Source organism: Eubalaena glacialis, chromosome 3 (assembly GCF_028564815.1).
Source record: "Eubalaena glacialis isolate mEubGla1 chromosome 3, mEubGla1.1.hap2.+ XY, whole genome shotgun sequence".
Classification (NCBI taxonomy): domain Eukaryota; kingdom Metazoa; phylum Chordata; class Mammalia; order Artiodactyla; family Balaenidae; genus Eubalaena; species Eubalaena glacialis.
This window is the reverse complement of record NC_083718.1, coordinates 74,296,537-74,368,625: the sequence shown is the minus strand read 5'-3', so window position 1 is coordinate 74,368,625 and position 72,089 is coordinate 74,296,537. Positions and strand designations below refer to the sequence as shown.

The window sequence follows — 72,089 nt, the reverse complement described above, 5'->3', positions numbered from 1 at the left end:
TATAGGAGGTCTTTGTTCTAATGAGGCAACTCTTGGTGGGCTTCTGGATAGTTTCAGGATGAGGGCTGGTCTCCAGAAAGACCAAGCCATGATTTGAAGCTTGGAACTCTTAGTTCCAACCCCCATTCTCTGGTAAGGGAAGAGGGGCTAGAGATTGAGTGAATAATTAGTCACGCCTACATAATGAAGCCTCCATAAAAATCCCAGTAGTATGGAGTTCAGAGAGCTTCAGGGTTGGTGAACACATCTACATACTGGCAGGGTAGGGTACCTCAACTCCACAGGGACAGAATCTCCTATGCTCAGGACCCTTCTGGACCTCATCTTATGTATCTCTTCATCTGGCTGTTCATCTGTACCCTTTATTATGTCCTTTATAACAAACTGGTAAACAAAAGTATTTCCTTGAGTTCTGTGAGCCATTCTAGCAAATTATCAAACCCAAGGAGGGGTCATGAGAACCCTGATTTACAGATGATTGGTCAGCAGTACAGGTAACAACCTAGAATTTGTGATTGACATCTGAAATGGGGGCAGTCTTGTAGGACTGATTTCTGAATTTGTGGGATCCGATACTAACTCCAGGTAGACAGTGTCAGAACTGAGTTGAATTGTAGGACACCCAGCTGGTGTTGAATAATTGCTTGATGTATGGAAACCACCACCCCCATCCCCCCACATCTGGTGTCAGAAGTATTGTGAGTGTGAGTTAAGGAGAAACACAGTTTTTCCCAGACAGAAACCAATATCCAGATATTTTCTAGTCCATTTGGTCCCTTGCTGGTAAGAAAAGGAGTAGCAGGAACCTGGGGATTAAGAAAGCACTACATTCCTGCAACTTAATGACAAGTAGGATGAACTTGGCTTCAACAGTAATAAGAAAAAAAAAAAAAAAGAGCTTTAATAACACACAACTGGTTCAATAATGAGATTTGCAGTCAAGAGCAATGTCAAATAAATGATCAGAAACTCTCTATTCTACTCACTGAAGCGTAAGGGGATTTCAAAGGAAGGAAAGGAAGTAAACTAGTATTTATTGACCATCCTTATTGTGTTACTACTTTATATTCACTATCTCATTTAACCCTCATCACAGCAGCCTTATTAACCATATTTTCTAGAACACTCAGCTGAGACGTAAAGATGTTTAGAAACTTTCCCCAGAAAACAATGACTAGTAACAGGCAGAACTGGGTTCTGAACCTAGATCTATATCAAACTGCTAGGTTAGCAGCTGTTCTCGACTCTAATGGACTACCTGCATCAGAATCACTTGGGAACTACTTTAAAGCGCTAGTTTAAAGTTCTTAAACCCAGAGATCCTGAGTCAGTTTGTCTGGGGGTGGGGTCCAATAATCTCAGTTTTAAACAGTTCAGCACCACACATGATTTTGATAGAAGTCAGCAGTGAGCCACATTAAAATTTTTTTTCTGTGAGAGTGATTTTTTTTTTAAATTTAATTAATTAATTTATTTATTTTTGGCTGTGTTGGGTCTTCGTTTCTGTGCGAGGGCTTTCTCTAGTTGCGGCAAGCGGGGGTCACTCTTCATTGCGGTGTGCGGGCGTTTCACTGTCGCGGCCTCTCTTGTTGCGGGGCACAGGCTCCAGACGCGCAGGCTCAGTAGTTGTGGCTCACGGGCCTAGTTGCTCCGCGGCATGTGGGATCTTCCCAGACCAGGGCTCGAACCCGTGTCCCCTGCATTGGCAGGCAGATTCTCAACCACTGCGCCACCAGGGAAGCCCGAGAGTGATTCTTAATCTTTAGTTCAGATCAGTCACTTTACCAGAGAGCATGGGCTATTCTACAATTGAATAAAAAGAAACCCTCCCCATTTCAATGTTTACCAGCATGTTTTCAACATATTTAATATTTAAAGCATCTTAAATTGAGTTGGTACTCAACTGAAACTTATTGAATTAATGAGCCATGCAACATGAATTAAAGTAACTAAGTCGTTAAGTTCTTATGTGACACCCGTGATGCTCTGACTTTTGGATTATTCGAAACAGTACAAGCAAAAGCTAGGTACCGACACAAGATTGACAATTCTGTACTTTGACAAATAGGAACATTTAGAAAGCGGCCATCTATTATTATAATCATCTTGGAAAAAATGGTAATTCAACTTAAAAAATGTAGAAAAGACATAATACTAAACTGGTTTTTAAACAAAGTAAATTTAGCTTTATGAAAAATTCACTACACTGTCCTTATTTTTCTCATTTAAATTGATAAAACTTCATCAGGGAGCAAAATAGGTCCATGGGTCAGACCATATTTATAGACCAACTGTAGGGTTCATTGTTATAGGGTGTATAAAGAAGAAGCTTCAGTCCCTGACTTTAAGAGTATTTGCAATTTAGATAATCAAATTTACCTGTATGGAATGATTCAAAAGCTATATAACATAGTTTTTTTTTTTTTTTTTTTTTAGTATGTAATTATGTGGTACATACTGGGAGAACAAATAAAAGAAAGATCTGTGTGGATTGGAGCAAGAAGTGAAGGACTGGTGAAAGAAATGATAGCTGAATTGAATTTGTCTAGGTTGGAAAGAGGGGTAGGAGAATCCTAAATGGAAAAGGAACAAAATGCACCAGGTGGAAGTAAGCTACTGAGAGTTGATAGTGATGTGAGCCGGGATTGTTGCAAGGAGACAAACCTGATAACAAAGGGGTTTTGTTTTGTTTTGTTTTGTTTTTTATGTCTTATAGAGCTGGTTATTTATTTAATTCAGGGCCCAATCAAGGTTTACACATTACACTGGGTTTTTTTAAAAACATCCTTATTGGAGTATAATTGCTTTACAATGTTGTGTTAGTTTCTGCTGTATAACAAAGTGAATCAGCTATATGTATACATATATCCCCATATCCCCTCCCTCTTGCGTCTCCCTCCCACCCACCCTATCCCACCCCTCTAGGTGGTCACAAAGCACTGAGCTGATCTCCCTGTGCTATATGCGGCTGCTTCCCACTAGTTATTTATTTTACATTTGGTAGTGTATAAATGTAAATGCCACTCTCTCACTTCGTCCCAGCTTACCCTTCCCCCTCCCTGTGTCCTCAAGTCCATTCTCTACGTCTCCATCTTTATTCCTGTCCTGCCCGTAGGTTTTTCAGAAGTTTATTTTTTTTTTTAGATTCCACATATATGTGTTAGCATACAGTATTTGTTTTTCTCTTTCTGACTTACTTCACTCTGTATGGCAGACTCTAGGTCCATCAACCTCACTACAAATAACTCAATTTCGTTTCTTGTTATGGCTGAGTAGTATTCCTTTGTATATATGTGCCACATCTTCTTTATCCATTCATCTGTTGATGGACACTTAGGTTGCTTCCATGTCCTGGCTATTGTAAATAGAGCTGCAGTGAACATTGTGGTACATGACTCTTTTTGAATTTTGGTTTTCTCAGGGTATATGCCCAGTAGTAGGATTGCTGGATCGTATGGTAGTTCTATTTTTAGGTTTTTAAGGAACCTCCATACTTCTCCATAGTGGCTGTATCAATTTACATTCCCACCAACAGTGCAAGAGGGTTCCTTTTTCTCCACACCCTCTCCAGCATTTTTTGTTTGTAGATTTTTTGATGATGGCCATTCTGACAGGTGTCAGGTGATACCACATTGTGGTTTTGATTTGCATTTCTCTAATGATTAGTGAGGTTGAGCATCCTTTCAAGTGTTTTCTGGCAATCTGTATATCTTCTTTGGAGAAATGTCTGTTTAGGTCTTCTGCCCATTTTTGGATTGGGTTGTTTGTTTTTTTGTTATTGAGCTGCATGAGCTGCTTGTATATTTTGGAGATTAATCCTTTGTCAGTTGCTTCGTTTGCAAATATTTTCTCCGAGGGTTGTCTTTTCGTCTTGTTTGAGGTTTCCTTTGATGTGTAAAAGCTTTTAAGTCCCATTTGTTTATTTTTGTTTTTATTTCCATTACTCTAGGAGGTGGATCAAAAAAGATCTTGCTGTGATTTATGTCAAAGAGTGTTCTTTCTATGTTTTCCTCTAAGAGTTTTATAGTGTCCAGTCTTACATTTAGGTCTCTAATCCATTTTGAGTTTATTTTTGTGTATGGTGTTAGGGAATGTTCTAATTTCATTCTTGTACATGTAGCTGTCCAGTTTTCTCAGCACCACTTATTGAAGAGACTGTCTTTTCTCCATTGTATATCCTTGCCTCCTCTGTCATAGATTAGATGACCATAGGTGTGTGGGTTTACCTCTGGGCTTTCTATCTTGTTCCATTGATCTATGTTCTGTTTTTGTGCCAGTACCATATTGTCTTGATTACAGTAGCTTTGTAGTATAGTCTGAAGTCAGGGAGTCTGATTCCTCCAGCTCCGTTTTTTTCCCTCAATACTGCTTTGGCTATTCGGGGTCTTTTGTGTCTCCATACAAATTTTAAGACTTTTTTGTTATAGTTCCGTAAAAAATGCCATTGGTAATTTGATAGGGATTGAATTGAATCTGTAGATTGCCTTGGGTAGTACAGTCATTTTCACAATATTGATTCTTCCAATCCAAGAACATGGTATATCTCCCCATCTGTTGGTATCATCTTTAATTTCTTTCATCAGTGTCTTATAGTTTTCTGTATACAGGTCTTTTGTCTCCTTAGGTAGGTTTATTCCTAGGTATTTTATTCTTTTTGTTGCAGTAGTAAATGGGAGTGTTTCCTTAAGTTTTCTTTCAGATTTTTCATCATTAGTGTACAGGAATGCAAGAGATTTCTGTGCATTAACTTTGTATCCTGCAACTTTACCAAATTCATTGATTAGCTCTAGTAGTTTTCTGGTGGCATCTTTAGGATTCTCTACGTATAGTATCATGCCATCTGCAAACAGTGACAGTTTTACTTCTTTTCCAATTTGGATTACTTTTCTTTTTCTTCTCTGATTGCTGTGGCTAAAACTTCCAAAACTATGTTGAATAATAGTGGTGAGAGTGGGCAACATTGTCTTGTTCCTGATGTTAGTAGAAATGGTTTGTTTTTCATCACTGAGAACAATGTTGACTGTGGGTTTGTCATATACGGCCTTTATTAGGTTGAGGTAAGTTCCCTTTATGCCTACTTTCTGGAGGATTTTTATCATAAATGGGTGTTGGCTTTTGTTTGTTGGAAGATTTTTAATCACAGTCTCAATTTCAGTGCTTGTGATTGGTCTGTTTATATTTTCTATTTCTTCCTGCTTTAGTCTCGGAAGGTTGTGCTTTTCTAAGAATTTGTCCATTTCTTCCAGGTTGTCCATTTTATCAGCATATACTTGCTTGTAGTAATCTCTCACGATCCTTTGTATTTCTGCAGTGTCAGTTGTTACTTCTTTTTCGTTTCTAATTCTGTTGATTTGAGTCTTCTCCCTTTCTTTCTTGATGAGTCTGGCTAATGGTTTGTCAATTTTGTTTATCTTCTCAAAGAACCAGCTTTTAGTTTTATTGATCTTTGCTATTGTTTTCTTCATTTCTTTTTCATTTATTTCTGGTCTGATTTTTATGATTTCTTTCCTCTGCTGACTTTGGGGGGTTTTTTTGTTCTCTTTCTCTAACTGCTTTAGCTGTAAGTTTAGGTTGTTTATTTGAGATGTTTATTTCTTGAGATAGGATTGTATTGCTATAAACTTCCCTCTTAGAACTGCTTTTGCTGCATCCCATAGGTTTTGGGTCATCATGTTTTCATTGTCATTTGTTTCTAGGTATTTTCTGATTTCCTCTTTGATTTCTTCAGTGATCTCTTGGTTATTAAGTACTGTATTGTTTAGCGTCCATGTGTTTGTATTTTTTTACAGATTTTTTCCTGTAATTGATATCTAGTCTCATAGCATTGTAGTTGGAAAAGATACCTGATACAATTTCAATTTTCTTAAATTTACCAAGGCTTGATTTGTGACCCAAGATATGATCTATCCTGGAGAATGTTCCATGAGCACTTGAGAAGAAAGTGTATTCTGTTGTTTTTGGATGGAATGTCCTATAAATATCAATTAAGTCCATCTTGTTTAATGTATCATTTAAAGCTTGTGTTTCCTTATTTATTTTCATTTTGGATGATCTGTCCTTTGGTGAAAGTGGGTTGTTAAAGTCCCCTACTATGATTGTGTTACTGTCGATTTCCCCTTTTATGGCTATTAGCATTTGCCTTATAATTGAGTTGCTCCTATGTTGGATGCATAAATATTTACAATTGTTATATCTTCTTCTTGGATTGATCCCTTGATCATTATGTAGTGTCCTTCTCTGTCTGCTGTAATAGTCTTTATTTTAAAGTCTATTTTGTCTGATATGAGAATTGCTACTCCAGCTTTCTTTTGATTTCCATTTGCATGGAATATCTTTTTCCATCCCCTCACTTTCAGTCTGTATGTGTCCCTAGGTCTGAAGTGGGTCTCTTGTAGACAGCATATATACAGGTCTTGTTTTTGCATCCATTCAGCCAGTCTATGTCTTTTGGTTGGAGCATTTAATCCATTTACATTTAAGGTAATTATTGATATGTATGTTCCTATTACCATTTTCTTAAATGTTTTGGTTTGTTATTGTAGGTCTTTTCCTTCTCTTGTGTTTCCTGCCTAGAGAAGTTCCTTTAGCATTTGTTATAAATCTGGTTTTGTGGTGCTGACTTCTCTTAGCTTTTGCTTGTCTGTAAAGGTTTTAATTTCTCCGTCGAATCTGAATGAGATCCTTGCTGGGTAGAATAATCTTGGTTGTAAGTCTTTCCCTTTCATCACTTTAGATATGTCCTGCCACTCCCTTCTGGCTTGCAGAGTTTCTGCTGAAAGAACAGCTGTTAACCTTATGGGGATTCTCTTGTATGTTATTTGTTGCTTTTCCCTTGCTGCTCTTAATATTTTTTCATTGTATTTAATTTTTGATAGTTTGATTAGTATGTGTCTTGGCGTGTTTTTCCTTGGATTTATCCTGTATGGGATTCTCTGCACTTCCTGGACTTATTTCCTTTCCCATATTAGGAAAGTTTTCAACTATAATCTCTTCAAATATTTTCTCAGTCCCTTTCTTTTTCTCTTCTTCTTCTGGGACCCCTATAATTCGAATGTTGGTGCGTTTAATTTTGTCCCAGAGGTCTCTGAGACTGTCCTCAATTCTTTTTATTCTTTTTTCTTTATTCTGCTCTGCGGTAGTTATTTCCACTATTTTATCTTCCAGGTCATTTATCTGTTCTTCTGCCTCAGTTATTCTGCTATTGATTCCTTCTAGAGAATTTTTAATTTCATTTACTGTGTTGCTCATCGTTTGTTTGCTCATTAATTCTTCTAGGTCCTTGTTAAACGTTTATTGTATTTTCTCCATTCTATTTCCAAGATTTTGGATCATCTTTACTATCATTACTCTGAATTCTTTTTCAGGTGGACTGCCTATTTTCTCTTCATTTGTTTGGTCTGGGGGGCTTTTACTTTGCTCCTTCATCTGCTGTGTATTTGTCTGTCTTCTCATTTTGCTTAACTTACTTTGTTTGTGGTCTCCTTTTTGCAGGTTGCAGGTTCATAGTTCCCATTGTTTTTGGTGTCTGCCCCCAGTGGTTCAGGTTGGTTTATTGGATTGTGTAGGCTTCCTGGGGGAGGGGACTGGTGCCTGTGTTCTGGTGGCTAAGGCTGGATCTTGTCTTTCTGGTGGGTAGGACTGCGTCCAGTGGTGTGTTTGGGGGTGTCTGTGAACTTATTATGATTTTAGGTCTCTGCTAATGGGTGGGGTTGTGTTCCTGTCTTGCTAGTTGTTTGGCATGGGGTGTCCAGCACTGGAGCTTGCTGGTCATTGAGTGGAGCTGTGTCTTAGCATTGAGATGGAGATCTCTGGGAGAGCTCTTGCTGATTGATATTACATAGGACTGGGAGGTCTCTGGTTGTCCAATGTCCTGAACTCGGCTCTCCTACCTCAGAGGCTCAGGCCTGACACCCGGCCGGAGCACCAAGACCCTCTCAGCCACACAGCTTACGTGTAAATGGGTTAAATTCTCCAATCCAAAGGCACAGGGTGGCCGGCCGTCTGCGCTCTGCTCAGTCCTCCAGCTGGGCATTGTCCTCTGGGCCTGGTTGATATGGATAGCCTGCTTTGGATCCAGGTCCAGCTGCATACCCTAGCATCTAGAAGAAGGAGCCGATGCCCCCATCCTCCCTTATCCCTGCTGCAAGTCAATACAATCCTGGAGTGCCCAGAGGGCATGTTTTAAAAAGTAGTAGAAGAAGAAACAGACTCACAGACAAATAGAACAGACTTGTGGTTGCCAAGGGGGAGGCGGGATGGAGGAGGGATGGACTGGGAGTTTGGGGTTAGTAGATGCAAACTATTACATATAGAATGGATGGACAACAAGGTCCTACTGTACAGCATAGGTAACTATATTTGAAGTCTTGGGATAAACCATAATGGATAATAATATAAAAAAGAAAGTGTATATATATATATATATACATATACATATATATAACTGAGTCACTTTCCTGTACAGCAGAAATTAACACAACATTGTAAATCAACTATACTTCAACAAAAAAAAATGTAGTGGAAGATTAAGTTGGATAAGAAAAGTGGATTGGAGGATGTGAGAAATAGACTAGTACCAGAATAAGGAGTCTAAATTTGAGCAGATAAAAGGGCATTGCAGTTTCTCACTGTGATATTGTGATATAATAGGAAATATATATTTGGTCTTAGTCCCTGGCTCCTGGCTAGAGCTACTAAAAAACCTACTAAAAAACTGATAAAGGTGCTAGGAGCATCCTCTGTTCTAATAATTGGTCTTTGACCCTAGTTCCTAACACAGAGCTCCTAAATACCTTGGGTAATAGGAGCATCTTTTGTTCTGAGGTAACTTTTGGTGAGCTCCTGGATAACTTCAGGATGAGGGCTGATCGCCAGAAAGACCAAGCCATGATTAGAAGCTTGGAACTTTCACCCCTGATCCCCATTCTCTGGAGAGAGGAGATGGGAGCCGGGAGAGGGGCTGGAGACTAAGTTAATAATCAATCATGTCTATGGGATGTAACCTCCATAAAAATCCCTAAAGTATGGGGTTGTGAACACATCAATGTGCCAGGAGTATGGGGCACCCCACCTCCATGGATACACAAGCTCCTGTGCTCAGGACCCTTCCACACCTCACCCTATGTATCTCACATCTGGCTGTTCCTCTTTATCCTTTATTATATAACTAACCGGTAGACATAAGTGTTTTCCTGAGTTCTGTGAGCCATTCTAGCAAATTATTGAACCTGAGGAGGGGGCGGTGGGAACTCTAATTTTTAGTCCATCAGTCAGAAGTACAGGTGACAACCTGGGACTTGCAATTGGCCTCTGAAGTGGTGGCAGTCTTGTGGGACTGACCCCTTAACTTGTGGGCTCCGACACTAACTCCAGCTATCAACAGATAGTGTCAGAACTGATGCTGGTATCAGAGAATGGGCCATATGGGAAAAACCCCACACATTTGGCGACCACAAGTGAAACAGTGTTGAGAGTACAGAGTTTTTCCCTTTTCCCTCACCTAGAGAATACAAAGTTAAAACGTTACTTTGCACTTGTAAGAAATCTGTCCTAATTTTTGGTTCTGAAAGTATAGTGTCTGACACATACAAATATTCAATGAATTCCTGTTGACAGTATCATGGTCGTTATCTTTACAATTTACACAAAATCTTTGCAATCTTGTCAATTCTGATTAACCTAGGGGTTAGAATCTTAGTTTAAATTTCTATTCCCTACTAAGCTACCACCCCACGTGGTTTGTCACTCTGCTTTCTGTCTCCAAGCCTAAAATGAAAACATAACACAGTGAAATAAAATGTCCTCACCCCCCCAAACAACCACACTCCCACTGTGGTTAGGGGAGAAATAAAGTGATTTTGAGATAATTCATTGTCACTCAAGTTGGGAATGATCTCCTAGCATAATATAGTCTGGTTCATTCTTAAGAAATAAGTCAAAATTATGTTAATACTGTGATTGTGAATTTCTCATGTAGAGCAAATAGTGGTTTTCCTAAGGAAATTAATCCTTGGGGTGGAGTAAATGCATTAAATGTGTTGTTTTAGTTAATATTAACTCCACGAAAAAATTTTTGGTGGAGCCCGCATCAATGAGCAGAACCAGAAGCAAATGACAACCAACAAATGGCTATAGCTGTGAAATTTCCTGTTAAGACAAAGGCAGAAACAGAGAGCCTGGAACTTTATTCTTTTACTTTGGAATGATCATAGGTCCCAGGGAAATAAGGGCTGGGAGAGACCCTGGAAGCTGCCAAATTGTGGGAAAAGAGGGTTAGGAATGTGAGAATACCTACACAGGACATCTCTGAAGGCCTGGAATGCCCTTGTGAGGCAGGCTGCCAGTCTACCCAAAAGCCTACAAGGGGGCATAATCCCTAGAACACAAGGGAAAAGTAGATCAAAGAATCCAATCAAGTAAATCCCTCCCCAAAGAACTGCTCAAGGCTTCATAGGTATTTTGTGAGTATTGTAGGGGGGTGGTAAAGGGTGGAAGGTATCTAGGGATACAATCTTTCCTAGAAGGACCCAAGGATACAACCTGAGGAACATAAAAAGAAGGGGTCTACTGCTCAGGTTACAAAAATTAACACTGTCCCTACCAGTTATAGGGTTCAAGATTAGGTAGCACAGTACAGCAGATAAAGACAGAGCTTCCCCCATTAGATTACATGGGTTCAAATTTTGGCTCCGTTTTTCTAGATATATGACTATAAGCAAATTGTTTAAGTTTTCTTAAGTGAGTTAAGTTTTGGTTTTTCATCTGAAAAATGGGAATGGAAACTACTTCATGCAGTTGTGAGAATTAATGAAATAATACATGGAGAGGACCTAGCACCTAGAATATCTTCTATGAATGTGAATTATTATTTAAGTACTGTACGCAAAAGGTATATAAATGGAAATTGTCATAATGGGTTATCTTAGGAGCAATATTCAGGTATCAATTTTGAATTTATATGGTCAACCTGTTTATCAGGTTGCCTGCTTAATAAATAGTCAGTGAAAACTGAAGGGTAATTTTTTCAAATACTAACAATGAAATTAGATACTCTTACTTGGTACTTAATGTAGAAATGTTTTGATAAAACACTCAGATACAGTCTCCTTTCTGAGAGAAAACAGGATTAGAGGCTATGAAAAGATGTTGAGAACTCAGAAGTTATTTCCTTCTAAGGGTTCATTAAATAAAGTCCATACTAGAAGATTTACTCTAGATAATAGAAATCACTAGTAAAAAAGAATCTATAGGAATGACAATGTGACACTAACACTCTGACAAAAAAAAAACTAGTTATCTCCAGAGTTTTCTGATTTGTGATACTCTGTCATTATTGGTTCTGTTTTTTTTTAACTTCCTTTTCCAAAATTTGTTATGATTAATTTTAACATAAGCGTTCATTAATATTAACATTTCCCCCCATAAGAATCTTTTAAACTCCTTTGAAATAACTGGAAACACCACAGAATATTATGATACCAAAATTGGAAATACCCAGAGAATAAAAATTGCATTTAAAAAAGTCACATTGGACAAATATTTTTATCAATATCCAATTTTTTGGACTATTAGTTCCTAAGGCTCTCCATACTGTGTTAAAATAATATAGGTTGATGTGAAAGCTGGGGATAGGATACTAGGAGGTTAGAATATAACATACCAAATTTTTGCTTCCTTAAATCTGCTTTAGAGTTCATCGCAAATTAACAGAAGACACATTTTATGGTTTCAAACTGAAAATTTCATCTGAATCCAAAACAAAGATACTGTTTACAGTACCTCAAATGTATAGCTCAGTTTCCAAATCTACTAACAAAGATGAACACAGCTGAGGAATGAAGTAGATTAACAGGTCTGGAATGATTAAAAGGTAATAAAAAGCAGACAGCTACTTTGAATTCAATGCTGCTTGTCTTCTTAAGCCTGAACTCTAAACATGTATCGTAAAGCCAATAAATTCAGAATCTAATTTTTTCCACCTAGAACATTGTGTTCAATGTTTACACTCTAATTCTATTTACTTATATAAAAGAAAATGAAACAGAACTTCCAAATTGTGTAAGGTTAACATCAATACAATAGCGCCACCCAGTGAATATGCTGTGCAAATAAAAATGTTACTAGAATTTACCACTTTAAATATTAGTGCATCTTCAGTATACCTATAACCCCAACCTTTTAAATAAAATTATACACTAAAATGTCAATTCACAAATATATAAAAGCATTTTTACCTATTCATTCATAATTAACTACAGTTAGGACATGTAAAGGATATTCCAACACTTGTAAATAAGGGTTTTGCGTATTAGATACTACTTGTAATGTTGGCAAGCAATAAATGGTAGCTGCCAGGTCAAAGAGGCACACTGTTTCCTCTCACATGAATTGTTAGGCAGATGTAAAACTATGATACTCATTTGCTTTAGTAGGTTTTACCTATACCTCACGATACATTGTTTCAAAGATTTTTTGATGCCCTTAATATAAAGTATGTGTTCATAATTTCACTTTAGCCTGCTATTCATGGTTAGTCATTATTTTTAAGACATGAATAAATATTAATTATTTGTGTAAGTGAATTGAACAATGGCATCAATGATGATAGTCATCAAATTTGTAAACCAACTGATAATGGGATGTGGTCAAAAAATGCTAGTATGGGGCTTCCCTGGTGGCACAGTTGTTGAGAATCTGTCTGCCAATACAGGGGACACAGGTTCGAGGCCTGGTCTGGGAAGATCCCACATGCCGCGGAGCAACTAGGCCCGTGAGGCACAGTTACTGAGCCTGCGCATCTGGAGTCTGTGCTCCGCAACAAGAGAGGCCGCGATAATGAGAGGCCCGCGCACCGCGATGAAGAGCGGCCCCCACTTGCCGCAACTAGAGAAAGCCCTCGCACAGAAACGAAGACCCAACACAGCCAGAAATAAATAAATAAATTAAAAAAAAAAAAAAAGCTAGTATGACCTCAGATATCATTACTATTCTACTCTATACCAATCAGATCATAGTTGGAGTACTGTTTTCAGTTTAAAGTTCATACAAATAGAACACTTCTTTCTCATCTTTTTATTTTTCATAGGAAATATAAGCACATGGGGGAAAAGTATAAAGAAGCAAAGTATATTCAATAAAAAGAAAATCTTTTCACTCTGAGCCCCAGTCTACCTCCTCAGAGGCTACTACTATTACTAATTTCTCCTGTTAGATGGACCATGTTTAAAAAGGAGTAGTTCACAATTCAACAACAAACACTGACTGGGTACCCAGTTTGTGCTAGACACAAGCGTTAGGTGCTAGGGAATCAAGTCATTTAGAATCAGCCCTGTGCAATAGTGGAGACAGACACAAAACTGATCATTTCAATAAAGTATAAACTTTTATTTTTTCAGTATACAAAGAATACACGTGAGATCTCTCCCAATCGCATTGTATCTATCATTTTCATGTGTATCTCCCACAGGCATCTTGAGCTAGACATGTCCAAAACTCAATCACCAGTCACCTCCCAAAATGAGTTCACCTCTATATTTCCTAAATCAGAGAATGGCATCCCATTTATCTAGGGGCTCAAGCCAGAAAACTCTCACTCAGCAGGTATTTATCAAGCATCTACAATGTCTAATGACGTCTAGACCATGAACATATGATAGCAAATAGGGTCCTCACTAAAACTTGTTTATGGAACTCTATTCTTGACTTCTCTCACCTCTGCCCTCCCAATTCAGTCACCAAGTCCTGCCACTTCTACTTCCTGAATTCCAGTGGGATCTATTTCCATCCATGCTGGCAATACCCTAGTATAGGCTGCCATCTTCTTTCCCCTGGATTACTACAATGAGGTAGTAACTGGTTTTCCTTCCTTCAGTCTTGCCACTCTTCAATTCTATTTTCTCACAGCAGCTAGTCATCACCTAAATACAAACCTAATCTTGTTGAAACCCTTCAAACTTCCTATTACTTTTAAGAAGAAGTCCAAACGCCTTAACATGACTAGTAATACTCTTCATGATCTGGTGCCTCTTTACCTCCCCAGCCCTGTGTCTAGAATCTCTGTTCCTAGGCTGTGCTCTCCTCTCATGTCTGGGCCTTCACAGTTGTTACCTCTCTCTTGCCCTCCACCCTTTAACCTGGCCAATTCCTAGCTATTCTCCTGCATGGAGCCACTCAGACTAAACCACAATTTTTTTTTTTTTTTTAATTACTTGTCTCCCTTCCCTATGAGAATATAAGCTCTATTAGGTCAATTATTAGATTGATTATTATCACATTTGCTTGTTTATTATTATACTTCCAGTACCTAGCTTAGTGTCTGGCATAAAATAAGTGGCTCAATAAATATTTTTTGAATGAATAAATCTATACCTAGAAAGTCAGAAGGAAAGTCAACTAGTTCAGACTGTGGATTAGGGAAAGGCTTCTTAGAAGACATCTGAAAAGTAAGTAAAGAAAGTATGGATCAGGCAAAGAAAATCAAGACAGTCCAGATGGAGTCAACAAGAATAAGAAAAGGTCTCAAAGTATAAAACAGCCTCATGAATGGGAAGTGGGTGTGATGGGAGATGACAGTGGAAACATAAACAGTGGCAAGATCATGGAGGTCCCAGGGTACAGGCTATGGAGTTGGACTTTGTCTTGGAGGTGATGGTGGGAGGGGTTGTAGAAGTTTAACCAGACCAGTGAAATAGTCAGATTTACATTTAAGACTGATCATTACAGCTGCTACTCAGAAGACAAAGTGGGGGATGCAGGTGAGGGTTGTAAGGCTGGAGGCAACAGTGAGATAGATTGGGCAGTTGAAAAAAAATAAAGGGATAAATTAGAATTTGAATGGCTCATGAGCCCTCCCAAATGCATCTATCTAGTAGGCAATGAAATAAAAATCTGAATCTCAAGGAAGAAGTCAGGGATAGCAGTAGTTTTTGGATCCTTGAGCAAATAGATTAAAACAATGAGAATGGATGGTACTCTGAAAGAGAAGATTTATGCAAAAAAAAAAAGAAAAATCAAGGTTGAAACTTATACTGTATAAAGTGCATGCAGAGAAAGAGCCCCCTAAGAAGCACGAAATAGGCAGAAGACATAGGAGAGAAGCAAAGGGACTTAGGTTTCAAGAAGGGTCTGATTAATGGTGTCAAATGTAGCAGAGAGGTCTAGAAAGAGGCACTGATTAATAGCACAGGAGGAGTAGGCACTATTCATCTTCTGAGATCAATAAGAGAGAGGCAGATAAATGTGGTGGTAAGGGAAATGGGTGGGCAGGACGTTAAGGAATATGCTGCATGATGGCTTGAATTTTCTCAATTAACTGGGAACAAGGTTGCTGGAAATGTCTGTGGCCCCTGGGAAATCTCTGCATTCAAATAAGTGGGTGCTTGATGGCAAGGAGGGTGTAGGACCCAATTTGAGTATTTCATCTATTCCTACCACACTAGACCAAGTGAATCAACTGTTCATCCTCACTGACCCACTTAAAACAAAGCAGAAACAACAATTTGGAATTCTTGTCACTTAAAAAAGAGATTTTAAAAATTTTAACCAAAAGCACTAGCTATCACAGGACCACCACGTGAATTAAAGATAAAGTCCTAGTTGCAGGCTGCCATGGTCTCACCGAGCATCCCATCTTGTCAGTCAAAGGTGTGCTCAGTCCTTACAGGTCTGTCATCCAGGATCTAAAGTGCAATCTAGAAAAGGAACATGGAATTAAAATTAGAAAAGAAACTGGCATAAAGGTCGCAGATGCATGTGAATGTGTGTTAAGTGCTTGAAAAATATCTTTTACACTACTCTAGTCACCCTCGAATAAAAAGAGAAGTTGAAGCTGAGGACGGAGGTAGTTATGAGAAATCACTGCAAGTTATAAGACAGGGAACTCACAGATGATAAAGGAGTGTCAAGAATTGGGGGTGAGCTGAAGCTGCAGACCAAGAACCTGTTGTACATCACTTTGTGTGATTTTCTCCAGGGTGCCCAGCTGGGGATTTATGGGACAGATTCAGGGTTAGGATTTTGACAGGCACTGGGGTCAGAGGCAAGGGATGCAGGGAGTTTGGATGTTGATAAACCATGCAGTCTAGGCTGGGAAGGGAGGTAATGGCAGGAGAGCTGACAGGGAAAATGAAATATAAGAGCAGATACAGAGCATGTGAGGGTATATAGGTCCAGGGGAAAAAAGACGCTACAGCCATAAAGAGTACTGGAGTCTAATTTTCTGCTGTAGTTAATGTCTTTATGGATAATGACAAAACTCTAGAAAGTTTAGGTTGGGATTTCTGGATTTCTGCCCTCTACTTCACAATGACCAGCAACAGACAACTGAATTTTGAAAAATCAAATCTACCCTTACAATCTGAATAAATACCCATTCGTTTTTTTCTTAATTTTACTTCTAATATAACTATCAATTTGCCATATCTACAGTAAAATTATCCACCAAATAAACAATTATTTTATTGTAAATACAGTCATCCTGCTCTTCCTTCACCTCATTTTTCTCTTTCCATATGGTCCATTCTATTCTTGGTTTACATATAGGTCACTCTTTCCTTGTCTGGACTCTTAACAATGGTTCAGGCATTTGTCGAGCACTTACCATTTGCAAGATATTTTACTAGGACAATGTATAAATAATAATAGTCAAAATAACAGGTAATACTTATCGAGTGCTTACAATTCTGCCAGACACTTTACCTGAATGAATCCATTTAATCTTCATGACACCCTATAAAATATTATCGCTACTTTAAAGATGCATAAACCAGTTTACTTAGGTTAATCAACTTGCCTGAGTCCATACAGATAGTAAGCAGTGTGATGAGGGATTTTTTTTTTTTTTTTTTTTTTGGCTGCACTGGGTCTTCGTTGCTGCGTGCTGGCTTTCTCTAGTTGCAGTGAACAGGGGCTACTCTTCGTTGCGGTGCGCAGGCTTCTCATTGTGGTGGCTTCTCTTGTTGGGGAGCACAGGCTCTAAGTGCGCGGGCTTCAGTAGCTGTGGCACGCGGGCTCAGTAGTCATGGCTCGCGGGCTCTAGAGCGCAGGCTCAGTAGCTGTGGCACACAGTCTTAGCTGCTCTGCGGCATGTGGGATCTTCCTGGACCAGGGCTCAAACCAGTGTCCCCTGGGTTGGCAAGCGGATTCTTAACCACTGCGCCACCAGGGAAGCCCCGTGATGAGGGATATAAACCCAGCTCTTTCTGACTCAAGAGCTGAGCTCTCAGCCATTATGCTAGCTATGGTCCTTTACTCTGCCTCTAAGAAGATACCGCCTAGTGGAGTATGTGCATGCACAAGTAATCAGTTTGATTTGGTAAGTGCCAATGAGAAAGGTCTTTTTTCTCTCCTCTCCTCACTCCAAGTATTTTTTAAAAAATCTATTTTCTAACTCACTTTTGAGTTTTACTAGATTCTGACTCTTGAGAACTACATCAGTAAGTGGACATAGAAAAGGGAAAAGGAAGGCCTAAACTACTGAATATGAAATGTATTTTTATTTCAAATCGGTATAAATTTCTATATCAATAGGTATAGCCTCCACCACCCCCCTACAACAAAGCACCAGAATTTGTGTACTTTCAATACAGTCTTTCCAGTATTATTTTTCACATGATTCAGTGCAGACTTCCCACCCAATACACCACCCTCACTAGATAATACTGTACGCTGCAGTCAGAAGCAAGTCCTATTACGGCTTCTAGAGCTCCAAGCCATAATAAAACTAAATGGTTTCCCCCCCCTGACAATTAGGCCAGTCGTATCTTCTGCTGCCAAGACCCAGACTTGTGATCATGTATGAAGTGCCACGCATCATCTGAAGAATCCAACTCACTCGGGGACGTGCAAATTTGGGGAAGAGTTCAATGTTGTTAGCACCAGGAGTGCCTGGCTCCTGTAGAGGGATGAATGAAGGGAGGGAGAACAAAGGACACGGGTTCTACACTAGATAGTGCCACTTACTATACAAGTGGAAACAAATCACTTCTGAGCCCCAGGTTTCTTGCCTGTAAATGTGAAAGGATTTGACCAGATGAACTGTTAAGACTGCTCCCACCTCTTGAAGTTGGGCTCACCAACGCAGAATCAGATGATCTGTGTCCAAATCCTGGTTATGCTACTTGTGAACTACTGCGCACAGCTTTGGGCCAGTTGCACAATATCCCTAATTTAATCCCTCATTTGATGATAGTATCAATTAGCCCCCTTTCCCTTTTTAATGAAGCCTAAATGAGATAATGACTATAAGCATCCAACACAGAACCTGGCGTCTCAATCAACGCTCAAAAAATATCGGTGTTATTACTCTGAGACTCTATGACTTACCCTGCCCCACTGAGAGCCCCACGTCCTCCTTCCCTTGGCCCCTTGAGTTTAGCTCGTTTCCAGGAACCCACTATTCACTTTCGCTCTTCACCTCGGACGCCAAAACTGTTCAAAGGTCTCGCAGAACTTCGTACCAGCCCCGGACTCCTCCCCCAAACCGCGGCTCTCCCATTTCCTGCGGAATTTAGGTCCGACTAGACGCCAACTCCGCGAAAAATAGTTCCGCTCGGAGCCCGGCGTCCTCTCTCGCAACTCCAGCACCAGCCGTCTCGTGTCTTTTGAGCCCAACCGGCACCCGGCGCGGCGGAGCGCAGGAAGTGGGCGAGGCGGAATGGGGCGGGACTTCGAGTAGGAGGTGGCAGGTTTGAAAAGAGACAACGGTCGGTGTTTGCTGATTTTTGAGTTCGCCTGTAGCTGCTCCGCGGACTCGCAGCCTTCCTGTGGGCGGCTGGTGCGGTAGGTGAGCGCAGACACTCGCGGACAGAGGACGCGAGACTGAGTGCGCCCTCTCGCTCCGGAGCAGCCGGCCGGAGCCTGGCAGTGTTTTCGTTATGCGTAGAGCTGGGGAGGAGGCTGGAGAAGCCAGCCCCTGGGAGGTGGGGGAAAGCTCATAGGTCGTTTTTATTGGATTTTAGTCCCCCAAACAACCTGAGCCCAGTTCCTACGAAACGAATGGGTGTTTGCTGGTACAGCATAGACTACGGGAAAAGAAACTTGAGGTGCAGCTGGTCAGTTAAATCTTGTATTTGTATATTTTTAACCCAGTTATTTAGAAGGTTATGGGGTTGCAGATGCTGGTCCACTGTCTTTGTAGACAAGTCTCCGTTGCTCAAACATCGCTTAACCAAAGTCAAACCCAAAAATCAAAAGGCAAAAATATCATACTTAATCCATAAGTCAGAGGAAGAGAGCGGTGTATGCGTGGCGCTTTGCATGCGTGGCACGATCATTTTCCCTGAATGAGTTCAGGAAACTTTTTACTTAATTTTTTGAGGTTGGGAGTCTTTTCTCTTTGTTTTTGTTTAGCCTCTGCTTCCTGGGATTTTGATTTCCACGATCTAGTTTATTTTAGAAAAATGAAGTGTCTGAAATTTATCGGTATTCTTTCAATCCCTACTGTGCACAGGATCGTGGTGTTGCAAATAAATGAGGAACGGAGGGGTAATTAGTAGTAAATGCCTGCTACTTGGTAGGCGATCTGAGGGTCACTTTACATATACTAGGTCATTTATATACTTTATCCCACCAGAGCTCAAACTGTATTGGAAGGCCTCTCTCCCCCTCTCTCCCCTCTGTCCTTTTCTCTCCCTCTCCTCTGTCCGGCTCTCCCTCCCTATCTACGCACACACATGAATGAATTGGAACTGAAGTTGTACTATCAAAGAAAGATAGAAATTGGATATGGGAGGTGGTTCCAAAAGGAAACATTGGAAGTTTGGGAAACGTCTTGAAGGAGACTAACTTGTAACAGAAAATTCATGAGGTTATTTGATGTGGTGGGTAGGATGAGTAATTAAAGTATTTTTGTAAAGATGTTACATGATGCATTTGGTGTTCTATACAGATTCATCTGATAGCACAGTGTGCAAGACTTTAGAAGAGAGGGATGTGCGATAATAATTAATGAAGATATTTTACACCTCTTTCTCTATTGTGATCATCTTTGATCCAGATATAGTTTGTTTTGGAAAGTTGACTTTTTCTGCAGTCTTTGGGCAATTGATGATTTTTTTTTTTTTAATTTATTTATTTATGGCTGTGTTGGGTCTTCGTTTCTGTGCGAGGCCTTTCTCTAATTGCGGCAAGCGGGGGCCACTCTTCATCGCGGTGCGCGGGCCTCTCACTATCGCGGCTTCTCTCGTTGCGGAGCACAGGCTCCAGACGCGCAGGCTCAGCAGTTGTGGCTCACGGGCCCAGTTGCTCCGCGGCATGTGGGATCTTCCCAGACCAGGGCTCGAACCCGTGTCCCCTGCATTGGCAGGCGGACTCTCAACCACTGCACCACCAGGGAAGCCCAATTGATGATTTTTAAATCTATGACTTAGGTGAAAATATAGAATGCATATTTATGTTGAAAAGGACATATAGTATATGGGGTGTCAGAATCTGGATCCAAAAAGATTCTGGCTGTAGAAGGAAAGCTTGGAATTATGAAATTCAATAATAGGAAATAGGAATAATAGGAAATGCAAATTACAAAGTTCAATAATAGGAAATAGGAATAATGGGAAATTCAATAATAGGAAATGCAAATCCTTGCTTAAGGTTCAAATAATCAATTATGTAAAAAGAACATGGGGAATTCCTGGCTTGTTGGCTACGAAGTCATGTAAGAAGTCATGGAGAAGCGGGCTATGTTGAAGAAGTTCTGGGAGTTTCAGTCAATCACACACACACATATATATATTTGTCAATAAGTGTTACAGTAGCACAAGATCAGCAGTGACCATCATCAACTGTGTTGATATTCTGCTCTAAGCAGACCATATCTGGAGTATTGTGTTCAATTTGAGCATTACACTTTAAGAAGACATTGACAAAACAGTTTTAGAGGAAAGTGAGTAGAATGGTAAACTTTCTAAAACAAAGTCATAAAAGGAGTGGCTATTCTTAAATTATACTTATCTTAGACAAGACAGGGCTAAGCAGAGATATGATAGCTTTCTTCACGTTTTTGAAAGTGGAGTCATAAAAACAAGGATTAATATATTCTATGTAGTTGCAATGACTAGAAGTAGGACCAGAAGGTATGAGTTACAACACACATATTTCTACACAGTATGAGAGAGAGTTATCTGATTATTAGAGACATACTAAGGTAGACAGAAAGTTTCCTTGAGACAGTGAATTCTGTGATGTTTGCAAGTGTTTAAGCAGAACTGAGAAGTTATTTGTTAATCATCTTTTAGAATGGCTTCCTGCATTTGTCAGTGGTTAAAGTTGCCAAAGCTGCCTTTTAACCCTAACATTCGGAGAAACATTAGGAGCCTAAAGAAATAGATTTCCAGAATTGTGGGTCATTTCAGTTTGTTTGCAGAAGTGAGTGTATTCACTTTGGATCTCTGGGATCACACTGCTTCCCTAGAGAGTAGGAGATCCATAAGTAATGAACCAAGTATTGTTAACTGAGTGGCGGAGAAAGTGGCTTCTGTTGCTGCAGCTTCTACTACTACTGTTACTATTGCTATTCTGTTAGGCATAGCTAGAGATATGGAGAAAATGAAAGTGTCTTAGCTTACTGTTGGCTCACAATGCAGTGCCAGAGTTCTATAAACATTATCACAATACACTGTGGCAAGTATTATAACAGAGTTTAGTGCTAGCTGTAGGGTAGGATTTCTTAACCTCAGCATTATTCACATTTTGAACTGAATAATTCTTCGCTGTTGATTGGCCCCCTTATGCACTGCAGGATGTTTAGCAACATGCTGGGCCTGCCACCCACCAGATTCCAGTAGCGTCCTCACTCTAGTCCTGACAACCAAAAGTGTCTCCAAAGTTGTGAGAACTACTGCTCTAGGAGAACACAGGTGGGAACATTTTACTATCTAAGGACATTAGGGGAAGTGGTTTTTTGTTTTATTTCATTTTATTTTTCAAGTTCTCACTCTAGTGATTGGAATTCCTGCCAATTACAGTTGTTGTTTTTTTTCTTTCTCTTCCTACTTACATCTCAAACCTTATTAATCATCTCACTGTGTGTACATTGAATAGAATGTTAAATCAGAGTACAGTTTTATTATTTATGCTGTTTTGCTGTTGTTTGTGTATAGATTCTGCTGATAGTGTTGCCTATATATCTTGCTTTGAGGATTAATTCTCAGGATAGATCTTATTAAACTCTGTGCCCCCCAGATTTAAAGAAGTTTCTCATCTGTCTGTTCAACCTGTCTTCTTTCCCATATGAAAGAAAACAGCATTAGGAAAACTAGAAAATGACTGTGTTGCTTTAGAATAAAAGTTGTTTTAGGAGATATATATATATATATATATATATATATATATTTGTCTTTAATGTTATCTTACTAGGATGTTTGATGATTTGATGGTAGTTAACACTACTATGAATATAGTTCAACCTTGGGTTGTTAATTTTGTCCTTATATTTATCAGCTTCTAGATAATGAAAATTGATAGTTGTGCCATGTTTCTGATCTTTGTTTTCAATTCCTTCAGACTAACAGGAGGCTCCCAAGATGGAAACTTTGTCTTTCCCCAGATATAATGTAGCTGAAATTGTGGTTCATATTCGAAACAAAATCTTAACAGGAGCTGATGGTAAAAACCTCTCCAAGAATGATCTTTCTCCAAATCCCAAGGTGAAATGTGGTTGTGTTTGCATGTGGTTAATGTTATTTGAAAAGAAATTAAACTACTAGGTCTATAGAATGTGGTGAAAGGCATGTATATTACTATTTGATATAGGCTAGTCATTTTAATCCAGAGAAACTCTCTCACCTAGTGTAATTTTAAAATAACATTAAGTTTATATGTGGGGCAACTTCTACATTCCCATTAGGAATTCAAATCTTTAATATGGTTGTTTTCTCCCCCCGCCCCGAAAAAATAGCTTCTAAACCATAGGCATATTAAAGTATATTAAACTTTTTATTTTCGGAGTAGTGGTCTGAGGGTATCATTTATTGGTAAAGCTTGAAGGAACTTAACTCCAAGTGGTTTCCAATCACAAAAAGTGCTTAGAAACAGTCTTCTTTGGAAGCTTACAGATTAATTTTCTTGCATTATGCCCCAAGGGGGAATTGACTTGTTTTGACAGACACTGTTCTTTATATCTTTAGTTATTAAATGCAAAAAAGAACTATTCATGTGTCACAGAAAATCCCAAAGTCTCCTTCCAGTTTCCTGTGTTCATCTTGAAGTGATAACATAATAAAACCTGGTTTAATGATGTAGAACTTAAACTTCTTGATATTGATGCCTCTTTAATTCTTTAAAATAGAACAAATAATCTCAGAATAAATGAACTTGTATATAGATGAGAACAGGTTCTATAGGCCAGCATTTGGGAACCACTGATTTAGAAGATAAAAGTTAAAAATCCCATACTATCCTATTAAATTTATACCTCCTGGATCATAGTAGTCACTTTAACAGCTAAGGCATCTTAACCTTAACATCTGAGGCATCAAACAAGGTTTCCCATGTTCTTTTTAAAAAAATACACCCTCATTATTTTTGTCATATGTCTGACAACCTGTTTTGAAAGACTAACCCATCTTCCATTCCCTAATGTGGATAGATTGCCTGGACTGCATTTGAATAGACTTGCTAACATTCTGTATATAACCTTAAACAACTGATCTTATTGACACTTATCACATATGAGCAAACTGATAAGTATATAAGGTGTTTTAAAATTTGGAAAAATTAAGAAATATTTCAAGGGGAATGGAGTAATGTTATCACTCTTTTCTTCTTTGTATCCATTTACTATAATATTGGACAGTAATGGTGATAGTGGTGCAACAGAGTATTAAAAGTTATTTTTCTATTGTAGCCTGAAGTCTTGCATATGATCTACATGAGAGCTTTACAGATAGTATATGGAATTCGACTGGAGCATTTTTACATGGTGGGTTTAAGATGAGGCAAAATTATGTTTTTTGCTGCATTTCTCATGCTCACATTGAGTACTGGTTTTCAGGATGGGAAGTTCTTGACTTTATTTTTAACAAAATCAAGCCTTATTTAAAATTAATGTCACTTACATGGGAATCTTAGGCATAATAATGGCCTATACTGATAGCTTTAGTAAGATGAAAACTATTACTAAAGACCTAAATGACACAAGTTATTGATGCTATGCAGTTATTGACAGATTTACAGTTTGTCTTCAGAGACTATAGTAAGCAACAAAGAAGTCTTTACAGATACTGTTCTCTTCTCAGGAAGGACTCCCAAATTAGAGTAGGAGATACGCACTAAGATTGAAAAGAATTGAAATAAGGCAATTGAGCTTTTAGCAAATTAGTTATTTCTAGTAGGAAGATTATTTTTCTTAGTCTTTTTTTGCTGTTGTTGTTAAATCATCAGGGCATCATCTGAAGATGTACAAAAATGTAATATCTGTAGAGTCTCACCAATATTATATATTATTTAAAAATCAAAGGGTTTGTCACTTATTTGCTATGAAACCTTGCTAAAGCTTAGTTTCTTTGTCTATAAAATAAGGATAGTACTCTGTCCTACTGTGGTTATAAAAATTAAGAAAGAATATATTGAAAATGCTTAGCATAGTACCTGATATTTAGTAAGTGCTAACCATTACCCCTTTATTTATTTTTTTTTAACATCTTTATTGGAGTAGAACCCCTTTATTTTTTAATTCATTTAAAAAGTCTTTATTGAGCACTGACTGTGAACCTAGCATTATTAATATTAATGACAACTCTAGTTTTGTGCCAGGATCTGTGTTGTTTGCTTGTTTGTTTTAAATTAATGATAATAAGTTAATATATTTTGATTGTAATCTATGATTAAGATTTCTTGAGGTTGAAGATTTTTCTCATTTTGTCTAATCAATGTGTAACTTAGATTTTCTGGTTTATTACATTTAGATGCCAGTGAACTCTGAAGTCATGTATCCACATATAATGGAAGGCTTCTTACCAGTCAGCAATCTGTTTATTCATTTGTGAGTAAAGAGTCATTATTTTCTTAGTCCACATTCGTATTTACATTACATTCAGCTTTCTTAAAGACATGATTTTCTTTGGGAGGGAATTTCTACTATTTTTCTTTCCACTCCATCCCATAAATATCCAAAATTGTACACTTTCAGCAAACACAGCTAACTGCCTCCACCTGTGGCACCTTCAGTTCATTCAATTGATTTATTAAGATATTGTGAGTCTAAAATTGTTGGAGGGTTTTGCATTCTTGGAGAGTCCTAGTACCTCAAAGAGTGTGGGTTTTTTATTAGAATCTATAACGATACCTTGGTATTACGTGAATATTTGTGTAATATACAGAAAAAGTAGATTTCAGTGCTGTAGGATTATATATTGTAGTAGACAGTAGACTTCTGACTTTGTCCTTTGACACTGAGGAATATATCCAGAAATCTTTTTGAAAATAAGACGTTTCTGCCCTTTGGCTTAGTATGTAATTCACAGTACACTTTTCAATATGCTTGCTCCACTTTATCTTCAAGGGACTCATTTCTGCCCATCTGTCGGGTGAATGACTTCGAGATTGCTGATATTCTATATCCAAGTAAGTGAGAATTTAAAACAATTTTTAACGTTTGGCTTCAATCTAACATTTTACCTTTCCATCAATAAATGTGAAAAAAAAAAGAGAAAAGACTTCAAGGAACTTGGATTTAGAAAGTATATCTGATTCTCAAGGATGAATTTTTTCATAGCCTATTATTGGAAATTTTTCCTTTGTAAAGCCACAGAAAAGCTGTTTTTCTGATTAGTTTTTCTTAACTCCTTACATTTAAAAAATGTCCTGTAAATTTGAGAATATGAATACAAATAATATGCAAGCTATGATGTTGCATAGTGGGTTAATTATACCAGTTTAGTCAACTGTAGTAATTACTTTTTACCATGAAGAAAGTACCTTTTAGCACTGATAATAGTCATGATATTATATTAAAATGTAAAATTCTCCTAACTTTGTGTCCGTTTATTCATTTGACCCTTTTGTATTTATATATCAGGTTATCTTATGTTGGAAGATATTTGGTGTGCTATTTAAAAATTTGTTTTTTATCCTCTTTTGGATCTCCTCCTTTCTTTGTTGTTGTTTATTGACATATAATTTACACAAAAGTTCACCAATTTTAAATGCATAATTGAGTAAATCTTAACAAATATATACAGTTATATAACCAATGCCACAATCATGACCCCCCCCAAAGTTCCCTCACATCCCTTTGAAGTCAGTTTCCTTTGGTCACCCCCTTTTACCTGCAATCACTGATCTGCTTTTTATCACTATAATTTTTTGACTTTTCAGAACTTCATGTAAATGAAAGCATATAGTCTGTAGTCTTTTGTGTCTGGCTTCTTTAACTTAGCATAGTGCTTTTGAGATTTGTCCATGTTATTGCACTTACTAGTACTTTGTTTCTTTTATTTTGGAATAGTAGTGTATCATAAGTATATACCACAATTTGTTTATCCATTGTCCAGTTGATAGACATTTGAATTGTTTCCAGTTTTTGGCCATTGTGAATAAAGTTGCTATGAACATTAGTGTACAAATCTTTGTATGCACATGTTTTCATTTCTCTGGGTAAATACTAGAAGTAGAAATTCTGGTTCACGTCGTAAGTACATGCTTAGCTTTTTAAGAAACTGCCAAACTGTTCTTCAAAGTGGCTGTATCATGAAGCTAGTGCATTACCACTAGCAATATGTGATAGTTTCAATTGCTCCACATCCTCCCTGGACTTGATATTGTAGGTTTTTAATTTGACATGCTAGAGGCTGTCTAGTTGTATCTCATGGTTTTAATTCACATCTCCCTGATGACTAGATAATAATGAGCATATTTTCATATGCTTATTTGCTATCCATATGTCTTTGGTGAAGTGTCTATTTGAATCATTTACCTACTTTTTAAAAATTAAATTGAGTTGGAAGGCTTCTTCAGATATTTTGGAAACAAGTAGTTTATCAGGTATGTGTTATGAAAATATCTTCTCTTGGTCTGTTGCTTGCCTTTTTAATTTCATAACTGTGTCTTTTCAAAGCAAAATATATTTCAATTTTCAATATTCTAATTGATCATTGTTTTTCTTTTGTCATTCATAAAACTATTTTTTGTGTTCTACCAAGAAATCTTGGCCTCAAGGATTTATTTGGCTAAATTTTATCCTATATTTTGCTGTAAGCATATTGTAGTTTCAGCTATTATTGTTTAATGCCTGAATTTTTGTATATCATCTGAGGCAAAGGTCAAGGTTCTTTTTTTTTCCGTTATGCATATGGTTATAAAATTATTCTAGCACCACTCATTGAAAAGATTATCCATTTCCCATTGAATTACCCTGGCACTTTGGTCAAACGTAATTGATTAACCACTGTACATCTATTAGAATGGCAAAAATCTAAAACACTGACAATACCAAATGCTCATGAGGATATGGAGCAACAGGAACTCTCATTCACTGCTTGTGGGAATGCAAAATGGTATAGTGACCTTGGAAGACACTTTTCAGTTTCTTACAAGACTAAATGTATTCTTACTGTATGATCCAGTAGTCATGCTCCTTGGTATTTACCCAAACGTGTTGAAAGCTCACGTCCACACAAAAACCTGCAAACAGATATTTGTTGCAGCTTTATTCATAATTGCCAAAATTTAGAAGCATCCAAGATGTCCTTCAGTAGATGAATGGATGAACTAGTACATCAAGACAAGGGAATATATTCAGTGCTATAAAGAAATGAGCTATCAAGCAATGAAAAGATATGCAGGAATCTTAAATGCATATTACTTAGTGTAAGAAATCAATCTGCAAAGGCTATTTACAGTACCATTCCAATTATGACAATCTGGAAAAGGCAAAACTTATGAAGATAGTAAAAAGATCATTGTTTGCCAGGGACTAGAGGGAGGGAAGAATGGATAACCAGGGCACAGAGGATTTTTAGGGCAGTGAAACTATTGTGTATGATACTGTAATGGTGGATACGTGTCATTATACATTTGTCAAAACCCATAGAATGTGCAACTCCAAGAGTGAACCCTAATGTGAACTATGGTCTTTGGCTGATAATGATGTGTCAGTGTAGGATCATCTTTTGTAACAGATATACCACTCAGGTGGGGGATGTTGATAGTGGAGTAGGCTGTGCGTGTACAGGGACATAGCGTATATGGAAACTACTTTCTGCTCAATTTTTCTGTGAACTAAAGTGCTCTAAGAATTCTGTTTTAAAAAGTCAATGATCATATATATATATGAGCATATTTCTGGCTTCACTCTTTGCTCCATTGATCTATATGTCTGTCCTTACACCAACCATACTACCTTGATTACTTTAGCTCTATGGTAAGTCTTGAAATCAGGCAGTGGAAGTCCTGCAACTTTGTTCACTTTTTCAAAATTGTTTTAGTTATTCTGGTCTTTTGTATTTCCATATAAATTTTAGAATCAGCCTGTCACTTTCAACCCCCCTCCACTCCCCATAGCCTACTGGAATTTTGACTGAGATTACTTTGAACGTATAGTTCATTTGGGGGATAATTGACAACTTGATAATATTGGGTCTTCTAATCCATGTGTATATCCCTCCATTTATTTAGGTTGTCTTTAATTTTTCACAACAGTGTTTTATAATTTTCAGAGTACAGGTCATATACTTTTTGATAAATTTATCCCTAAGTACTTCAATTTTAAGTGATATTGTAAACTTCTTTTAGTTTAAATTTCTGATTGATTGGTTATTGCTAGTGTAGAGAAACAATTGATTTTTATATATTGACCTTATTTCTAGTAGATTCTTTAAAATAGATTCCTTAGGGTTTTCTACACGGACAATCATATTGCTTGAGAACAAAGACAGTTTTACTTCTTTTCCAGTCTAGATGTGTTTTACTTATTTGTCTTTCCTTCTGCAGTGGCTAGGACTTCTAGCGTAATGTTGAATTAAAATGGTGAGAGCAGGCATCATTGTCTTGTTCCTGATCTTAAGGGGAAAGCATTTAGGCTTTCACCAGTAAGTATAATGTTAGTTTTAGGATTTTCTTAGATTGCCTTTATCAGGGTAAGCAACTTCTATTCCTAGTTTGTTTCGTGAATGGGTGTTGACTTGTTTTAAATTGCTTTTCTGCATCTAGTGAGAAAAGCAAATGGTTTCTCTTTTTCAGTCTAGTGGATTACATTGTTTGATTTTTGAATGTTAAACCAACTTTGTATTCAGGATGAACCCCATTTGATTATGATACATTATGTTTTTTAATATATTGCTGGATTTGATTTGCTAATATTTTGTTGTGTTTTTGTGATGATGTTCATGAGGGCTATTGGTCTGTAATTTTTTTGTAATTTTACTGCAGTGACAGACTTTGGATATCAGGGTATTATCTTAGGATGAGTTTAGAAAGATTCCCTCTTTCATTTCCAGGAATAGTTTTGTAAAATTTGTGTTATTTCTTCCTTAAATGTTTGGTAGAATTCACCAGTAAATCCATCTGGGACTGGAGTTTTCTCTGTGAGAAGATTTTAAATTAATTAATAATTCAATTTTTTTTTTTTTTAATAAATAAAGGGCTACGCTGTTTGTTTATTCCCAAAGCTACTGAATGAGCTTTTGTAGGCTACCTTTTTCAGCAAGTTTATCATTTCATTTAAATGGGCAAATTTATTAACATAAAGTTTCTCCTAATTTTCCCATATCATTTTAATAGTCTTTGGGGTTAGTAGTGATGTCCCATCTCTCATTCTGACATTAGTCATCTGTTTTTTCACTCTTTTATTTTTCCCTGATCAGTCTGGCTAGAGGTTTATCAATTTTGTTGAGCTTTTAAAAGAACTAGATTTTTGTCTCACTGATTTTTATGTATTTTATTTCTACTTTCTGTTTTATTGGTTTTTGTGCTATTGTTATTCCTTCTTTTTTCATGCTTGCTTTGGGTTTGCTCTTCTTTTTTTTTTTTCTCCTAGTTTTTTAAAGGTTAGAAGCTGAGGCCATCAGTTTGAGATCTTTCTTCTTTCCTAATATAGGTGTTTAGTGCTAATAAATTTCCCTTTAGCCCTGCTTTAGCTGTGTCCCACAGACTGATTATAGATGGTTTCGTGTGTGTGTGCGCACGCGTGTGTGTACGTGCGCACATGCATTTTGGATTATAAATTTAAGCTCATCTTCAGCAGGATAGTCCTGTGCTTCTTTGGCTTCTGGGGTTGAGGCCATATCCCTCCTGAGATATCTTTTGCTTTTGGAAGTTATTCCAGGATTATCATTGGCTAAAGACCACTTTTTATCTTAATTCCTAATTTCGATAGTTCTTGGATCAAATATATAGTTTAATTTAAACCAAAAACCCATATGGCAATGGGCCCAAGGTTTAGAATTCTCAGAGGAGACTATTTCCTTACTAGAGACAAAGCTGAGCCACTAGTAACTTTGTCATTTCCCTGCACTGTTATGAGAAATTTTTCTTTCCTTAATCTACCTTTTCTCTAAGGATGTAGCCTTTCTAGAGTCCCACATCTAGTAGGGATCTCAGTTCCAGTTCCCTGTGTCATGTGAGTCCAAGGCATTATCAGCTGTTTCTATATGAAAGTTAATAATCTAAACCACTTGCTTACTCAACCTGGAGTTATTTTCTCTTGGTTCTCCTCATTTCTGGCTGTTTTTTTTTTTTTTTTTATAAATATATTTATTTATTCAATTTTTGGCTGCGTTGGGTCTTCATTGCTGTGCGTGGGCTTTCTCAAGTTGCGGCGAGTGGGGGCTACTCTTCGTTGTGGAGCGCGGGCTTCTCATTGTGGTGGCTTCTCTTGTTGTGGAGCACAGGCTCTAGGTGCTCGGGCTTCAGTAGTTGCAGCATGCAGGCTCAGTAGTTGTGGCTTGCAGGCTCTAGAGTGCAGGCTCAGTAGTTGTGGCGCACGGGCTTAGTTGCTCCGCGGCATGTGGGATCTTCCCGGACTAGGGCTCGAACCCGTGTCCCTGGCATTGGCAGGCGGATTCTTAACCACTGCGCCACCAGGGAAGTCCCTGTCTGGCTATTTTTAATAAGACTTTCTCTTTATCACACGTTTTCAGCAATTTGATTATAATGTGCCTTTGGGGATTTTATTTTATTTTATTTTTTTACCCCCACTTAGATTTGCTCACTTCCTTGAATATGTTTATAGTTTCTATCAAATTTGGAAAATATTTAGCTATTTTATAAAAGTTTTTTCTGCCATTCCTTTTTGTAGGACTCCAATTACACATTTGTTATGCTGCTTGATATTGTCCCTCAGTTCATAAGTTCTCTATTCTTTTTTTTCTCTCTGGCCTTCATTTTAGATAGCTTTTATTGCTATGTCTTCAGTTTCACTAATCCTTTCATCTGTAGGTCTAATCTGCTCTTAATCCTATCTAGTGCATTTTTCATTTCAGGTATTTTATTTTTCAATTGTAAAATTTGATTCAGGTTTTCCCTTTCTCTCCTTATAATGCTAATGCTTTTCTCTACCTTCCTGAACAAATGGAATATATTTATAGAATATATTCATAGGCTGAATGAATTCAAAGGCTGAATCAAGAAGATAGAGTTTTTATAAATTCTAGTTGCCTTGGCCTCTTCAGACTCTAAAAATTATAGTTGCTTTGGTCTCTCCAAACTCTAAACTCTATCTTCATGACTCAGCAAAACCCATGAGTTCTGTTTATATTCTACCTCCCTGGGGTAGAGCCTGAAAATTCCCTTAAGTGGTGGGCTAGTGCATTCATTAATAGGGTTCACCTCATTTACTTCTCTTGTGGATTGCTGTCCTATATTGCTTGTTGTTCAGTGTCTAAAATTTGTTGTTTTATATATTTTGCCTGGTTTTCTGGTTGTTTAAGATGGGGTAGTAAATCTGGTCTCTGTTGTTCTTTCATGGTCAAAGTGCTTTTTTTTTTTGGTTAAGATAATTCTGATCATCAAGTTAGAGCAGAAGTTCTTCACTTTGGTTAATTAGCATACACACATTTTTGTTCTGTAACTATGAGCGGAATATATGGTGGAAAAAGGATAAATTTTCACTTTTATATTATATTGTTTCAAAGATTTATTTAAGGAGTCTTTCTATTTTAGAGGCAAAACGGACAAGTCGGTTTTTAAGTGGCATTATCAACTTTATTCACTTCAGAGAAGCATGCCGTGAGACATACATGGAGTTTCTTTGGCAATATGTAAGATTTAAGTGTATTTTTTGGGTCACATACCAGATCAATAACATCATTAATGCACCGCTAATCTGTTTTGAAATGATTGTCACAGATACCTAATTGTTTTATGGCCATTAGAATTAAATTTACATATCAATATTATATTCATATGAAATTGCAGATTTTAGTAAGCTGATCTCAGAATGAGATTTTCTTCTATATTTGGTATCATTAGGGAGAAGCTGGGGTTTTTGTTTTAATTTTGTAGCTAAGACTCCTTTTCCTTTATTAGGAAATGTAAGGGAAGAGAATAGTGATAACCCATGCCTTTTCTTTGAAGTTTAATAGATAACGTAGTGTTCTTTAAATAATTGAGATATTTGACGTTTATATTTGCTTTCTAAATAATGGCCTAATTAGGTGTTTTGTTCTATTTATCATGCTTACTCAGCATTGCATTATAAGATTCAGTTCAAGTAAATCACTTTAACTGATAGAAACTCATTTCATCAACAATTTAGGGAATTTGGAAAGATTATGGGTCATCTGTGTGATTTGTTCCCATCTGTCCTCAGTTTGAGGGTACCATACTTTTAGAAAAGCACCGGAGTAACACCAGAGAATTAGGCCTTTAGTGACTGAGCTACATTGATAAATATTTCCTTGTACAAATCATGTGCAGCTTATACCACCTAAACATCACATACTCTCCAAAGTGTACAGATGTATGTGCCGACACATACAAACACACAATTTTGTTTGGCTAATTTCACTTCATTTTTTTAAGACATGGCTCAGACATCTATCATTTCTATGAACCCTCTGCGATACACCTTCCCAGCCATTGCCCAAGTTGGATTGGATGTCATTATATTCAGTTCTATGACAAGTTGTTTTGTAGTTTTATATTCGTTTTTCTGACTTGTCAAGGAGACTGAACTACTTAAGTTGAGGAACTACAAGTTAGTCTTCTTGGAAATTATTCCTGGTACCTAGCACAGGGCCTGACTGCAGTAAGAACTCAGCATTTGTGTGTTGAATAAGTAAAGGAATTCCTAAGTCACTTGTCATAAATGCCAAATTCTTTCTTAAATTTCTTATTTCTCATGGTGAAAGTTGTGGAGTGAGGAAGCATTTTGTAGCCAGTACCGGTAGATACTTTTTTAAACATGTCTCTGATTTTGTTGAAAAACACTAATATGAAATTGTTAAAATTGCTTTAATAGAAATCTTCTGTGGACAAAATGCAGCAGTTAAATACTGCACACCAGGAGGCAATAATGAAATTGGAGAGACTTGAGTAAGTAGGAGATTTACAAATAAAATAAATGCAATTTCAAAATGCAAAATGAATGTAAGTAGTATTTTACAGTCTACAGTCTACTTCATCTCTTTTATCTTCCTTATTAAATAGCAGAGTGTTTAAGTTTACCTTTTTTGAAAAAGAAAAACTAGCTTTTCTTCTTTCTAACTTCTAGTGCATAATTTACTCTTTTACTTCTTTTTTGTTGTTAGTGCATCAGCCAGACATGTTTAAAGCCATTAACTTACTCTCCTAAATTATATCTAGTGGTATTTATCTTATGTAGGTGAGCAGTAACTGACAGGATTCTCTTTTTTCCTTCAGATCAGTTAATTCTGTTAAAATTTTTATTCCTTCCACAGAGGTTTGCTGTTTTGTTTTGTTTTGTTTTGTTTTTTGACTCAAAGGTCAGATAGGAGAAGGAATCATTCAAGGGTTATGATTTCTTGGCTTTATATATATTGATTTTGAACAAAAGGATTTTTTTATCCCTTCTAATATGTTGATGTCTTTGGATTTTTCTGTTTCAGGTGAGAGCTCTTTTAGCCTGCCCTGGCATAAATTGCCTTTAGAGACAGCAGTAAGCTGAAAAGACTGGGAGTAGGAGGCAGATATTAAAATTTAACATGATAAATTCACCATAAACCACATCAAAAGAGAAATGACAAACTGGAAGAGAATATTTGCAACATATGCAGCAAAGCCTTACTATCTCTAATACTAAGGCCATGTAATATTCTTAATCTACAAAGAACTCCTACAAACTGATAGGAAAAAAGATAATGGAAAAATGGGCAAAGGCTATAAACAGGGAATTTACAGAGGATTAAGTACAAATAGCTAATTAAAAATATGTAAAGATTGTTAAACTCAATAGCAGTCAAGGAAATGAAAATTAAAGTAACAATTCTACACCATGTTTTAAAAACTAAAGTTGAGAACATTCATATGGAAAAGACTGAAACATGTGTAAGTGCTGTTAAGAAGGATTAGTAGAGCAAAAGAAATGGGTGATACAGGAGAGAGATGTGAGAAAATGAGAGCCAGAGCAGAGGTGGAGGAATCAACACTAAAATTAGGAGTGGAGTTAGAAAGGGTAGGTATGTATGCAGATGAGTCCACACAGAGATTTGGTGGCAGGAAGTTGAAGGAGCTCATCTAATTTTTATTTTCTCTTTGTAGTAGAGGCCAGCCAGGTCATGGATTTTAAATTACTGTCATTTGGAAGAATGAGAACTCATAAACATGAAAGCAGATAGTTTTTTCCATTTAAGTTATTGGAGGGCAGAGACTGTTCTTGGCCTTTCAAGGTTAAGATCTTGATATATGTTATTTTAATTTATTTTGCTGTGTTCAGTTCTGTTCCAGTTGAAGAGCAAGCAGAGTTCAAGCAGCTTTCAGATGATATTCAGGAGCTGCAGCAATCGCTGAATCAAGAGTTTCGTCAAAAAACGGTATCTGTTGTTGGACACCTTAAACTTTTTTAAAGTTTTTTTGTAGATGTGGAGGAGCTAAGATCACATTGCTTTCAATGACTAAAGAAATGGGGTATATCGCTGTGTCCATTTGTGCACCTTATACCAGATATATACTTCTGTTGTCCAGGTCAAACCATGATTATTTATTGATGTTGTCAAAGGTATATGCTATCTTGTTGACTAGAATTTTTTAAGATTTTTCTGTGTCTAAACCTGATGTTTCCAAACTCTGTACTGAGGCACCCTGGATACTGCAGCATACCCTCAAGGGTGCTTCAGGATATTTTAAATTTTAAAGGGAAACAACATTCAGCATCTGTCATACACTGCTTGAACTTCTCTAGCTCAAGGTAGTTCACAGTTTCAACATGAACTCACGTTACCTTCCTTTCATATCTTTGTGAACATGGGTTTTTGGCTTTTGCCATGATAAAAAGCAAGTGCTATGTGAAAATCATCGTGCAACAGGAAATAAGAATTGTCTGTGTCCAGTGATTATAAGATGTGTGAATTTGTGCAGTGCCCAATTTTTGCAGTACACACATCCAATTTGGAAGTAGTTGTGGCTGTTTAAGAATAAAATAAAAATAGTATTTTTCTTTCAATTTGTACGTATTACTTTTTCAAAGGGCTACTAAGTTATTAAGACATAAATACTTATTCAGTTATTTGGATTTAACTACTTAATAAAGGAACTGTTAGGTGTTTCTTTTGTCCTTAAGGTCATAATGAACAGAAAGTTTGAGATTATCTGGTCTAATCCATTTAATTCCTCTCCTTTCTTACTTTTATTTTATTAAAAAGCATTGACTAAATTTAAATCTGTTTTGAATCATTATGAAACAGTTGTTTGCTTCTTTCCCTAGATAGTGCTGCAAGAGGGAAATTCACAGAAGAAGTCAGATATTTCAGAGAAAACCAAGCGTTTGGTAAGCATCTTTTCATTTAACTAGCATTTAAGGTTTGAATCTTTTGTTTGGAGGAGTATTTTAACTGTGTGTTATTATTGTTAAATCTTTCTCTCTTTTTCCCTTAAAGTGAAACTAATTTAACTTTTTCCAATTTAAATATAATAGATGACTATTGTTTTAAAAAATATGGAAACACAAAAATGTATGACAGAAGTGAAAATCACCTGAAAGCTCACCATGCAGATACATGTCATAGATTACATTTCTCTGTGCAAATATACACATATATGTGTAATTCTACATAAATGATATTACACTCTACATGTCTCAAACCTGGTTTTTTTTCATTTTACAATATAGTGTAAATAGTTATCACGTCAATATATGGTCTCATTATTTTAATAACTGCATATAGTTGTGCATTCTATGTATATACCTTAATGTAGATTGTTTTAGTGTCTTATTGATAGACATTCACATTGCTTCTAATTTTTTTGCTATTGAACAATAGCACATGTGTGTTACACACCTACCCATGTACCTGTATATTTGTGCACCAGGCTGCTTTTTATCATACAGTAGATTCCTAAATGTAGGACTTCTGGGTTAAAGGGAATCACACTTAAATTTGGCCCACATTGCCAAACTGACTTCTAAAAAGATATCAATTTGCACTTCTACCAGTAGAATATGAGAGTATTCTTTTCCCTACATTGTTGTCAAAAGTGGATGTTTTTACTTTTCTTTTCTTTTATCTTTGTCATTCTTATAGGGGAAAAAACACCTCATTTTAATTTTGATTTTTTTTTTTTTAGTGATGTAGACCACCTTATTCAGTGATTTGTTGTTATTTCTTACTTTGTGAACTACCTGTTTATGTTCCTTGTTTATTTCATTTTTTTTTTTAAGTCCATGAATTAGGGGTATTAACTCTATTTGTCTTTCAAATTCATCATTTTTTCCTATTGGCAGGTTTATGTATTTTTGTAGTAAAATTGATAGATACAGTGTTCTACATTTGGGTTTAACTCTATACAGAGAAAGTCCTATCTCATTCCTCATTTTTTTTTTTTTTTTTTTGAGTGTTCAAAGAGAATTTTATGATATATGATTTCTATCTCAACTTAAAAACCAGTGATTAATAAGTAAAAGGTTTTTTTTTTGGTTTGTTTTTTTTGTTTTTTTTGTTTTTCACACACACTGTATTTTATTTTTACAAGAGATAAATAGACTGACACCAAGCATTGTACATGGATGACCACAACAAAAGCAACAATGATTGCAATTACCAAACATGAAACACACTCATACTATGTCATAATATTGACATTCAGTCCAGTAATCCTCCACTGCAACAGCTCCTTTACTTTGCAGTGAAAATTGATTTGTATATTCTTTGCCTCTGAGTTCTTGTGGGATTTTTTCTTTTTTTAAATTCAACCAGAAAGTCACAAAAATTATACTCATCCTCATCAGTTCACTCAGTCCCATGTAATTAATTTTTTTTTTTTTCATCTTGATCTTTTGTTAGCACTTTTATGAGCTCATCAGTTTTTCATTAGAGTTCTGAAAATGCTTATTCATTCAGTTCAGCAGTACAGTCAGGTACCAGAAACCTGTACTTGTCAGAGTCTTTTCCATGAATTTCCTGAAGATGAAACCCTTTTATAGGAACATATTTACAAAAGCATCAGAGTACACCCAGAACTGTCTGTAAATGACAAAAGACTTAAAAATGACCACGGTTAAAGATTTGATGAAAGTTCGTAATAATGCAGTTGACAAGAAAATTAGTTATTTCTGAGATATACATTTTAAAGTAATAACTAGGATTATGACTTATAACATTATACCAGAACATATAAGATTTTTAGAAATTTCATGTAATGTCTGAAACATTTATATTAACATATTTCCATACAAATAACCCAATGAAAGTTTAGTATTAGTTGTTTTGTTTGTTTGTTTATACTGCATGTTCTTATTAGTCATCAATTTTATACACATCAGTGTATACATGTCAATCCCAATCGCCCAATTCAGCACACCACTATCCCCACCCCACCACAGTTTTCCCCCCTTGGTGTCCATATGTCTGTTCTCTACATCTGTGTCTCAACTTCTGCCCTGCAAACCGGCTCATCTGTACCATTTTTCTAGGTTCCACATACATGCGTTAATATACAATATTTGTTTTTCTCTTTCTGACTTACTTCACTCTGTATGACAGTCTCTAGATTCATCCACGTCCCAACAAATGACTCAATTTCGTTCCTTTTTATGGCTGAGTAATATTCCATTGTATATATGTACCACATATTCTTTATCCATTCGTCTGTTGATGGGCATTTAGGTTGCTTCCATGACCTGGCTATTGTAAATAGTGCTGCAATGAACATTCGGGTGCATGTGTCTTTTTGAATTACGGTTTTCTCTGGGTATATGCCCAGTAGTGGGATTGCTGGGTCATATGGTAATTCTATTTTTAGTTTTTTAAGGAACCTCCATATTGTTCTCCATAGTGGCTGTATCAATTTACATTCCCACCAACAGTGCAAGAGGGTTCGCTTTTCTCCACACCCTCTCCAGCATTTGTTGTTTGTAGATTTTCTGATGATACCCATTCTAATTGGTGTGAGGTGATACCTCATTGTAGTTGTGATTTGCATTTCTCTAATAATTAGTGATGTTGAGCATCTTTTCATGTGCTTCTTGGCCGTCTGTATGTCTTCTTTGGAGAAATGTCTATTTAGGTCTTCTGCCCATTTTTGGATTGGGGTGTTTGTTTCTTTAATATTGAGCTGAATGAGCTGTTTATATATTTTGGAGATTAATCCTTTGTCCGTTGATTCGTTTGCAAATATTTTCTCCCATTCTGAGGGTTGTCTTTTCGTCTTGTTTATGGTTTCCTTTGCTGTGCAAAAGCTTTGAAGTTTCATTAGGTCCCATTTGTTTATTTTTGTTTTTATTTCCATTACTCTAGGAGGTGGATCAAAAAAGATCTTGCTGTGATTTATGTCAAAGGGTGTTCTTCCTATGTTTTCCTCTAAGAGTTTTATAGTGTCCAGTCTTACATTTAGGTCTGTAATCCATTTTGAGTTTATTTTTGTGTATGGTGTTAGGGAGTATTCTAATTTCATTCTTTTACATGTAGCTGTCCAGTTTTCCCAGCACCACTTATTGAAGAGACTGTCTTTTCTCCATCGTATATCTTTGCCTCCTTTGTCATAGATTAGTTGACCATAGGTGCGTGGGTTTATCTCTGGGCTTTCTATCTTGTTCCATTGATCTATGTTTCTGTTTTTGTGCCAGTACCATATTGTCTTGATTACTGTAGCTTTGTAGTATAGTCTGAAGTCAGGGAGTCTGATTCCTCCAGCTCCGTTTTTTTCCCTCAAGACTGCTTTGGCTATTCGGGGTCTTTTGTGTCTCCATACAAATTTTAAGATGATTTTTTCTAGCTCTGTAAAAAATGCCATTGGTAATTTGATAGGGATTGCATTGAATCTGTAGATTGCTTTGGGTAGTATAGTCATTTTCACAATGTTGATTCTTCCAATCCAAGAACATGGTATATCTCTCCATCTGTTGGTATCATCTTTAATTTCTTTCATCAGCGTCTTATAGTTTTCTGCATACAGGTCTTTTGTCTCCCTAAGTAGGTTTATTCCTAGGTATTTTATTCTTTTTGTTGCAATGGTAAATGGGAGTGTTTCCATAATTTCTCTTTCAGATTTTTCATCATTAGTGTATAGGAATGCAAGAGATTTCTGTGCATTAATTTTGTATCCTGCAACTTTACCATATTCATTAATTAGCTCTAGCAGTTTTCTGGTGGCAGTTTTAGGATTCTCTATGTATAGTATCATGTCATCTGCAAACAGTGACAGTTTTACTTCTTCTTTTCCAATTTGTATTCCTTTTATTTCTTTTTCTTCTCTGATTGCTGTGGCTAGGACTTCCAGAACTATGTTGAATAATAGTGGTGAGAGTGGACATCCTTGTCTCGTTCCTGATCTTAGAGGAAATGCTTTCAGTTTTTCACCGTTGAGAATGATGTTTGCTGTGGGTTTGTCATATATGGCCTTTATTATGTTGAGGTACGTTCCCTCTATGCCTACTTTCTGGAGAGTTTTTATCATAAATGGGTGTTGAATTTTGTCAAAAGCTTTTTCTGCATCTATTGAGATGATCATATGGTTTTTATTCTTCAATTTGTTAATATGGTGTATCACATTGATTGATTTGCGTATATTGAAGAATCCTTGCATCCCTGGGATAAATCCCACTTGATCGTGGTGTATGATCCTTTTAATGTGTTGTTGGATTCTGTTTGCTAGTATTTTGTTGAGGATTTTTGCATCTATATTCATCAGTGATATTGGTCTGTAATTTTCTTTTTTTGTAGTGTCTTTGTCTGGTTTTAGTATCAGGGTGATGGTGGCCTCATAGAATGAGTTTGGGAGTGTTCCTTCCTCTGCAATTTTTTGGAAGAGTTTGAGAAGGATAGGTGTTAGCTCTTCTCTAAATGTTTGATAGAATTCACCTGTGAAGCCATCTGGTCCTGGACTTTTGTTTGTTGGAAGATTTTTAATCACAGTTTCAATTTCATTACTTGTGATTGGTCTGTTCATATTTTCTGCTTCTTCCTGGTTCAGTCTTGGAAGGTTATACCTTGCTAAGAATTTGTCCATTTCTTCCAGGTTGTCCATTTTATTGGCATAAAGTTGCTTGTAGTAGTCTCTTAGGATGTCTTGTATTTCTGCGGTGTCTGTTGTAACTTCTCCTTTTTCATTTCTGATTTTATTGATTTGAGTCCTCTCCCTCTTTTTCTTGATGAGTCTGGCTAATGGCTTATCAATTTTGTTTATCTTCTCAAAGAACCAGCTTTTAGTTTTATTGATCTTTGCTATTGTTTTCTTTGTTTCTATTTCATTTATTTCTGCTCTGATCTTTATGATTTCTTTCCTTCTGCTAACTTTGGGTTTTGTTTGTTCTTCTTTCTCTAGTTTCTTTAGGTGTAAGGTTAGATTGTTTACTTGAGATTTTTCTTGTTTCTTTAGGTAGGCTTGTATAGCTATAAACTTCCCTCTTAGAACTGCTTTTGCAGCATCCCATAGGTTTTGGGTTGTCGTGTTTTCATTGTCATTTGTCTCTAGGTATTTTTTGATTTCCTCTTTGATTTCTTCAGTAATCTCTTGGTTATTTAGTAACGTATTGTTTAGCCTCCATGTGTTTGTGTTTTTTATGCTTTTTCCCCTGTAATTCATTTCTAATCTCATAGCGTTGTGGTCAGAAAAGATGCTTGATATGATTTCAATTTTCTTAAATTTACTGAGGCTTGATTTGTGACCCAAGATGTGATCTATCCTGGAGAATGTTCCGTGCGCACTTGAGAAGAACGTGTAATCTGCTGTTTTTGGATGGAATGTCCTATAGATATCAATTAAATCTATCTGGTCTATTGTGTCATTTAAAGCTTCTGTTTCCTTATTTATTTTCATTTTGGATGATCTGTCCATTGGTGTAAGTGAGGTGTTAAAGTCCCCCACTATTATTGTGTTACTATCAATTTCCTCTTTTATAGCTGTTAGCAATTGCCTTATGTAATGAGGTGCTCCTATGTTGGGTGCATATATATTTATAATCGTTATATCTTCTTCTTGGATTGATCCCTTGATCATTATGTAGTGTCCTTCCTTGTCTCTTGTAACATTCTTTATTTTAAAGTCTATTTTATCTGATATGAGTATAGCTACTCCAGCTTTCTTTTGATTTCCATTTGCATGGAATATCTTTTTCCATCCCCTCACTTTCAGTCTGTATGTGTCCCTAGGTCTAAAGTGGGTCTCTTGTAGACAGCATATATATGGGTCTTGTTTTTGTATCCATTCAGCAAGCCTGTGTCTTTTGGCTGGAGCATTTAATCCATTCACGTTTAAGGTAATTATCGATATGTATGTTCCTATGACCATTTTCTTAATTGTTTTGGGTTTGTTTTTGTAGGTCCTTTTCTTCTCTTGTGTTTCCCACTTAGAGAAGTTCCTTTAACATTTGTTGTAGAGCTGGTTTGGTGGTGCTGAATTCTCTTAGCTTTTGCTTGTCTCTAAAGCTTTTGATTTCTCCATCAAATCTAAATGAGATCCTTGCCGGGTAGAGTAATCTTGGTTGTAGGTTCTTCCCTTTCATCACTTGAAGTATATCATGCCACTCCCTTCTGGCTTGTAGAGTTTCTGCTGACAAATCAGCTGTTAACCTTATGGGAGTTCCCTTGTATGTTATTTGTCGTTTTTCCCTTGCTGCTTTCAATAATTTTTCTTTGTCTTTAATTTTTGCCACTTTGATTACGATGTGTCTCGGCGTGCTTCTCCTTGGGTTTATCCTGTATGGGACTCTCTGCGCTTCCTGGACTTGGGTGGCTATTTCCTTTCCCATGTTAGGCAAGTTTTCGACTATAATCTCTTCAAATATTTTCTCTGGTCCTTTCTCTCTCTCTTCTCCTTCTGGGACCCCTATAATGCGAATGTTGTTGCGTTTAATGTTGTCCCAGAGGTCTCTTAGGCTGTCTTCATTTCTTTTCATTCTTTTTTCTTTAGTCTGTTCCGCAGCAGTGAATTCCACCATTCTGTCTTCCAGGTCACTTATCTGTTCTTCTGCCTCAGTTATTCTACTATTGATTCCTTCTAGTGTAGTTTTCATTTCAGTTATTGTATTGGTCATCTCTGTTTGTTTGTTCTTTAATTCTTCTAGGTCTTTGTTAATCATTTCTTGCATCTTCTCAATCTTTGCCTCCATTCTTATTCCAAGGTCCTGGATCATCTTCACTATCATTATTCTGAATTCTTTTTCTGGAAGGTTGCCTATCTCCACTTCATTTAGTTGTTTTTGTGGGGTTTTTTCTTGTTCCTTCATCTGGTATATAGCCCTCTGCCTTTTCATCTTGTCTATCTTTCTGTAAATGTGGTTTCTGTTCCACAGGCTGCAGGACTGTAGTTTTTCTTGCTTCTGCTGTCTGCCCTCTGGTGGTTGAGGCTATCTAAGAGGCTTGATGGGAGGCTCTGGAGGTGGGTAGAGCTGACTGTTGCTGTGGCGGTCAGAGCTCTGTAAAACTTTAATCCACTTGACTGTTGCTGGGTGGGGCTGGGTTCCCTCCCTGTTGGTTGTTTTGCCTGAGGCAACCCAACACTGGAGCCTACCCGGGCTCTTTGGTGGGGCTAATGGCAGACTCTGGGAGGGCTCACGCCAAGGAGTACTTCCCAGAACCTCCGCTGCCAGTGTCCTTGTCCCCACGGTGAAACAGAGCCAGCCCCCGCCTCTGCAGGAGACCCCCCAACACCAGCAGTTATGTCTGGTTCAGTCTCCCCCAGGGTCACTGCTCCTTCCCCTGGGTCCGGATGCACACACTATTTTGTGTACGCCCTCCAAGAGTGGGTTCTCTGTTTCCCCCAGTCCTGTCGAAGTCCTGCAATCAATTCCCACTAGGTTTCAAAGTCTGATTCTCTATGAATTCCTCCTCCCGTTGCCGGACCCCCAGGTTGGGAAGCCTGACGTGGGGCTCAGAACTTTCACTCCAGTGGGTGGACTTCTGTGGTATAAGTGCTCGCCAGTCTGTGAGTCACCCACCCAGCAGTTATGGGATTTGATTTTACTCTGATTGCGCCCCTCCTACCGTCTCACTGTGGCTTTTCCTCTGTCCTTGGATGTGGGGTATCCTCCTTGGTGAAGTCCAGTGTCTTCCTGTCGATGATTGTCCAGCAGCCAGTTGTGATTCTGGTGCTCTCGCAAGAGGGAGTGAGAGCACGTCCTTCTACTCCGCCATCTTGGTTAATCCTCTCATTCCTCATTTTTTAATCCCATATTTTCTCTTGTACTTTTATTATTTCCCTATTTTTTTTTTTAAATAAATTTATTTATTTTTGACTGCGTTGGGTCTTCGTTGCTGCATGTGGGCTTTTCTCTAGTTGCGGCGAGCGGGAGGCTACTCTTCGTTGCGGTGCGCAGGCTTCTCGTTGTGGTGACTTCTCGTTGTGGAGCACGGGCTCTAGGCGTGCAGGCTTCAGTAGTTGTGGCTTGCGGGCTCTAGAGCGCAGGCTCCATAGTTGTGGCGCACAGGCCCAGTTGCTCCACGGCATGTGGGATCTTCCCAGACCAGGGCTCGAACCCGTGTCCCCTGCGTTGGTAGGCGGATTCTTAACCACTGCGCCACCAGGGAAGTCCCCCTATTATTTTAATGTTTATACTTTATAGCTATCTGAAATTTACTTTGGTATAATATATTCCTTATTTTTCTGTCACTTTTTATTGGCAGATGTTTTCATCAGAGTAGTATTGACTATGGGTCAATTTTATTACTCATTTCTCTCTGTCCCATTTAAATCTATATTAAAACAAAATCACTTTGTAGTTAAAATAGCAAATTTAGGCTTTTTGTAAAGGGAAGAAAATTGATGAAAGTCAATGCTAATGTAAGGAAAATGATCTCTAATTTTGTAGGGTGTTAAAAGAGTAGATAATGTGGTGGTGTGCTGAATTCTAAGAATAAAGTAAATAATATTGTTTCAAACATTCAGTTTTGGCCTCTGAGTTAGTTGATGAAAAGGTAAGAACTTTTTAAAATTTTTTAGTTAGAAATAATTTAGGCAAATTATACAAGCTGTATAGTAATACATTCCTATTGTAAAAGACTCATATAACACACATATGCATATATAAAGAGAGAGAGAGAGGGAGAGAGAGAGAGACATGAAAGGCCCTCTTCTCTCTGCCAACTGTACCTAGAGGTTACACTTTTCCAGTCCTTTTTCTGTGCCGTTACATGCACAGATATAGGTGCATATAGTCATTTGTTGCTCTTTTGTTGTTCTGTTTTCATAGGAATGCATTTGTGTTATATAAGAGAATTCTCAGATACCCTTCATCTTAATTCCCCAAATGGTTTGAAATTCAGAAGAAGGAAATTTGTTTTAGTTTAGTAACTGTGTACTGAGTACCTTCTCAGTGCTATTATTTTCATTGGGTTCTGGGAAAGCAAAGATAACTGTTCACAATCCCAGGTTGCTCAGTTAATTCAGAAACACATATTAAATACATAGTTATAGTATCACATGTACAATAACTGTTTATAGAAGGAATACAGAGGAAGTAGGAACAGGATTTTCAAAGATTAATAGAAACTCACTTGCAGTACAGGAATGGGATGATGGTACTCAGGAGGACCATACTATCAGAGAGAGATCACTTATAATTGTCCAGACATAAGACTGACTATATTACTAGATTGTAGAGTATAGTAGGAAGCTGGTGGAAGATGACACTGGAAAGGAGAGTAAGAGCTACATAATGAAAGATCTTGAATGGTGTGTTAAGGAGCCTGATCTTTAGCCTGCAGACAAATGTGAGCAATCAAGCAGGGGAGTGATGTGGTCATAATTTAATTTAACCCCCACTACAACAAACACAGACCCATTTCTTTGTTCTTTTCCATTACTGTAGTGGCTAATCACCAGTTTTATTATTATATCTAACATATAAAAATGTTTTCTCAACAGAATGAACTAAAATTGTCAGTGGTTTCTTTGAAAGAAGTACAAGAGAGTTTGAAAACAAAAATTGTGGATTCTCCAGAGAAGCTTAAGAATTATAAAGAAAAAATGAAAGATACAGTCCAGAAGCTTAAGAATTCCAGAGTGAGTTTCCTTTTAATTTTAATGCGTTTAATTATGCAACAAATTTTTGAGGCTTTTGCCCTGGGTGATCAAAACAGAAATGACCTGTCCTCATGAGACTTAGTTACTTTATCTTAAGTGAGAAAGGTGTGTTAAACAATTTTAAAATCAGTTATATAATTATAAATTATAATATGTATTATGAAAAAGTATAGGGTGTGCATGTGCAGAGGCAGGAAGTATATGGGAACTCTCTGTACCTTCTGCTTAATTTTGCTATATACCTAAAACTGCTCTAAAAAATAAAGTCTATTTTTAAAAAAGCACCAAAAAGAGAAACAAACAAATAAAAAATAGGATAGGGTGCTTCAAAATAACATAATGAGAGTAGCCTAGTTTAGTATTGTGGAAATCAAGAGGTTGAGGTGGGAAGGAATGGAAATTTATGTTGACATCTGAAGGATGAACAGAGGTTATATTAATAAATTGATATTGGAAGAGCATTCAAGGCAGAGGGAACAGCATATGCAAATTCTATGAGGTAGTAGTAGAGAGTAAGTTATATTCAAGGAAGAAAGCATGATGTATAAGAAGGAGAATGGCATGAGATGATGATGGAAAAATGGGCAATGGGCAGATTATTCAGGGTGCTGGATTTTACCTTAAGAGCAAGGGCATACCACTGGCTAGTTTAAAAGGGGAGTGTTGGAACATGGTATGATTTAAGTTTAAAAAGATTATGGGTTACTCTGGGAGATGGATTGAGGTATGTGGGACAAAAGTAGAAGTGGGTAGACAATTTAGCATCCTTTATGAGGAAAGGTTTTTAAACTATTAATTAAAAAGAACATTTCTGGTTTATCTCTGAATTTGTTATTCAAGTCATTCCTGATAATTGAGAATTATCACACGGGAATAGACAAAGATTACTAGAACAGAAATGAGAGCTCAGAAATAGATCTGAGTATTTATGAGATCTATTTATTTAATAAGCAATTCTGATTCAATTGGCAGTTCATCTAGACGAAAAGCAAGTTGGGTCTATACCTTGCACTATTTACAAAAATAATTTTTAATTGGATTGAAAATTTAACAAGTTTACAAATTTTAGGAGAACACTTGTATTATCTTGGACGGGGATAGAATTTTTAAATTAAGATTGGAAACTCAAAAGCTATAGAGAAAAGTAGACGTGTGGAACATATATATAGTGCATATGACAAGTAAAGGGATTATATCCATGATACGCAAAAACACAAAAGAGTATTTACAAATTAGTAGGAAAAAGACAACTTAATGGAAAAATGAGCTGAAATATGATTAAGCATTTCACTGAAGACAAAATCCAACTGGTTAATAAGGTGGGAGGAGAGAGAGACTAGTGGGGAAAGGAAAGAAGCCTTTGTATTGTTGCAGTGCTTGTGGTAAACATATGCTCATTTCCTAATTTTAGAAGAAGAATTAATCTTTTTGAAAGAATTAACTGTAGTAATAGTTATTATACAAATGAATAGGAAGATTATAATTGGTAATGTAATTGCTCAGGAATAATCAGGAGTAGTTTGAGTATTAGCAGAAATGAACTCTTTTAAAATCATTATGAATAACCTTTGGAAGGTACTTCAATGAGTGATTTAGTAAAATTATGGTAGTTTTTCTTTGTTCAAGGATATTTGGCAATTAGGAAGCATAATTATATGTGCTTAGACGCATGTCAGTAATAGTGCTTTGTTACTGACCTAGAAACTTAATTGTTCTCTGCTCTTAAGCTTTCAGTATTAAGTACAGAAATTATTTAAGAGCAAACAAATTGACATTACTGCAGTTTCATAAAGGAGAGTGTCAACCTGGTTTCTGTGTTTTTTTTCTTTCAAAGCAAGAAGTGATGGAAAAGTATGAAATCTATCGAGACTCTGTTGACTGCCTGCCTTCATGTCAGCTGGAGGTGCAGCTATATCAAAAGAAAATACAGGACCTTGCAGATAATAGGGAAAAATTAACCACTTTCTTAAAGGAGGTTTGTATTGTATGGAGTTTTTATGTCTTTATTATGTAATAGTTTACTGTAGTCCCTTGGATTTGCTTTTACTTTCTGTTGCTATTTTCCTACAGAAAAGCTGGGTCATTCTACATTATAATAGATGTGGCAATGTGTGCTCAAGGATAAAACACTGTTGTTTTTAAACATAGCAATAGTAGACCCATTTTAACCTTCAGATGAAATGAATAATGTATTAATTAACTTAGCATATTACCATGTATATTTTGGAAAAAAGTAATGGAATTTTAAACTTGTTCTGACAGTTGGAAATGATCTTCTAATCAGTAAGCATAAAGTCCCAACTTCCTGCCTAACACTGTAGCTAGGATCTATAAAGAGATTTAAAGTTTAAGACACAGACCCTGCCCTGAGTGAAGATGGACAGCTAAGGCCAACGTTTTTAAGTTTCTTAGGCTAGAAACTTGAAAATCCTTTTCACTTCATTGTCCTAATCCAGACTGTCCCCAGGATCACTGACATAGCGTTTGATGAAAGATTTCTTTCTTGAGGGAAAAAGGGGTTGAAAGGTGCGTAGCCTGAGATATTCTTTCCCAGCTACACACTTCCCTTATCTCCCATCAAGAGTCAGCACAAAAAAGGATTGAGATCCACTGCTTTTGTTTCTAGGGTCTACTCTTTCCTCTTTATTCCTACTACCTTAGTTCAGACGCTCACCCCCTCAACTTAGCTTGTTGGCTGATCTTATTAACGTGTTCCTCTATTCCAATCCTTGCTGATAAAATGACATGATAAATAACACCTCTCTAGGTGTTAGGTTCTTCTCAGTTATCCCTAGTGCCTTCCTGTTGTCTGTTTTGTTCAGTCTGCATTCTTGTGCTGGGCTTTCAGTGTTTAAACAGTTTTATCACATTTTAAAATTGTATTTTATTACAGCTCATCCTAGAAAATAGTCCTTCATTTTATTTGTAAATCCTAATTGGTTGTATTGACTTTAAATACATCTCATAAAATACAGAGCCTGAACTTGGAGGACAAAATTGAGAGTGATGAGTCAGAACTGAAGAAATTGAAGGCTGAAGAAAATTCCTTTAAAAGACTGATGATTGTGAAGAAGGAAAAACTTGCCACAGCACAGTTCAGAATAAATAAGAAGCATGAGGATGTCAAGCAGTACAAACGCACCGTGATTGAGTATGAACTTATTTTAAGTTTAATGTATTAGAAAGTAATTAGAAAAACCTAATTCACTTTTTCCCTAAGATTCCAAATCTCCTATAATTTCAAAAAGGTATTCCACTGTTAGGTGACTAAAACAGATGAGTTAATTATGAATCTCATAATGTTGCTATATCTAGATTTAGAGATGTTTTAGGTACTAGTTTTATTTTCTTTTCCTGATATCACAATTCCAAATCCTTTGCATAATTCTTCAAAAGGGTTCTGGCGCTACTGCTTATTTCAGCGTACTTTAGAGACAGTGGTCTAGAGTTGTATTAGAGTGAATCAACTGGTTCATTTTATTGTGCAGCTGGTCTGTAACATAGCATATTTTGAGAAAAAGTCTTATTTTTTTATTCATATATGAAGTAGTACTTTGCTAAACATTTTGTCATGGCCGTCGTCATCGTTGTTGTTGGCCAGTATGTTTGGGTGTTTCATTGGGAGAGTCTTCTTCCCATCAGTTCCAAAAATGTGTTTTTAGAATAAATGCCCCAGATATGTCTATGAGATGACACTATTTCAGCCTCTAAAAGGTGTATTAGGATGGTCTGAAGATTTCCTTTGCTCTTCCTCACGCAGATGAAGAAAAAGGGCAGAACCTGAGGGTTTTAATTTGTTGCCACATGCCTTGCAGGAAAGTTGTGCTGATTCGCACTCCTAACAACAGTACATGAGTGAGCACAACTGGGGAGATGTGACTTAAGATCTCCATGTTAAATAACAGCTTTGTGTGGAAGAGCTTACTGTATGCCATGACCTGAATATAGCGCCACCCTGCGATTCTCATGTTTGCTTTTGTATCTTGAGAAGAGTTTTAGGTGTGTCAGTCAAATACAAACAGTCTCTTTGGAATCAGAATTAGAGTTAAATGCTTGACTGTTTAGATGCTTAAGAGGAATTATAATTTAGCTGTCTCTATTTTCCTTTAGAGATTGCAATAAAGTTCAAGAAAAAAGAGGTGCTGTCTATGAGCGAGTAACCACAATTAATCAAGAAATCCAAAAAATTAAATTTGGAATTCAACAACTAAAAGATGCTGCTGAAAGGGAGAAACTGAAGTCTCAGGTGAGTATATGTTCATAAGAAATTAATTTCAGATAATCTCACAAGTTTAAAATGTAAATTATGTCATCCTCATTTTGAAGATTTTGTCAGTTCTCCAGAGTAGAAATTGACCCCTCAGGTCTGTTGCCTTTATTTCCATTTATAGCACCTTTTCCATTACCCTGGGATAGTTTGCATGTATGTCTCCTCATACCTTTTTTTTCCTTGCCTTTTTTCCCTGTTAGCACCTAGAATCGTGCTTTGCAATACGAGTAGGTGCTCCATAAAGGTTCTGAATTTTTTTGATACATGAATTTAGATGGTGATTTAAAGTATTGTCTTCTAAAACATTTTTGCATTTTTTCCTGATAAAAGGATCTCAAAAGTATTTCTTATCATCAGTGTTAAATGTATTTGAGTTGTTACCGGTATTTTGAGATTTTTTTTTTTTAATGATAACTTTATCATAATTACCTAAAGTTACTCTGCTTGTTTCAAGTGTATTTATTTTATTGTTTCATAAACAGTCTCAAGTTTAATGAGGACAGGCATCTTGTCTTCTACATTTTTATCTTCCAAAATGTCAGTATATTGCCAAACATAATATGTTTATTATGTTTATTTCTCTTTTTTTTGTTGACTGCCAAAGACCCAAAGAAGTAGTCTATTCCTGCTGCCTTTATCACATCTCATTCTATCCTTAGCCTTTAAAGTTTGTCCAGTGTCCTCAAGATTGTCCCAAACTGCTCTACCAGAAGTCACTAAAAACAACCCTTTATCATGTAAAATCCCTTAGCCTCTTTTTTTTCTCATTCTTCATCTTGCCTACATTGATATCTTATCCTAAACCTCTGAAACCTGGAAGATATTTAAACATGCTGTCATTACCTTTCACCATTCACATTTAATTTGCAAGGATTCTTAATACTAAAAGAACCACAGTAGGCAATCCCCTCTCTTGTTCTCAGGAACTTTTATCCTCTGAAATATTAGATTGTTAGCACGTGCACATGTAAGTGTATATATACATAGTGAGGATTGTCTCAAGGCTACTTTAAAAGGAAGGAAAGAAAGAAAGGAACGGAAGAAAGAAAAAGAAAATGGCTGGGTTTCCCCTCCCATGGTCTGCCCAGTACACTGTCCTGATTTTTTCTATTCTTCCTTTTCTTTCTACATTCAACTACTTTTTTTTTTTTTTTTTTTTTTCTGCCCCTTAACTGGATATCTACCAAGCCTTTGGCCCTCTGTTTATCTCTAGAATGGGGGTTAGAAGGACCTTAGGAGATATTTAATCCTACTTCTTAACCAAATCAAATGAGCAGATATTTATTTGTTATCACATGGTCAGATACAATTAATGAACCAGTTACTAAAGTAAGTAAGTACCTTTTGTCTATAGGTCATAAAAGGTGCCCGTGCCTGCCTTAAATTCCTTTTAGTTTTGTGCATATATGTCTTGCCAATAACATTTTAAGTTTCTCAACAATAGCAATGTTATTTTTTACCTTAGTATGTCATGTCAAACCATGCCTAGAATGCTGCCTTATATGTAGTATGCTTTCCATAAATATTTGTAAAATTGGAAAGCCATCTAGCATGCTGTTTCTTAAAATTAGCCATGTAGTAGAACTCAATGAGGAATTTAAAGATGAGCAACCCCCCACCAAAATATATTGAATTAGAATTACCAGCAGTGGGGCCCATGAGCCTAAATTTTTTAGCATGGCTCTTGAGAACCACTGATGTGTTCTGCTTCATTGTTTTCAATATTATAGATCTCATCACTACCCAAGCTGTTCTACTAGGACAGCTATAGTTATTAAAATGTTACTTCTTATTTTGAGTTTAAAAATTTTCATTTCTGTACTCTAGTAAACCAAGATCACCTCTCTGGAACAAATCTGTATCCTCTTCTACTGAATAAAACGGTACTTAAGACATTTGAGGGTAAAGATCATGGGTTCTTTCAGCCTTCTCATCCAGGTTAATTAGCCCTAGTTTTCCAGCCATTCTTTATATAGTTTAATTTTCAGATTCATTATTCTGTTTACTGTCCTCTCTACTCTGTTTCCTGCTTTTTTTATTCTGTTTAAAATGTAGAACCCAGTACTAAACATAGTCTTCCAAGTAATGGTGTGACCAGCCCCAGAGCACAAGGCTACTGTTAATGAAGCATAATATTGGGTTGGATTTTTAGCAGCAGCATCTTGCCCTTGGCTCATATTGTGCTTGTGATCAATTAAAGGACCTCTGTCTTTTTCATATGAGGTTCTGCCAACTTAAAATTTTTTCACCACACTTTAATGCAACTATTTCTTTGAAATTTTAATTCTGGATTTTACTGTTATTTATTTTAGGTTTCATGTTATTTATTTCCACCTAGGTTTCCAAAATTTCAAGGTCAGTTTAAATCTATGTATCATTCACATTAACTATTTCTCATGGCTTAGCATCACCTACAAATTTGACCAGCATGCCTTTTGCTCCAGGGGAGATAAATGTTGAGTAGAACTGGGCCCTTTGCTGTGTTGTATTTCTTCCTTCAGAATGGCATAGAACTATTGATCAAAACTTTGGATACAGTTGTTCAATTTGCTAAGTTGTTCTAACCATACCTTTACCCAGACAACACTGTGATATCCATTTGTTCCAAAATAGCTTGGGAGAGTCTTTAAGTCCCCTGGTGAAATCAAGATATATTTTGTCAAAGAACCCTCTTTAGCTTACTTCATAATCATCTTTCATGAAAAGGAAAGAAGGATACGTTAAGATTGCCAAACTGTTCTTTGTGTAATTCTGTTGGATCCTAATGATCATCATATCCTTTTTTTCACTAAATATTCTTTTCCGTAGATATTTCATCTCTTCTAGTTTCAATCATCATCTTTATTTAGATAGCTTTCAAAAATCTGTTTCCTGTTCTGTCCGCCTCAACTCTACTCCTTATTTTAGCTGCCTGATGAATATTTTCAATGGATTAGCTTATCACAACAAAAATAAACAATTATTAAATTACATTCAACATCTTTAGTGTCTTTCCTTTTCCTCACTTTCTCCTTCCCCCTCTGTCTCGCTCTCCCCTTCCCTTTCCCTCTCTCTTTCACTTAGTTTCCTCATATTCTTCAGTGGCATCATCATTTTCAAAATATCACAAAGAATTGCAATTTTGGATTTTCTTTAGATAATCCTGATATCCAATCACCAAGATAATGTCATTGATACTGTTCATAACAACCCCTTTCTAATCATACTTCTATCACATAATTTTCTAATACTCATGAATTCCAGCAAACACTGGCTAAATTTCTTCCTTGACTTAAGATTCTCCTGCATCAAATCTGCCCTGAATCCTAAGTATTGCCAAATGTAACCTGCTAAAATATCACTCTTATTACTACACTTTCTCATTTAAAACAAGAACTCCCTGTTTTCCTGTAGTTATTCATGCATTTAGTCAGTCATTCAACAAAAGGTCTATGCACCTACTAGGTGCCAGCCTTTATATTTGATTCAGGGAGTAAGTATGAACAAGGAAGGCATGATCCCTACCTTCTAGGATTTTTAAAGTTTTGTATCTAAGCTAATCATTTTCATTGTTTAAGGTTTAATGGAAAGTGTATTCTCAATATAACTTTCTCTGGCTCCTTTCAGATATCTTTGATTTCTCTCCTTCTCAAATACCATAGCATTTTTAGTCTATTCTGATCTGTGCTGTCCAATGGGGTAGCTACTAGCAACATGTGGCTATTTACATTTACTTTTAAATTAATTAAAATGAAATAAAATTTAAAATTTAGTTCCTTGTTTATACTAGCTGTATTTTAAGTGCTCAGTATCCAGTCTGGTCTGGATTGTATGTTTTTTTAGGGTAGAAAGCATAATTGCATGTTCCATTGTACTGTTGTACTATTTACAGTGCTACTTGTAGAAGGTACTCAGTAATATATTGGTTGATGAATGAATACGTACTTGGTGGGTAAATGGCTACACTGGCCATAAAATTCCTTGGATGTTATGTCATCTTGAATTTCTCGGATTTGAAAAGTGAGATAATTACCTAGACCAATGCTGTCCAAAGAACTTACTGCTAGGAATGTTCTGTACTGCTCAGTACGGTAGCCATTAGGTACATGTAGCTACTGAGCACTTGAAGTGTGGCCAGTGCAACTGAGGAACATGTAGCTGTTTAAATGTAAATTTAAATAATCACGTGTCCCTAGTGGTTGTCATGTTAGGCACTGTAGAACTAGAGTTGGAGTTTAAAAATATTTAACTTCAGCCAAGCTATCACAGTAAGACTTACTTATTATGTGAATGAATATGATAAAGTTCCACTTGGATACAGAATTTAATTGGAAATTGAAATATGTAGCTTCTGTGAGGGCTGTGATCTATTGCTATTAATATCCTGTGAGGGTTGGCTTAGCACTTCAAATGTTTGTTTGCTTCTGTGGATGTGCCAGTGGAATTGGGCTTTAATGTTTCATTCATTTATTGTGGCTGTACCTGTAGGATTTGGTTCCTCCTTGAGAATATAGTTGTTCTCAGGAGAAAATTGTTCCTCTGAGTGTGTTGAAATGGTTGGTTCAGATATTTACAGATTGTATATCTTTATTTAACCACACTTCATTTTAATAGTTTCTCATGAGTAATGTCTTTCTACCAAATTTATTCAGCTTTCTCTTTGGAATGAATAAATACATATCTCTGTAGAGCCAGGAAATTAAATTGATCTGTAGCTGCTGAATGTGCTGATTTTTTTTAAAAAATGGTGTTTACATAAGATAGCAACTAATTCACCTTATTTTTCCTACAAGATTTAAGAAATAAAGGTATCAAAAACTTTTGATTTATTTTCCTAATGATTAATATTCCATCATAGTTGTAGTAATTTGATGCCTGATTTAGATCTTGGGAATCTAATTACCCTCTTCTATTTTTGTATTAGGATTTAATAATGATCTATGTTTAGATTTTGGGAAAATGTTTAGCCTTAAGCATCTATTTATATTCGCTTAATCTAGAGCAGTAGTTCTCAAACTTGCATAGGTGGCAGTCTCTGGAAATAGTGTTGTCCTTTTTTGGAACATTTTGAATCCATACTATATTAAATTATAGTCTATATAATTTGCTCAAAATCAGACAGTATCTACACTAGAATTTAAACTAAGATAAACAGTAGCCAAACTATGGGTTTAAGAAAAGTTTAATGGGAGCAGCACTTAAAATTGAGAACATTTATACCCATTATACCCATTTATTGCTTTTTCCTTCCATTGGAAAAGGCCTGCTGTTTTATTTCAGTGGTGAAACACCTTTTATAATCTTCCAGAATACTACTTTTTCTTGTATCAAGGTTTGAGAATTGTTTTGTTTAAGAAAAATCAGTAATAAACGGATCAAAATTGGCATTTGATGAGTATGAGATAGAATAAAATGTATGCAAAGTGGTTCATTTATTATTTTATTCAGTCTATAGAAATTGTTTTGTAATTTTTTTCTTAATCCTTAACACATCCATATAGGTTTATATGAAAACTCACTATTGCTTATAGTAGGACCGCCTGATCAGTTTGTTAAATAAAACAATTCTAAAAGGTATTCCTATATTTCTCAGTCCTGTAGATTACTTATGAAATCTGTTTACATATCATTTAAATAATGATCAGGGTCAAGTGCAGAGTACAGTAATCTAGGTATTTGCCAAGTAAACATGAAAAGCTCCAAAGTAAAAATTTTTATTTGATGATTAAAAATATGTTCTTAATTAACGTCTTGGAATTCAAGCCATTGTTAATATCTCTGCTTTGTTCTTTCTAAGTAGCTGAGTTTCTGATGCATCTGCACAGCTTAATAAGAGTAGGCATACGAGTGTGTACATGTGCATAAGGTACTTCAGGCTTTAAAATATTATTAATAAATATGAACGAGACTGTTGGAATTCTTGTAACTCATTTTTAGTTTAGGTCGTTGCATGGAATCATTCTTATTATATTTCATTTTCTACTTAGGAAATATTTCTCAGCTTGAAAGCTGCTTTGGAGAAATACCATGAAGGCATTGAAAAGGCAACAGAGGACTGTCATACTAAAATAGATGAGAAAACAGCTGAACTGAAGAAAAAGATGTTCAGAATGTCAACCTGATTAACAAAATTACACATCTTTTTGTAAATAGCTTGCCAATTTTTAGTTTTATATTCGGAAAGGGAATAGTTAAGTTGAAGTTAATGGAAGTATCAAAAGTACCAAATAATGTTGGCTCAGTTATTTTTTATATACTCTCATAGGTTATTATTTTGTAAGATAATGCATTTAATGTAGACTTTTGTGAACTTAAAATTAAAATGGCTTGTGCAGCCATTCATGTCTCTACTCTGCTCCTTGTTGTAAGTGGTGGTTGGAGTAAAACAGAAATAATTGCATTTGAAATATATAATTTTTCTCTGTTATTATCATGGCTGTTGCTGCTTTGTTTGTCGACATACAGAGGTATAGTATTATTGAGCCCTGACTTTGCACTAAGCATTGTGGGATCTCATTTGATCTTCACTCAAGCAACTCTAGGTAGACATTTTTATAACTACTTTATAGTTGAAGTAACTATGAAGGTCCTGAGCCAAAATTTGAACTGTGCTCTGTATGAGACTGAGGTCTGGAATGTTTCTACTGTACCACGCTTTCTAATGTAATTATTTAAAAGAGAAAGTTTGAGTGTGGTAGTCTAATTCTTCACTGATGCCGTGGCATTTTTATGAGGCAAATAAGTTAAAATGTGCAAACTGCTTAGAGCAGTGCCATGGTAGACATGTATATGTTTGGTAGACATATGTATATATTAAGTATTGGTATTTGGAGTTCCAGGTACTTTTCTCTTTGTCAGAAATACTAAAATACTACGGTAAGTAGAGAGTAGGCTTTCAGTGAGAGGAAAAGCCCTGGAATAGGAGGAGTGGAAAGAGCTAGGTGTCCAGGGAGGAAGAGTTGGGACACAAAATTGAACTATTGCTCTATCCCTTTCTTGCTTTTTTAAAATAGAATTTTAATCCATAGAAAGGTCTGTTTAGGAGGCTAGGTAACGGGTGTAAACATGACCATGTCTCTCATTTTATATTTACAAAATTTTAACTCCCCTGGACCCATCTCCACCTTCAGCTCTTGCTCTTTTTTTTTTCCACAACCAAATTTCTAGAAAACCTAATCTATACATGTGCTTCTACTTCATTCCCTGCCCATCATGGCATTGTTACTTCTCTCCATACTAATTCACTGAACTTTCTAAGATCACATTAATAGTTATCAAAATTCCCTGGACGTGTTTTAATCTTTATCGTCCTTACATTCTACCCATCCAATACTTTTTGCCCTTTGTCTCAGTAACACTGCTCTCTTGGTTCCCTTAATTCTCTGTCTGTTCCTTTTAAATGTTTTTCCACGAGGGCCTCATTCTCTGTTCTTCTCTGAAGTGTCTGTGTTCTCTAGACTTCTGCCCTTGACCCTCCTTCTCTTCTCAACCTCTGTACCCCTCCTTGAAAACTTTTATCAACACCCACCACTTCAATCACGAATTAAACATCCATGCAACTTTTACTGCATTATATACATTTAGTTACACTTGTCCTATTTTTCCGGAATTTCAGACTTGGGTATCCAATAGCCAGTACAGTTTACCCTTGACAACCCTGCTTTGAACTGCAAGGGTCCACTTTTACGTGAATTTGTTTCAGTAGAACTACATGATCCACAGTTGGTTGAATCCGTGGATGCAGAACCACAGATACAGAGGACCAGAGCATAAGTTGACAAAATCTGAGGTGGGTCCTGGGACCAATCTCCAGCAGATACTGAGGGATGACTGTAAATGGTTTTAACCTTTTGGCATTCTGGTGAAGCCTAAATGGACCTTTTCAGAGTAATGTTTTTCATGCATGAAATAAAACACAGGACTGCAAGCGATTAGATTCAAATATGACTATCAAAATACTTAAAAACATGTTATGGAAAAGGAACTCACGCACTTTCCCTCTTATGCCACTACCCCTCACTCCTTTATATCCATTTAGTTAGCAAGAACTCCATTGATGTACCCAAGTCTCCTTCTCTCACATCTTTGCCCATGTTGCAGTTTACGTCATCATCATTTCTCAGCTAGTGTACTTGCAATTATCTTTTTTACCAGGCTTCCAGTCTCTAACCCACCTCTACAAAGGTATTAGGTTATTCTAAACATGCAAATTAGATTATGTCAGTAAGTTTTACAAAGTTTTTTAGATTTTCAAATTGTGCTGCTTGGGTGCCATAGTGAACTCACAGAGAAGCCGTTCAATATTTAAATTTGCAAAGAAAGCAGAGTGATAGTTGCTATCTATTGGACACCAATGCAAACTACTAGCTCAAGGAAGTTCACAGTTTCAATGTTAGATCACACTACATTCCTTTCAATGATATATCTTTATGAAGCTGGGTTTTTGGCATTTGCTGTGATACAAATCACATATCACATGAAAATCATTATGGAATCAGAAATGAGGGTGGCAATATCCAATCTGATTTCAGGGTTTGAGAATTTGTACAGTGCATGCACATTCAATTAATAATTGGCTATCTAAGAGTAGAATAAAAATATTCTTTCAGTTTGTGTGTTTTTCTTTCTTAAATACACGTTGCTAGGGCATAAATACCTATTAAGTTGTTTGAACTTAGGTTCAACTTGATACTTGAAACTGCTTGATAATGGAACTGTTAAGTTTCTTGTGTTTTGATTTTTTTGGCCAAGGGGCACAGTAAAAGAATTTCTGATACACTAAGGGCTTCATGAACTGAGGAAGTCTTGGGTCCTGTCACTTACAGGAGAAATTTGCATGAGTTTCAAGACCCTTCATACTCTAAACTCTCATGTCTTTTCTCTTACCAGTTCTCATATGAACTTTATCCTCAAGTAATACTGAACTGTTTTAGCTTCCTTAGCACCTCACACTTCTGTGTGTTTTCACATTTCTTCTCACAGTTTTTCTTTTGTATGTCCAACTGGAAAATACGCATTTTTCAAGTCTCCACCCGAACTACAGCTGTAATACCTTTTTAAATGTCAGGTTTTCCTTTTCTTCTGTTATTATTTTCACTATAACTTGTATCATTATACTGTAATTTTTTACACATCCTCCACTGTGCTAGGCTTCATGTTTCTTGAGGCCAGTGACTGTCTCTTTTTTTAGTACTAATAGTATAGCATAGTGCCAGGCACCTGGTTAGCCACTTTGTTTACTTAAGGAATAGCCATTTTTCTCTCCTATGACCAAATAATATAGCCATTGAGGCCAAGTTATCTTAATCCAAGAAGAGATACTTATCTTTCATGCATTTTTTTTCACATCAAACATCAACAGACGTTCTAGTAGTTCAGTGTCTTCACTCTCATCTTTTTTTTGCCCCCAAACAGATGAAAGCCTTAATTGAGAAGCCCTCAGTATAATCCACATTAAAACCTATATTTGGCTGTTTTAATTGGAGAACAAATGACAAAATTTAGAACTTTTTTCTAACACCTTCTTGGAAATGACTATTTGGGCTATGTAACCTTTAAAAGTTTATTAATATAGGGAAATGAATGCTCTGAAAGAAGGCAGTGGCATCATGTATATGTGACATATGCTGAGGCCTGATCTTGAAGGAAATTCTGTGTCTATATAGACTTTAGTTATCTTTTATGAGTCCAGCTACTTATTAGCTATATGTAGAGCAAATATTTAATTTCAGGTTCAACTGACATATTTCAAGGAGCTAATCCATTGTATGACAAAGCAAGGGAAATTGAAATATGCACCTTCATAAGGCTGAAGTTAATACATCTGATTTTAGTTTAACGGGATGTTTCCTATTTTTAGTAAAACCAGAAAAGTTTTATATGAAATTCCATTTCAAGTTCAGGGCCTGCCACCTATTTCAATTAAGTTGGCCCTCTTTTGATTGAAATATGCTTCTCATCTTCCTATCCATATTGCCACCAGGGGGCATAACACAACTTCTATAACCAATGCTAGAATAACTCGAGTTTAATATTTGAAGCATCAAAGCTGAAAATTTTTAAAGTGATAGTAATTCAAAAAATTGTCAAAAGGAACTTAAAGACAATCTATTGGATTGTTGAAATCTATAGATTGAAATAGGTTCTAAACAGTATCTTAAAATTATTTTAAAAGTTTGCTAAAAGGGTGATCCTTAGGCCAAAGCTCCAATCCTGACCCTATTTTATTATCTTTTTTAGATTATCTTGTCTAAGTTATTTTCCTAGTACTTGTTCAGGATTTCTAGCTCAGATTCCATGCAACTCTTAAAACTGAACTTTTCCTGAGACAAGAATTTGAGATACTCATAAAACAATGAGCAAGTCACTTAGGGAATGAACCCTAGACCACCACCTGGCATTGATGTCTCAGTGTGACATGCTTTTTTTCTGATAAGATGATAAAGTCAGTCTCTACTACCACCATCCTCCTCTAATTCATTCATAACTGCCACTACATAAATCTCCCTAAAATACAAATTTAATCATCTCTTTGCCACTGCTTTACAAATCTTTGATGCTAACCCATTTCAGGGTAAGATCCATAATACTTTGAAGGCCAGTACTTTGATGGAGGCAGTGTGGTGTGGTATAGTAGTTCCCAAACTGTAGTGTGTGTAATATTTGCCTGGGGTACTTGTTAAACATGCCTTGATTTGGTGGGTCTCTGGGAATCTACACTTGAAACAAGTGCACTAAGTTCTTGTAACAATGATCTTTGGAGATCACTTTAAGAAGCTCTGCTGTGTGATTAAAAGCATACACTTCAGAGTCAGTATTTACATTTCTTTTCTTATAAAATGAGGATAATAAATACATCTGTAGCTCATAAGGATTGAGTGAGTTTTATAAAACAGCACACCGCCTGCTACACAGCGAATACTCACATGGTAGCTGGTGCTGTTATAAACGTTAACTGGTAGTAGATTGCTCCAGGGACCAATCTGATATGTTTTCTATTTTCTGCACAACCTCTATCGGCAGTCCTTTACACCTACTTGGTGATGAATGAATAAATGTTTGCTGAATTAAAAACCCTAGTCTGCTTGACCAAAATGAATGCAGGATCCTAAAGCAAATAGTTTACAGGGAAAGAAATCAGCTTTGTATTTTCTTTTCTTTTTTTTTTTTTTAAACATCTTTATTGAAGTATAATTGCTTTACAATGGTGTGCTAGCTTCTGCTTTACAACAAAGTGAATCAGTTACACATATACATATGTTGCCATATCTCTTCCCTCTTGCATCTCCCTCCCTCCCACCCTCCCTATCCCACCCCTCTAGGTGGTCACAAAGCACCGAGCTGATCTCCCTGTGCTATGCGGCTGCTTCCCACTAGTTATCTATTTTACATTTGGTAGTGTATATATGTCCATGACACTCTCTCACCCTGTCACATCTCACCCCTCCCCCTCCCCATATCCTCAAGTCCATTCTCTAGTAGGTCTGTGTCTTTATTCCCATCTTGCCACTAGGTTCTTCATGACCTCTTTTTTTTTTTTTTTCCCTTAGATTCCATATATATGTGTTAGCATACTGTATTTGTTTTTCTCTTTCTGACTTACTTCACTCTGTATGACAGACTCTAACTCCATCCAAGCTTTGTATTTTCAGTGCAAAAAACATAGATCATGATGGTTTCATCTTACCAGGGGAAAATAGCAGGTACACTCACAGAAAACGTGCAAGCTTCCCTTGGCTCCACAGGGTGTCACCGCTGACTCCTTTCCAGGTTGAGCATAAGTGTGAGGACAGTACGGCGTTTGGAGGAGGGTTCTCAAAGCTCAGGTTTCATCAGAATCACAGGGAGGGCTAAAACAGATTGCTGCCCCAGAGTTTCTCATTCAAAAGGTCTGGGGTGGGATTGTAGAATGTTCATTTCAATCAAGTGCCCAGGTGAAGCTGACACTCCTGGTTCGGGGATCCCACTTAGAGAACCACTGCAGTAAAGAAATCCACCCACAGCTGGGGATAGGTTTTTTTCATAGGTCTTCCACAGCAGTAGGAGCACATTGGTGTGCTTACAAGTCACCTAGAGATCTTGTTAAAATACACATTCTCATTCAGCTGGTCTGGGTGGGACCTGAGATCCTGCATTTCTGAAAAGCTCCTGGGTGATACCGATGCTGCTGAACCACAGACCACACTTGGAATACCGAAGTCAATAGCCCTCCTTGTCTCTCCTCATTGATTCCACATTCATATCACCAAGTTCTTTGCCCTTCAAAAGAGATGGTATATGTAAAATGCTTGACACAGCACCCAGTGCATAGCCCAGCACTTTATACTGTGTTAGCAATTATTAGGATGAGGTATTTAGTGCAGTGGTGAAGAATGTGTGTTTTGGAGAGACTTTCAAATTCCATGTTTGCAACTTACCAGCTGTGTAAACTGGGTCATGTTACAGAATGGCATTGAGCCTCGGGTTCCTCATCTGTAAGTTAGGGATTATAGTAGTCTTTATTTCACAAAGTTCTTGTAAGAATTAAATCAGAAAATAATTGTGAGCTACTTAGCACTCTTTGTAAATGGCTATTATTACTAGTGAAATCCAAGAAATAGATGAGACAAAAATGGCAGCAGCAGATGGCTAGGTGAGATTTTACGATTTGAAAGAAATATAATCTAATCAGAAAAAAACACAAGATACTCGTGATTATGACCTACCCACTAGTAATGTTTATTTATTGCTCTCGGGTATGTCACCAGGCATACCTCAGAAAGGATTCAGAAAACACTGAGATGCTTAAAACCATCTTTTAGACTAGACTTGAAGAAGAAAATGTTATAGAAATATTAATATCTTTTTAAATGTTCTCAGAAATCAATTGCATTTTATCTCAGAGGCAAATTTGTCCTCATATAATCAAGGCAATTTTATATCAGCACTCTTTCAAGCCAGAGACTATAATTTATCTTTTAATCTACAGAATTTAGCATACAATGGAAGCAAAATAATATTTGGTGAAGAAACGAATGAAGAAACCCCACTGTATTCAAAGGTGCTAAGGCTGTCCCTTGTTAAGTTCTCCTATTTATTTTCCATTTTTCTTAGAAGGGTTCCTTTAGTTCTCTCACTGTCCCAGTTTTAGCTCTGAATGCCCCACATTCCAGGAAACCGGCTTCTGAGAGAACCCAGATGGTTGGTCTCCCTAGACATATATATTACATGAAGCCTTATTTGCTCCCTTACTCGTATCCATGGTTGGGCTCCCTTTACTTTCACAGAATTTAGGTCTCATCTTCAATCAATATCTCAATGGTCATTTACTAAGAGTCCACTTTATACCAGATGCCATATGAGTATGTACACTGGAAGAAATCAAGTGAAAAAGATAATTCCTGCTCTCAAGAAGTGTCCGTGGACATTGTCATCTCTTAAGGACTTTCTCTCCACCCAAATGTTGTTAGTCTTTTTTTGCCCAAATCCTTTATTAATTATCCATTGCTGTGTAACAAATTAGGTTACCAGGCCCCAGACACTTCTGGAGAAATCTCTCCCATCCTCTACCAGTACAGAGAAAGCTGGCTATTTTTTTTTTCTTTTTTTGCTTACCTTTTATGTTCAGGGTGAAGGAAACTACCAAACTTTCTGTAAGCGAAGATTATTTTTCCAACTGCTCAGAAAGGCAGGTGGGGAACAAAAGCCAGAGCTCCATGTGCCTTACCCACCCAGAGGTATGCCTCTGCAGGGCATCTGCCCAGAGGTACGCTTCCTTCCCTCACTCCCCAGCCATCTGCAGAAGCCAGGGGAAAAGCCCTTCTCCTTTCTACACACTTAGCCCCAAAGTCACACTTAGCCCTCCCCTTTTGTAGGTATATGAGAAGGAAAAACAAAGCAAACCATGGGGTTTGCGCTTGAGTTCCCCCAGTTCTGACTTTTAACTATGTAACAATGTATCAAGGAAATAGTTGATGTTCTAAGACCCTCTGTGACTGTACATTCTCTATATTTGCACTTAGAAATATTAAAGATTTATTTAGTTATTTAAAAAATTTGCTTCCAAATAGGATCTGATCTTCTTTGAACTTTTAATAAAAGCAAACTCATATTAGCCATATTTCTAGAATTTAGGAACCCACAGCCTGAACTCTACAAACCAGGTGAAATTCCAGAAATTTAGATCTGAAAACTTTGGGAAGCTCTGTTTGGCTCTTTAGCTGGGGTGCCTATATAAGAAACACAAATATGGTTTTGGGATGCCCAGTTTGATGCCTTTATAAGATACAAATATGGATCTATTCCCACCCTTGTTTCTATTGTGGCAGTCTGGGATTACCATGTCTCATATATGTCTTGGTTGTCTGCACTTTTTCCTTGAGGACTCCAGACCAGCCTGCCCTACACTAGTCCCAATGATTTGATAGCTACATAGCATGCCCCAAAGAATGACTCCTCCCAAAGGCGATTGCAGAGTAAACTAGCTCCTCCAATGTAGTCCTGTTTTCATCAACCCCAGGAGACGTGTCCCCTCAAAGTCTTTAAAATAGGTCATCGCCATGCGAGGTTAGGTAGAACTGCTATAGTGGAAGAAGACTAGGAATCATAGTCACATTTGTAAGTATCCACTGAGAAGTTTTCCCTAACTCTTCCAGATAAAATTAGTTTTAATTTTCTATTTTCCCTAAGGTCAGCATCTTTTTTTTTTTTTCCTGGTTAAAAGTGAATTTCTACTAAGAAATTATAATCATCTGACATGGGGCCCTAGCCCAGAAACACTGACACAACATCAATGAAGTCTCCGTTTTAATTCATACTCAACCAAATCACAGTCACCAGCACTATTCTCAATGTAATGAAAAATCTCTAATGTGCTTAATTTGTCATCAGCTAGCGGAATCTATTCTGGATATTCAGAATGTCAGGCAGACTCATTAGTTTGTTTTTTAAAAATTTGGTTATAACATTTAATAATCAAAATCTTTATGTAACGACTGAGCATAAAGATGTGTTTGTTTTCCTTTAAGAAAGGTATTATATTTCAGAAACATACAAGGCTACTACATTGTGAATAACAATGAACATCCATGGACCATCGCCCAACTTAAAAATGAAGATATTAGCAATACAATCGAAGCCCTTTCCATAGCCCTCCATGATGACAAGCCCCAGTCACTGCTCTCAGGTAACTATTATCCTGAAATTGATATTTATTATTTCCATGAATTTCTTTATACTTTTACTGCCTAGATGAAGCATCCCTAACAATATGTAGGCATATTGTTGAATGGCATACTATATATTCTCCTGTAACTCACTCTTCACTTAATGGGAACAACTTGAGAGTGATGACTTTTTTGTTCAACGCTGTCCATATCCATAGCACCTAGAACAGTGCCTGACACATAGGAAACCTGCAAATATTCTTTGAATGAATAAGCATTCTATTTTTGAGCTATGTTCGTATTTATATGTGTAGCTATTTTTGTTTCATTTTTCACTTCTGTGTAGTATTTCATTGCATGGCTCTATCACATACTCCTGTTGAGGGACAGGAGTTTGATTACTTCCTACTTTTTTTTTTTTTTTTTTGGCTGTTGTAAATATGCTAAGCACTAAGAAAATTTGTTTACATATTTCTTTATGCGCTCATGGTGAAATTTCTCTGGGATATATACCAATGAGTAGAATTCCAGGGTCTCCAAAGTGATTTGCCATTTTTCATGAGTACTAGCGGCATTTGCGTGTGCCAGAGATTTCATATCATCATCACCGCTTGGTATAATCAGACTTCTTAATGTTTGCCAATGCAATGAATGTGAAATGGCATTTCACTTTAGCATTCATTTTCCATTTTCCTGTTTACTAGTGAGGATAAACATCCTTTCATATATTTATTGACCATTCAAGTTTCCTCTTTGGTGAACTACCTGTTCATGTATTTTGGTCATTTTTCTATTTGGTTACTTAGGTTTTTCCTTATTGCTTTCAAGGATACATATTCTTACATTCTGGATACTACCTTTTGTCTGTTGTATGCTTTGCAAATGTCTTCCGTTTGTGGCTGGTCTTTCATGTTCTTCTCCCCACAGCACTTTTTAAAAACTTTCACTGTTGTACTTGTTCCACTGAATTGTAATTTTTTAATCCACTACCTCTATTAAATCCATTAAAAGTTTACTCCACTAGACTGTGAGATCCTTGAAGGCCAACTATTCATCATTTATGATTGAGGGCCTTGCACCATGCCTTGTACTTACTGGGACACAATCAATGCTTTTTGATTTTGAGTTTTGATTTTTGAAATGAATAAGGCTCTTTTTCCTCAGACAAGGTGAAAAGCAGCTGGTAGGGGTAGTGCTGGGTTTGGTAAACCAGAGCCCATGGGCCAAACCAGCCTGCTCCCTGCTTTTGTAAAGAAAGATTTATTAGACCACAGCCAGGCTCATTGCTCACATATTGTCTATGGCTGCGATCATGTCAAGATGGCAGAGTGCAGTAGTTGTGACAGACACCATATGACCCACAGTTCCAAAAATATTTACTATTTGGCCCTTCACAGAGGAAGGTTGTGAGCTAGGTCTAGTAGATAAAGGTGGATGCACTGGGAAGCCTGCTTACATCACATATTTATGGCTTCAAAAGAAAAAGTACACCTCATCTCTTTGCTGTCACTTTCTTTACATTGCCAGACTATGTATGTTGCAACTTCTTACCTCATCCTACCTTAAAAGAATGAATAACAAATTATATAGAATAGTTTAAAATAATCCAAATTAATGTAGGTCCCAAATAATGCCATCAGCCCCCAAATAATGTCATCATTCTATCTCTAATCCATCAATACAGAAATGGATCTTATTTCATAAGAATGTTTACCAAAAATTGCCTCCTGGATCAACAACTACTCAAGGACAGAGGGAATGTCTTTGGATTCCTTTGTAATCCACCTTCCCCCTGCCCTCCTCTCCTGGCACCTCATTCAGTGTTCTGGTCACTGAGGTCACTCCATAAATGTTGACTTGTGGCTAGTGATATTACAGTGGGTTATTTACCTTGTTGTGCTTTGTAAGAAATAATTGTGGCAGACAGACAAGGTGTAGGATGGGTGTGGGGCAGGCAAAGCGACAGAGAGAAGCAATGGAGAAAGTTAGTCCTAAAAGCATTTGCTAATTTACAACTCCTGGGGCTGCTGAAACCACTTTCAAATTTTGCAGCCTTTGACATTTCTGCAATTTTTCCATGTCTTTGCTGCTGTTCTAGTACCACAGATAAGAAACCCTCAAACCTTGCTCTGTTCTTGAATAATGAGATTGGAGAGAAAAGATCTTTTTCATCTTTTTAACATTAAAAAAAAAAAACTAGTCAAAGCCCAGCAGTTCAACAAATATTACTCATGTCACGGCAAGACGAAAAGGGGACTTTTGAATAAAAAAAAAATGGAAAAGACGAACACAAGAGGCATTGTTTGCATATCAGAAAAATTAATCTACATAGGAAAGTGTAAGCCTGCAATTCAGAAAGCAAAGAATTAGGACAGCCCAGCTGAGAATAATTTTCTAGCCAGTTAATTTAATTGCATAAATCATTCCTTTGTTAGCAATAAAGAGATATAATTAAAATGAGATTGCCTCTAGTTTCTATTCTCTAGAAACTAAAGGAATTGATTTTGGGCAAAGCATTCTTCCAAATACCAGATCGGCAAATTACATTTACCTTTTTAGAAAAGCTAAATTATTTTGCCGTAATATCATGGTGGGTTTAATTAATTATAGATCTGCCATATGATCTTAAAGGAATAATTTATTTAATGTCCTTATAACAGAAGTTTGCAATCATGTGTGTATCCCTTTGGTAGATGGTGTGCAGATTTTTACAAACAGGTCAGAAGTTTAACAGGCAGCTGTCAGGAGGAATTTGAGGCAGTATAACGATTGTTTGGGGTTTTGGTTTGCTGTCCTTGTTTAAAATAAAAAACGCCACTGCTTAGTATTGCATAATTTAACTGAACTCATTTAGATTGGCTTTATTCTAAAATTGCTACTGGTAATTATTTGCTGTCTCTGAACCTTTGGGATTTAAAGAGCCTATAATTGTCTATTAAATAGGGGGAAATCAGATCAAAGAGGATTGCAAAAAGTCTCCTACTATAAAGCACAGGTCTGCTGATCAGTCAATTGAATGTCAGAGAGAATTGCAAGCTGTGACAGAGAAGAGGCTCATTTTTATGGTAATGAATTTGAATTTTTTAAAATGTACTAAACTACAGTTGCTTGCTCCAGAGTTTTGAAATTCATTGGCATTACTTAGCAACAGGGATTTACACAGAGGTGGGAGGGGATCCCACCAGCCTTCAGAGGGCCTGGGCTCAGGGAAAACTATGCCCCTGCACTATGGCTGCTGTCAAGTTTTCATACCACATCCTACCCCCGCAGAGACCGGTGACCCTCTTTGCTGTTTCAAACTTTAATTTCATAGTAACGTTTACCTGAGAGCAGTGGGGGAGCTTGTCATCTTGGAGGGTTACAGAAAGGGTTTCAATTGTATTGCTAATGTTTTCTTTTAAGTTAGGCACGGAACATGGGTGGTCATTATGATTCACTCCATAGGACGGTACAGATGGATCTGAACTCCCTCTGCTTTAAAAGTTGCAGAAGATTCCTGTCTCTGCTGGGCAGTCTCTGTTTATGGACATCTTCTAGGTAGGTACTGCTAGAGCAGGTCCAGAACATAGGTCCCAGATGCTTTGTAGACTTTTTACCTAATGCCACAACTTTCAGTCTCACATTTCTTCTCTTGGCTTATTGCCTGACACCATGAAGACTGGCTGGGCCCTCAGCAACCCTTTCAATGTGCTCAAAGCCGGCAATATCTCCTTGTCTTTGTGACTAAGACCATTGACTTGAGCAGGCTATTAGTGCAACTAATAACTAAAATGTAATGTTGAGGTTAATCAACAAATGTCCTGATTTATTTGGAAAGTCTGGACTGGAAAATTCATCTGGAGGCATATTTAGTGTTGAAATGATGGCATCAGCCAGAATGGGTATGGAATTTAAATAATATTACAGTGTTAGCATTAGAAACAGCTCTTTACCCTCCAGTAGTTTCCAATTTATCACCTGATTCTGGATAATCTCTGTTAATTAATTTCAATTTTAGTCCTCCTTCTACATATTGTTTGTCTTAATCCACATCAATCAGATGAGGATTCTGACTTGCTCCACCAATAATGTGATTTTGGTTTTACTTTCTATTCAGTAAGTTCATTCATGGGTGGTTCAGATAATGTTGCTAATTAATTGGATATATCAAGGGACATGCCAAGATGCAAAGCCTAGCCCCATGTACTTCAAATGTAATGCCTGTCCTGAAGATACATCTAAAAGACATATTAGTGTCACCAGGTGTAACAAGAATACTTAGGATATCTTGGGCCATCCCCTGAGTGCTTGGTCTGCTTCTGAGACATCATGACATTCATCCTCAAAACATTCAGAGTGTCACATGCCATTAACTAGATTACTGACTGGGGACATTAGGGTCAGAGCAGCTTAATATCACACGTTTAGCCCAGGTACAAGGAGCAAATTATCAGCAGTTCCTAGCAGCAGTCTCTGGCTTTCCTACATTAAAACTTGGACCCCATTCAGTCAGCTGTTCTGAACCAGGTAATGGTGAGCTGATCTTTAACCAAATTATTTTGCATCAGTACCATATATGGCCCTCATTACTGTAGTGTTTGAGAATAGGTTCAAAATACCCTCCAGTACACAAGTGCTTTTTGAACTGTTAGGAGTTTTAAGGGCTTTATCTTTGCAAGTACTGATAAGGGTTAGTAAAATTAATTGATATAACCTGTCCTAGGGTTAGGCATTTGGGCTGCAACCTAGGACCAAACTCACCACCTCCTCTCCGTGGTGTTCCAGACCATTACTACCACTTCTCTCTTCTGTGTCCCACAATTCCTTTACCTACCTCTTCATGTCTCACAGTAGCTTATTATTATTTCCCTGTATGAATAACTTCACCACCATCTATGAGCTCTTGCGCTTATTCACTGTTTAATCTCCAACATCCAGCACAGTGCCTGGCATAGAGACACTCGATTACTGTTTACTGTCGTTATCAACCAATAGGGAATGGGGGGTTCCACATCCTTGGCCTCCGTGGCATCCTATTCACGTCCTTGTCTTCCTACACACAGTTCTCATCAAGAGGTATGTTGAATGCATTATACCATGCCTAGCACAGGACCTTTCTCATGCTGGGTATTTAATAAATTTTGCAGAATGAAAGTCATCCTGCACCATGACAGGTCTTTTAACATCCCCCAGGAGATATGTTTAGAGGTTGTCTAGAGTACGTAACATTGGACATGAAAAACCGTCATGCTCCTGAGTGGCTGCAGGCTGGCACTCCTCAGGGCTGCGTCTGAGGCCCTCTTTTCATGCCCTGCACTTTCCCTAGGCTTTGTCTGCTCTTCTGATAACTCCCAATTCCACATGTCCAACCCAGACCTTTCTTCTGAGCCCCAGGCCCATGTATGCCAGTTCCTGCTGGGCACTTGGATGTCCTAGGGACCTCAATCCAACACACCTGAAATATAACTCATCATTTTCATCTCCCCTTCTTAGCAAGCAGTACCACCAGCAACCCAGTTGCACAAGACAAGGGAGAAAAAAGCCTTCCCTCATTCCTTTCGCTCCCTCATGCCCCACAACAAACCAATCAACAAACCAACCAATTCTCTTTTCCAACCTGATATTTTTTTCCCATCCCTCGGGCCCACCTGCCACATTCTGTCTTGCTCTTCTCCATTTCACATGCTACAGCAAAGCCAAAATAATCATTGTTTTTAAAAAAATTACTCATCTCCTTAAAATGCTCTGATGTTTTCCCATTGCCTTTGGGATAAAGCCTAAACTCCCAAACATGGCTTTCAGAGCCCTTGGTGATCTTCTTTGTCTCATGATCTTCTTGCCTTCCCCAAGCTTTAAATGGTGGTCGCTTCCTCTCAATGTGCAGATCTCAACGCAAATGTCATCTCCTCAAAGATATACTCCCTGACCACCCTGGCTAAAGCAGCCCTGCCCCTAACCCACTCAAACTCTGTCTCACTATTGTACTTTTTTTCCTTTGATGAACTTATCAGTACATGAGGTTATCTTATTAATGTTTCCCTGTTTGTTGTTTGTCTTCTACTAGGATTTAAGCTCCTCTTCAATGCCTGTCATACTCAAAGCTGCACCTCTAGATTCTAGAACAGTGCCGGCACATAGTAGACACTTTATAAATATTTGTAGATTCTCTGAAGCTGGCTTTATGTTCTGGTTATTTCCACGACACATCATACTCTGTCTCTCTCATTAGGGGCCTTTACACATGCTATTTCGCCCCCCTACCCCATGCCTAACACCCATTTTTCTTTTAAGCTTGCTAACTGCATTATTTACAATAAACAAGATATGGAAGTAACTTAAGAGAAGGTGTGGTATGTATATACAATGCAATATCACTCAGCCATAAAAAGAATGAAATCTTGCCATTTGCAACAACATGGATGGACCTAGAGGGCATTATGGTAAGTGAAATAAGTCAGGAAGAGAAAGACAAATACTGTATGACGTCACTTATATGTGGAATCTAAAAGACAAAACAAATGAACAAGAACATAACAAAACAGAAACAGAGTTATAGATACAAACAGGAGGTTGCAGGGGGTGGAGGGTAAGGGGGAGATTAAGAGGTACAAACTTCTAGCTGCAAAATAAATGAGTCACGGGTATGAAATGTATTGTGGGGAATAGAGTTAATCACTAAGTAATATCTACCTTTGTATGGTGACCTATCATAAGTAGACTTATTGCGGTGATCATTTTGAAATGTACAGAAATACCGAATCACTATGTCATGTAACAGGAACTAACAGTGCTGTAGGTCAATTATATGTCAAAAGCAAACAAACAAACAAACTCATAGAAGAAGAGATCAGATTTGTGGTTACCAGAGGCGGGGGCTGGGTGGAGGGGGAATTAGATAAAGGCAGTCAAAAGGTACAAACTTCCAGTTATATAAATAAGTACTAGGGATATAATGTACAATATGATAAACATAGTGAACACTGCTGTATGTTATATATGAAAGTTATTCAGAGAGTAAATCCTAAGAGTTCTCATCACAAGGAAAATTTTTTTTCTGTTTATTTTTGTATCTATATGAGATGATGGACGTTCACTAAACGTGTTGTAATCATTTCATGATGTGTGTAAGTCAACTCACTATACTGTACACCTTA

The 72,089-nt window shown here is 37.0% G+C and overlaps 1 protein-coding gene across 4 annotated transcripts; it reads left to right on the top strand.

The window, feature by feature from the left end:
* Window positions 1–18,666: 18,666 nt before the first annotated feature.
* NUF2 (NUF2 component of NDC80 kinetochore complex) lies at window positions 18,667–56,275 on the top strand. 4 transcript variants are annotated; one of them, XM_061185786.1, is made up of 15 exons: window positions 18,667–18,777; window positions 21,734–21,851; window positions 22,498–22,640; window positions 23,840–23,914; window positions 24,900–24,976; window positions 25,496–25,557; window positions 32,092–32,189; window positions 33,392–33,465; window positions 34,826–34,922; window positions 35,813–35,875; window positions 45,406–45,543; window positions 47,399–47,539; window positions 48,540–48,715; window positions 49,675–49,810; window positions 55,801–56,275. In XM_061185786.1, the coding sequence occupies exons 3-15, from the start codon at window positions 22,518–22,520 to the stop codon at window positions 55,933–55,935; spliced, it is 1,395 nt and encodes a 464-aa protein (XP_061041769.1). In that variant the 5' UTR covers window positions 18,667–18,777; window positions 21,734–21,851; window positions 22,498–22,517; the 3' UTR covers window positions 55,936–56,275. The 4 variants fall into 4 exon arrangements, with proteins under 4 accessions (XP_061041769.1, XP_061041770.1, XP_061041773.1 ...); XM_061185787.1 differs by having other exon boundaries at window positions 18,667–18,781; XM_061185790.1 differs by lacking the exon at window positions 21,734–21,851.
* The last annotated feature ends 15,814 nt before the right edge of the window (window positions 56,276–72,089 follow it).

Bases quoted from the DNA above. Each gene is read 5' to 3' on its own strand.
- NUF2 (XM_061185790.1), top strand. From the start codon at position 22,518: ATGGAAACTTTGTCTTTCCCCAGATATAATGTAGCTGAAATTGTGGTT. The intron at 24,977-25,495 runs GTGAGTAAAGAG...TTTATCTTCAAG, and splicing joins AGCAATCTGTTTATTCATTT to GGACTCATTTCTGCCCATCT. The intron at 49,811-55,800 runs GTGAGTATATGT...TTTTCTACTTAG, and splicing joins GGGAGAAACTGAAGTCTCAG to GAAATATTTCTCAGCTTGAA.